This window comes from Miscanthus floridulus, chromosome 7 (assembly GCF_019320115.1).
Source record: "Miscanthus floridulus cultivar M001 chromosome 7, ASM1932011v1, whole genome shotgun sequence".
In the NCBI taxonomy this organism is placed as follows: domain Eukaryota; kingdom Viridiplantae; phylum Streptophyta; class Magnoliopsida; order Poales; family Poaceae; genus Miscanthus; species Miscanthus floridulus.
The window spans coordinates 114,352,281-114,420,369 of NC_089586.1; the positions used below are offsets into that span (position 1 = coordinate 114,352,281).

The 68,089-nt window shown below is 44.3% G+C and overlaps 2 protein-coding genes across 3 annotated transcripts; both read left to right on the plus strand.

Moving 5' to 3' along the window:
• Positions 1-13,849: 13,849 nt before the first annotated feature.
• LOC136467629 (PHD finger protein At3g20280-like) lies at positions 13,850-18,409 on the plus strand. Of its 2 annotated transcripts, none has more exons than XM_066466391.1 (5): positions 13,850-14,475; positions 15,103-15,421; positions 15,987-17,649; positions 17,952-18,066; positions 18,190-18,409. In XM_066466391.1, exons 1-3 carry the CDS (start codon positions 14,104-14,106, stop codon positions 17,636-17,638), a joined length of 2,343 nt encoding a protein of 780 aa, XP_066322488.1. In that variant the 5' UTR covers positions 13,850-14,103; the 3' UTR covers positions 17,639-17,649; positions 17,952-18,066; positions 18,190-18,409. The 2 variants fall into 2 exon arrangements, with proteins under 2 accessions (XP_066322488.1, XP_066322487.1); XM_066466390.1 differs by having other exon boundaries at positions 13,851-14,475; positions 15,987-17,674.
• A 22,409-nt stretch (positions 18,410-40,818) lies between these two features.
• On the plus strand, positions 40,819-57,997 carry LOC136466098 (protein-tyrosine-phosphatase IBR5-like). Its single transcript, XM_066464574.1, has 7 exons — positions 40,819-40,858; positions 41,326-41,720; positions 42,813-42,899; positions 42,968-43,019; positions 56,742-56,799; positions 56,889-56,995; positions 57,531-57,997. The coding sequence occupies exons 1-7, from the start codon at positions 40,819-40,821 to the stop codon at positions 57,830-57,832; spliced, it is 1,041 nt and encodes a 346-aa protein (XP_066320671.1). The 3' UTR covers positions 57,833-57,997.
• The last annotated feature ends 10,092 nt before the right edge of the window (positions 57,998-68,089 follow it).

Here is a 68,089-nt window from a genome sequence, read left to right on the forward strand (position 1 = left end):
ACGCGTTCGGTCGCCACACCAGACGCGTCCAGTGTGAATTAGCTAACACAGTGCTCGGCAGATCAGTCGATCAGACGCTGGTAGCATCCGGTCTGGTGTGACCAGACACGTCCGGTCATCGGTGGATGCTTACTGTACTCCACCAGATGTTGCGGCTCAGCATCCGGTCATTTGTGTCTGAGCGTCTAGTGTGAGCGTCCGGTTGTCGGCAGATTAAGTAGCAACAGCTATGATGGTTTGAACTAGACACATGGCTATCTAGGGGCTACCAGACACGTCCGGTATGCTGACCGAATGCGTCCGGTATTCACGACCGGAGCATCCGGTGCTGCGTCCGGTCAGTTGGACTGTAGCGTCCGGTCAGCTCACGTTATGCCCAATGAAGAGGTATAACGGATCTATTTCTTGGGAGCTTCTATTTAAGCCCATGGCCATCTCAAGCTCACTCTCTTGCACATTTTCATTGACATAGCAACCTTGTGAGCTTAGCCAAAGCCCTCCCACTCATCTCCATCATTGATTCATCATCTTTGTGAGATTGGAAGAGAATCCAAGTGCATTGCTTGTGTGATTGCATCTAGAGGCACTTGGTATTCGTGTTGCACTATGGATTTTGCTTGTTACTCTTGGTGGTTGCCACCACCTAGACGGCTCGGTGCAGCAGTGGAGGATCGGCATGAGTTGGTGATTGTTCGTGGCCATCTCCAGTGATTGTGAGGGGAGTTGTACCTTCCCCGGCGGAGTGCCAAAAGATAACTCTAGTAAATTGCTTGTATCATTGAGTTACCTCACTTGTGGGTAGGTTCTTGCAGTGTCCAATCATGTGGATGAGGTTTGTGAAACACCTCTTAGCCACCGAACCACCAAGTGTTGGTCGACACAACGGGGACTAACGTGTTGGTAAGCACGTGAACCTCGGGAGAATAATCGGTTGTCTCTTGCCATTTGATATTCTCCTAGTGATTGGTTTCATATTCATCTTGTGATTGGTTCATTTCTCTACACGGTGGTATAACCATCCTACTCACTCGTTTACATTCTTGCAAATTAGTTGTAGCAAGCTCTTTAGTGTAATTAGATTTGAGAGCTTGCTTTGCTATTTAAGTTTGCTTAGTGGAGCTCTTTAGAGTAGAAAGTTTGAGAGCTCTTAGTGAGTAGTATCATAGCAAATTGTGTGTCTAGCTATCATTGCAACTAGAATTGTTGGATAGGTGGCTTACAACCCTTGTAGAGCTAGAGCAAGTTTGCATTTCGCTATTTGTCATTCTAATTAAATTGCTCTAGTGGATTTGTAGATTTTTAAATAGGCTATTCACCCCCCCTCTAGCCATATTAGGACCTTTCATCAAGGCCATCACCCATTGGGAAACTAGTCTCCATGGTGTAGAGCTCGTACCCAATTTGGACTTGCGCCGCGATCAGCGCCACCGCCACACCATGACGAACACCGTGGAGGGTGATCTCCTAAACATGGGTTGGGATGTCTTAGAGATGAGCATCAATATGGGAACCCTACGCATTGACAACGTCCATGGCTGCATTTGCTGCTAGTTGGAGGGACTCTAACTACACCATCAGGGCTGACAGTCATAGGAACAAAGGACTATTAAGACAGAGATAATGGAAATCGGAATGAGGTGTTCCTAGAATTTATCTTACCTACAATCATGGCGTCAGACTCAGCTAGCCGTGCTCGGATGACGCTGGCCTCCTCCTCAGCCATGTGAAAGGCGGCCTGAGAAACCCCAAGGTGAATTTCTAGTTGGCCATTCTTCCAAGTCACCTTGGAATAGCGATTCTGAGCCATCCTCCACTCATGAAGGTAGCGCCGGGCATCGTCTCCATTGTAAGAGTCAGAAGAATCTGACGACGAGGCTGAAAAAGAAGATGCGCCATCAGAAGGCCCGCTGGCCCAAGGAAGAGGACGGAGACTGTCGTTCACAACAAACCTGTAGGAGAGTTAGAACTATTCATCATAACAAACAAGAAATGTCAATCTCACCTCATGCGTCGGAGACACTGGTTCATCGGCATATTCCCCTCCATGATTTCCTCCGCCACGCGCTTGCCTTGGTTGTCTTCGCCGGCCATGAGGGATGATTGGACCTACGAAAGAGAAAAGGAAAAACCGCTATAGGACTTCGACAGGTGGAGAAGAACGAGGGAATAGTTGTGAGTGGGGATGTATACGAGGCCGAAACTACTAGCCAGTATTTGAAGACCTGAAGCGAAGAGGCGGGCACCTCGGGACATGTAAAAGGCAACGACAATTAATGAAAGGCAAAGCGCCACTTCACTAATGACGATGGGAACATGGTGCCGAGCAACCGAAAGGCAGAAATCTGAAGGGTTCTCTTAGTGAAAGCTGTGTTTTCAGACTTAATTAAACTAGAGGCTTGGATCGGCTGTATTAAATCGGCTCTTCAGCCGAAGGAGGAGGCGTGAGTAAACAACAGAGAATATGATCAGTTCTACATGAGATACGCGATGACATATGGATTTCAAGTTTAGAACATCATGGGTCGCTCTCGGTATTTATAGTCAAATGGCATCAGCTCCCATGGGCTATTGACTTCTCTGGCTGATCTAGAGATGCTCTCGAAGACATACTTATGATGACCAAAAGGTGAAATAGCCGGTATGGTCACCTAATCAAGAGAAACCTTATCGGCTTAGGCATTGCATGCTTGGTACGTTTTGGAGACACTGGAAGGAGAAGAAGGATTCAGCAAAGCAATCGAATGGGGAATATTTGAAGGAATATTACCCTAACGTTTGGATTTATACTTGGCAACCAATTTTCTCAGCTAGCTGATACCAGAAGGGTATCACTTCTAGTGCAAAATTAAACCTAGGAGGGTAAAAGACTAGCATAATGTATATCACCCAAAGTGAACACGAACGATGTATGAAGCATGAAGCAAAGGAGAATCACTCAAGGCGAAGAAATTGTTTACCAAATGTCGCCTATTACAAACTATAGGTCGGGAAAACTTTGCTTACTATATCATCGGCCAGGGTATTGAAAGCTATGGAATTGGCGACACTCATAAAATCCTCAACTAAGTGCTCATGCTCCCCAGGGTATGCTGTGTCTGGAAAACCATGGGGAAGAAGCTGAAGATTATGACCCGAATGGGCTTGGGCAGCAGCCAATGCCATGATGGCTCCATGACGAACTCCATGAAGGGTGACCTCCCTGACATGATTCGGGATGTCATGCAAGCAAACCATCGGAATGGTGCCCTTGGCATCGACAAATCCCGCCGCATGATCTGCAGCTGATCGAAGACTCTCCAGTTGGGCGGATAGATCTCAAAGATTCAAAGGAAAGATAAATCCAAAGGCCCGTGAGGCTCCGTAAAAGTTTTTGGAGCATGGGCTCATGAGCTGACATAGGCAGCGACAGACAGTAGACCCCTACTCAAGATTCTTTACCCGTGACGGCGGACCTATCGGGAGCACAGACATGGTAATTTTGGAATAAAATTTCTTTTATCCCAAAATTGGGGGACATGTGTTTACATCGAAATTTGGAAAGAAAGTCACGATGACTCAAAAGCTCCCAAGATCATGTCATCAAGGAATCAATTATGTGCAGATTGGAACTAGTCAATTCGGATGCAAGAATTATAATCGGCTTTCTTTAGGTAGCGCCAGTAGATAAGGACAAAGTCTATGATCGGCGCCAGGATGGAATGTGATGGGCTCTCAAAAAGGGAAAGATTAGAGTCCAAGTTATCTTAAATTAGGAATGTTTCCTTTATACCTAGGATTGTAGCGAATCGTGATCGAGTAGGTTTTGTGTTTAGACTCCGGGTATAAATACCAAACCCCGGTTATTGTAAAAGGACATCAATCAATCAAATACAAAGTCAATTACTTTTTTTGGCTCTAGCCACCCCTTAGGAGTAGGAGTAGAGTAGATCTCGGTGAGTTCTTCAGCGAGTATGACTGCATCGATTCGGTCGACCTCCACTGCTTGTCTATAAGTACCGTCATGGTTTATACCTCTATTCGTATGGCTGCATCGATCCGGTCGACCCCCACTGCGACTCTGGTATAGGCTAGTTATCGATTCTTGTCTAATTCAAGTATGGCCTATGTGATTCTGCCTCACACCCCACTGCTTGAATTAGATTAAGGTCAAGTTATCAGGTCTACCTTAGTATGACAGTCTTTGGTAGATTCATTAAGTTACCAATATTGCTTATTACTTTCATTGTTTATCTAATTACAGCAATATCACTCTGCCCAATTGAGATTGATCTAAATCAGCCTTATATCTTGTTTAACTCATCGTTTGCTAATCTAAAACTAATCTAATCTACATCTTAAGCGATGAGTTATGTTTTTTATCGACTGTTTTGCATCAATCTTAATCGTGCATAGCGTGCGGTTAAGGCATGTCCGATCTTGAGTAGATCTATTAGTTAATGAAAACCGTTCCCTAGCCCATCATCACGGCCTATGGGATTCTGCCTCTCACCCCACTATTGACACCATGGAGTGGGGATCGTTAGTTAGTAGACCCACTCCCAAGAAGGCATGACCTTAACTGTGCGCTATACCTGAATCGACTGTTTAGTCGATATCAAATGCTTTCACGAATAGTTCACATTACGAGATCATTGAAGTAGAGATAAATTGAAAGATGTGTTAGCCCCATGATCTTGTTATGGTATTATGGCTTGCATGATTCTGCCTCATGCCCCACTTATATTAGTAACGAGTTAGGGTTGTTGTGATTCTGCCTCATGCCCCACTGGTCATGGCGATAGATGAGATCTAACATGTTCATTAGATTTACCTTTATTAAATGATTAAGATGTGTTGAGTTGTTTCTTTAAATAAAAGGAGTTCGGTTACTTATAATCATTGGCTCAGTATAAACCAATCATCATTGATATCTTATTGCCATTGATTAATATTTGCTTAAATAACATTTATCCTGAATGATAACCGATCCTTCTTATACAACCCCATGAGCTTTAATCAATTCATTTTTGTGAATATGCTGGGATCGGCTATTTAGTCGATTTCCTCTCATATCGGCTCTCAGAGCTGCACATTCGGGACTGTCTGGCAACATCGACATGTTCCACCCTTAATTACTGATAAGCTTTCTCTCCTTGTCAATTGTAGGGTCAAATTGACTGGCATGTCTCGGGAGGATTGCGTAGGATCGACCACCCTTACGCTGAAGCTAGTCGGATCTGCTCCATCGAGCGGACTCTTTTGACTTGCTGCGTGTGTCCTCGATACGGAGGCAAAAATTCTGTGTCGATAGTCATCCAAGTAAAATGTTAACATGCTAGCCTAGTTGAAGAAAATTCGTACAAATCGTTTCCTCTGATACAAACGATGTCTTCTCTTCACCCAACGCATGAAGAAACCATGGAATAGGGAGAAACCACCCGTTTCTAGGGGCCGCTCACCCCTGCCCCGCTCAGCTATGCCAGCCGCGTCCACTTTGCTCCGCTCCGCCGCTCGGCCACGTCCGCTGCGCCGACAGTGCCCGCTCGGCCGTGTCCACTCTGCTAGGCCACGTCCGCTCCACTCCGCCGCATCGACAGCAACGTGCGCTCACCCACGCTTCCAAGCTGTAGGTATACTTGTGTGTACTCGTGTGGCTAGGAGAGATTCAAAGAACAGAGAGGGTGTTCTATGTCGTGTACTCCAGCCACGCGCTCGCCGGCCTGCGCTCGCCCACGTCGCCATCGCACAGGTTGCACCTCTCGTCGTCGCGTGTAGGCCGCGCTGGCCACGCACCGCTATGCCTGGTCGCGCTGGCTGTGCTCACTCACGCTGGCCACGCTCGCTCGCACTGGCCCTACCCGCTTCGTTGCGGCTACCACAAGTGCCATGCCAGCACTAGAGCTGCTGCATCAACAGCAGCGTGCAGCAGGAGCTACGTCGATAAGGCGGGGAAGCAAAAACAACAGCCACAGGTGGAGGGCAATGGCATATTCATGTTTGGGAGCTCGCTGGTGGACAATGGCTGCAACAACTTTCTCAATGGCTTCGGCATGCGTGCCAACTACCTCACCTACGCTCGTCTACCGCTTGTGCTCGCCAGTGCTGCCGCGCGCTCATCTGCCGCATGCATTCTCTCTCTTTTTTGCAACTCATTCTCCTGTTGTCCTGCATCATGTGAGGTTGGGAGAGAACCAAAGCAGAGAAAGTATCGGAGGGAGGAAGAGATAAGGAGGGAAATAAAAGAAATGTTAATCTACTCTTATCAAAGCAGTTTAGTTTGACTATCAACCAGGCTATCCACGTCACCCTAAAATCCTTTAGTCGTTCGATTCTGCGATCGATGTTCCATATTCACTCCACCGATAGCTACAGCACAGAGCCCCCTCCACAAAAACATCGCAGTCTCTCCCCTCCTCATCCTAGATCACAAAAAAACCCTCCCTTCGTCTCCCTCTCTCGCTCTCTCCCGAGGTTGCGGCCCTTCCTCACACGAACCACGCCTCTGCCCTGTCGTCCCTTCCTCTCTCCCTCCCTCTCCCTGTCGATCTCAGCGGCGGATGACCCTCGGCATGGCGGTAGCCACCCTCCTCCCCCTCCTCCATACCCCTTCCTCCTCGCACCGTAGGGGCCAGGCGATGGCGCCACCCGCTGGGGGTGCTGCGCCTATGCAGCGGGTCGCAGCGGCGCCGCGCATCGGCCCCTGCGGTGGTCGTCCTAGGCAACACATCGGCCTGGGTGGCTGGTACCCGGCGTAGACATGATGCCTACCTAGGGTTCGGCGTGGGCGGCGGCAGCGGCGGAGGCAACCTGGCCATGCCCCAGCGTGGTGCGCGGGCCACACCGGCGTCGCGCCGCACTATCGCCCCTGCGTCGGCAAGCTCCAACACGATGGGACAGGCACGGGCAGCCCCACCTTAAGGGTTCTAGGAACCTAGGTGCCCACATTCTGCCCATTGGTGTGACCCTGGATACCACTGCTTGCTTTTTTTTGCAGCAACTTCGATTTGGGGTGTGCTTGTGAGCCATCCATGGTGGTGCTGCTCTAATTTTTGCTGGATTTACTCTTTATAGAGTCAGGTTTGAAGGATGATGCTCCCATGTTATTAATTCTGGATTCAATTTATTATGACCCTAATTATTTTTCCTTGGATTCATATTGTTCTTCTTTAATGGAAGGTGTTGCTCGACGGAATGGTGTGACATTAGAAATCTCTTGGGAGATAGCATAGAGGTTGCTATCAGGATGCGTTCTGAATCATCACCACATGGGCTTGATCAATTTTTAGCTAAGGTATCAAATTTTAGTGGCCTAGAAAAAACCATATTATCAATTTAACCAAAAAATATGTTCCGTACCTTGTTACATAGGTCCAGAGCTTGACAAAGGTGCATCACAGGAATCTGGTGTCTTCGATTGGTTACTGCTGGGAGAAAGATCATTTGGCACTAGTTTATGAGTACATGTCTCAGGCCAGTCTTTTTGATCATCTGTGAGCTATCTCTATGGAAAGCCTATTGAGTATTGATTTAGACATAACAAGCTATCTGACCTTTGCAATTTACTTTTCAAATATCTATGCATGGTTTAGACCTAAGAAACTATCTTGACTGACTTATAAATAATTCTGGTATCCGAAAAATCAGAAGCCTTTTTTAGGCTATGTACACGTCTTCCTGCTGAAGTGCCTAATCCTTACTGATAGCATGGTTGCAAAATATTTGCCACCATCCTGTTTATATCGTCAGTCCATCTTAACATTGGGATGAGGTCTGACTTGATGCTGTGACTGTGAGCTACATCCAGTTACCTTAAACCCCACCACCTACCTACTTTTTTTTAGTGTATTATTTCAGCTAATGCATATTTTAGAGGATCTGATCCAAAAAATAAAGCTTGCAAAGGGTCATGTAGTCCTGTACACAAACATCAAAGCAACAATAGTCCTAAAAACATTCAAAAATCACAGATAAACAACACTCCAGCTAAAGTTGAAAAACAAGATAGACCGGAGCTCCAAACTTCTAAGGATTCTATAGTTGGATAGCAGGTCGTGGAATCCTGCTTAACACAACCTAATACATAGTTTTGTCATGCTCATAGTTGCTTGGATCTGATTACCTGAGACATGACTCTTCTATTCATATTGTGGATATTAACTTGATCCTGCTATTATGCTCGCATCCTCTGGAGAATCAACTCATTGTCACTTATTTTTAGTTTCTGATTTTGCATTTCGCATGTTAATATGTTATTTATGCTTCATTTTCTTCAGCCGAACCAAGTGCTATGGGCAAAAGAATTTATCAACGACCCTATCAGCAACACAACTCTGAATTATAGTGACAAGTGGTTGGTGTTGCAGCATGAGTCTTGAATTCTTTTGGCTTTGTATTTTGATTATTATATATTAAGTGGCCAACAATTCCACAGGTCAACAAATCCTAGAGCAGTACTAATCATGGATATGTCTGCTGAAGATAGAGGTGGTGTTGCTGATCTTATTGCTAACATCAACATATGCAGGATTCCTATTATCTGCATTTGTAATGACCGTTATAGCAAAAAAAAATTAACAGCCTTGTTATTTGTTAATTACTGTCTGATGCTCAACTTCAGCAAACCAAAGAAACAACATGTATCCTCTTCGTCTGTACCCAGAATCTCTTGGTTACAGATTTGTAGTGAAGATTTATTTTTTTGTGTATTGTTTCGTCGGTGCTGAATCTTTGTTCAATCTATTTTTCAAAGGCTCAGGACTCTGCAGGACACGACGGTTCGTTGGATTCAGGAAGTGAGGAACTTTTCTTGGATTTCCGTTCTTGATTGAGGAGAGGTATAATCGCATCGTCTCCACCCATTTATGTTTCTTTTCACAGGGACTGGATTATTTCAGGGGAGTTTTTTTCTACATAAATACATATAGCCTATTATGCATATTCGCTTCTGCTAGAAGTTGCAGTGGAAAAGTATCATTAGCAAAATGTAAGGTCCCTGATATGTCTTTACATATTTTTGGTGTATATTTTATAGCCTAAAATAATTTCTGAGGTTATGTCATGCCGATTTCATAGTCCCTAGACTTTTATCTGCTTAAAATTACTGAATGTTGATACAGTTATTACGTCGATGTGAACATAGGCATAGTTCCGATTTTGTGCAGCAAGTCAAAAAGAGGTTATGTGAAAACTGGAAGGATCCAACTACTGAGAAAATTTCAACATCCTGTTCGCTTCTGCTACAGGTTGCATGGTCACAGTATCGGTTCACAAAATATAAGGTCCCTCGTATATCTTTACATGTTCTTGGTGTCTATTTTATAGCCTAATATAATTCCTAGGATTATGTAATGCCAGTGTCTCCATTGCTAGCACCGACATTTTTATTAACTTAAAATTTTGGAAGATTCATATGATCATTTCCCCATTGCTAACATAAGAATAGTTCTAATTTTGTGCAGAAACTCAAAAGAAGCTATGTGAAAGTTGGAAGGATCCAACTGTTGTCACAAACTTTTCATCTCATAGGTAATACCTTTCATGGTCATAACTTAAAAATGTAGATGAGATGCATTTTTTGTTCTATTGTTGAATGTAATCTTTTCTAAGCTTTGTTGTTGTCAATGTAAATGTGCATGCTTTGCTAACTTATTGTAGGCATTTGTGCTATCAACAAAAAGTCAACCTCTGTATCTACGGACCCAACGGACATGGTTGTTTCCTTAAAACTTTTTCTGGTGTTATAAATGATGAAGATAGTAGGACACACAGAGTTGATGCTATATTTACACAATCTGGTCTACAAAATTGGTGCTGAATTTATTTATTCGCTCTTCAAAAATTACCAAAGGAAACAGATTGATGTGTGACATTGTCTACTGTTGCCATTTTAGCAGTTTCTACTGTAATTTCTATAGCTCATGTACAGTTTGCCCCTCAATTTAACTATTTAGTTCTTAGGTCTTAAAATAGAGAAAGAAGCTTTGCTGAGCTATACGGATTTAAGTAGTGTAGTTCAGAAATGGTTAAATGTTGTGGTCATTTTCTGTTACTTTAAAGGGGTTGGTTACCCTGTGAAGTGTAGCCTTGTGAGCGCTAGGGTTCTGTTGCTCTATTAACTGTAGCTAGAGCTATCAGTTATCTCTTCCTTTGACATAATTGTTTATCTTTTCTGTGAAAGTTCACAAAAAACTCTATCTATTCAAATGCTAAAGAAGTGAAACATCGTATCACTTGGATCACTTGGCCTCAAGGTTTCAAGAACTGTGAAGGTAAAAAAAGATATGCTTTTCCTTTTTCTTTATTATTTAGTTTGCTCTGTTTTGGTGCGTCGATCAAATTTGAATCTGATTATTTATATACTTCCATGAGACCTATCATACTAAAAAAACCAATATGCCGACTTTCAAAAATGTTGCCAAAGTACTATTGATGTGTTTTCTCCTTTGAATTCTTTTTGTCAACCACCAGATAGGGCCTAAATTGAAGGCATAAAAGATGTTTCCTGCCAATTTTTTTTATTGCAGTATGAGAAGATCATATAAGATGTTGATGGACAACCAGTTTGAAAGTGATATCTGAATATCTGATGCTCTTTTTGCAAGCTACATTCCAGGTGATGAAAGCTGACTGGCTGTTGGTTTCTCTTTTTGGCTCTCATTGCTCATGCCGTGATCATGACTGCCTGCTGATTTCTCTTTTTTGGCTCTCATTGCTGATGCCGTCATATTAGTAGAATTAAAGTATAAGATTAAAAAGTATCAGTACATTTGTTTGAGCTAACAGATTTCATCCTATTCTGCTTATCAGTTAGAATCTACATCTATTTTTGGAGTAGCCCCAAGCTGTCTATTGCTTCCTTTACCACGCACAGAAAATGCCATGATCTGAAAAGTATACAGATTAGAGGTGTCCTACACCATATAAAATAAACTTAAATCTTTCAGTTTCTGTGCATGACATATCTACATTAAACTCCTTCCCCTAATATTATTTACATGCAAAAATTAAACATATATTTTTTTACCAGTGCCTTATGCAAAGATTGAGCATATATTTTTTACTAGCGCCTTAGCCAAGTGATACGCCGACACGCGTGAGGGCATTCGTGATGGACTAGTATTTATTATGCCAAAACACTTTCCATTGTGCAGGGTAGTTTCTATAGATGATTTTTGCTGACGTGGTTCTTTTAGACACTATGCGTAGTTTCAACCATAGGGATTGCCCTTAGAAGATGACATCGGAGGCCGACTATGGGTGAAACGGTGTGGCGACAATGGCATCATTAAGTTTGAGGCAGTGGAGGATGAATGTCAGGCCACCTAAGAGCGGAGGAGCTTGGTTTGCTATAGTAGTTAGCGCTACAGGATCAAGGGCGTAGATCTAGTGCCACTCGAGACGATATTAGATGGTAGAATAAGGAAGCAAGTCCTGAAAGGTATGAAGGAGAGCATGCACATTTATTTATATTTCGTGAGAGAAATACCTGAGGTTGAAGATAACTTCTGAACAATTAAAGGAAACTCTAATTGAATGAAAAAAAAACTTTGATGGGAGATGTAGGCCTAAGGAATATAACTCACCTTTATTTTACTTGATTACTAGCAAGGAGCACTAGACGTCTTAGTACATCACTTTCTCGTTCAATTTGTTCCCTTAGGGTTAGGGTTTGTGTTATTGGAGAGAACTCTATCCATACGAGGACACTTATCTATTCACCTACATGCTCGCTTGTTTATTCACCGTACGTATACTAATAAAAGCTTTGATGAGTAAAGTGACATGGTAAGTGTACGTGCTCTTATGGTGCGAGTTTCAGATACCATCAATTTGTTCGCTTTTCTATTGGTACGTGGTTGCAATTGCACGGACTCTTAGGTACAATAGAAGATAGTTTTGGAGTTGACGCCACATCTGCAGCATTAGTCAAAAGAATATGAACAAGCGCACCCTACATGTCTTGTGCTTCACGACGTCAGAGTTGTGTATAATAGAGAGATAAAACAACCATATGGAACGAGGATAGAGATGCATAAGTTTCTTACGCTATTGGAACTCTAACTTTGAGTTCTATTGATATCTCTTCGATGTCATCGATTCGGATTTCAATCACCTTTAATGTTGATGAGAATGGCACGAAAGATATTGATTTTAGCGGTGGAAAATATGAATTACTAGGCTTCATCACAATAAGAATGCCTATGTCAATGATTGGATGGAAATAAATGGTCCAAAGTTCCTGAGAAAGTTGAGTATAAGAGTATTTCCAAGAGGCTTACGACTCTTTAACGAAAGATTGAAAAAGGGCAGACCCAGTGCCAGAGGTTCCCACATGAGTGGGGTCTGAGGAAGAGAAAAATCGAGGTAAGCCTTCCACCTGCAAAATCTGCGGAGAGGCTGCTTTGAACCCGTGACCTGGTGACTCAGTGAGACAACTTTCACCACTGCGTTAGGCCTGCCCTTCAAAGGGAAAATGAAAGATTGGAAAACAATAAAAAAATCAGGTTTCAATATAATACACTCTAAACCACTATTGATCTTCTTCACCCTCCAAAGTTTCTTGCTTTCTACTAATAGAGAGGCTACATTGTTCTCTAAATTTCAATGTCTTAGTTCTCCCATGAACTTTTTTGCAAGGAAAATAAAAATAAGTCATTAGAATATAGAGAATGAAACTTAAAAGCAATGTTTTCAAGGCGGTAAGGCGAGGCGTGGCGACCAACTACCGCCTTACGATTAAGCGACTAAGGCGTGAGGCGAGGCGACGCCTTAACATCTTAAGGGAATCTTAAAAAAAGCAGCTTAGAGTGGTAGATAACAAAGAAAAACGAAAAGGAAAAAGGAAAAGAAAGGAGAAGGAGCAAGAAGTAGTCGGGCCCAGCTCACCAGGCAGCCCATATACCCCTCACCTTTGACCTTCTTGTTTCATCTCTCGAACTCCCAATCCTCTCTCCAGCGCCGCCGCATCTCTCTCTCTCTCTCTCTCTCCACTACCGCCCTGCCTCCGCCCTCTCTGTCTCTTGCTTCCCTCTCTCCTCCAAATGTTTCAGGTCAGCGCCGATTGGGGGAACATGGCCGCAGCTCGCACAGGCGGCCGCACGGCTCGGCGACGGACGGGCAACAACTTCTCCCGTCGGCGCGGGAGAACGTGTCCGCACGGGCGAGCTGCGGCTTCTGGTTCCCCTCCCGCTCTCCTGCTGGTGAATCTCCCACGCGCCCGCTCTCTCTCTCCCTCCCTTCGGTGCGCTCTGTTTCTCCTGTGCACCCCTTCTCTCCCAGTTTTTCCCGCCGTTTCCAATCCTTCTCACGCGTTTCCCCGCCGCTCAGAACAGAGGTCTCCCCGTAAGGCGAGTCGTCTGCTGTGGCGTCCCGCGTGGAGCGCCTTGGCAATTAAGCGACGACAAAGCGACGCCCTGAAAACATTGCTTAAAAAGGTATAGAGAATCAAGAGATATATTTCCAAATAAAGACACAGAGATTGAAGTTAAGACAGGCTTCTAGAGCCGCTGGGCGAATTTCAGGCATGGGAGGTACAGAATATGTGACGCAAGTTTTTCCTTTTTGATTGATTGCCAAGCCCAGGCGGCCGAGCTCATCTTTATCAGCAAAGCCTTCTTCCGTCATCCAGCCTGCTAGGCCCAATGTCAACTGCATCACGCAGGCCGCAGAAAAGAACCCAGTACCCAACTAACCAACGCCATCGATGACACCTCCCTCGTCGTATCCCCGCCGTCCATCTAGCCCACTGCCGGCCTCCTACGGTCCTACCCACCAACCCGATCCCGGACCCGGACTGCCCCACCGCTCATAAATCCGGAAGCGAAAAATAAAAAATTCACCGTGCTGTGCTGTGTTCTACTCTTACACCCCTGCGACTAATCCCCCTCATCGCCCGCCCCCCTCGTCTCGTCTCCCCCCTCCGCTTCGCGCATCTCACCGCCATCTCACTCCCGAACCCCCCTTCCTTTCCTTCCCGCGTCTAATTGAGCGCCAAAGCGGGGGAACATTTGAATTCCCCGCAGCTTCCGCTTCCAGCGGCTTCTCGAACCTTCCGGAGGCGCCGCCGGCCGGCGCCGGCGCCGGCTCCATCCCCTTGCCCCCTAGGGTTTCGCGTTCCCCTCGGGGATGGGGGACGCCCGCGCCGCGGCGGCGGCGGCAGCGTCGCCCGCTTGTGCCTCGCGGAAGCGGCGACGCGGCGATGACGGCGCGGGGCTGAGGCGGGTGGCGGAGATCGTGATGGTGCTGGCCGCGGCCGGGGAGGTGCGCTGCGGGAGGGTGCCCACGGCGGCGGAGCGGGCGCTCGCGGCCGAGGCGCGGGAGAAGCTGGCCGCCGCCGTCGCCGAGGGGGCCGTGCGGCCCAAGGATCTGGTCCCGGGGGAGGCGGTGCGCGCGGTCGTCGAGGATCTCGGGCTCAACCGCGCCAAGGACCCAGCTGCCATGGGCTTTCGCCCGCCCAAGGCCTCCATCGCCGATAGGCTCATGCTTACTAAGCGCAAGGTTTTGCTAACTCTCTCTCGTTTGCACCTATTCCCGCGCAGTTAATAGCCATCGTGGTGAACCGGTTGGAGCTTTGAAAATCTGAACCGGGGTGATAAATGCGATGTGAGAATGCTTGTATGACTATTGGACTGTATTAGTTTGTATGGCATGGCACTGCTGTTTGCATGGCGCAAGCTATTGCTTCTGAATGATGCGTTAGCGAATAGGAATAATGATTCCAGGGATTCTTGGATAACTGCTTGTATATGGATATGCTATGTTCCTTTTGTCATATTCTAATTCGGCACATTTTATTTGCTCTTGGAGAGTTTCTGGCAGTGTCTCATATTTACTTATCACGTACATGCTTCGAGCAAATGTTTATGTTTCGTTTACTTGTTATTGTAGAATTAGTATGTCTGCAACTTGAGTGTCGCCTTTGTCTTGTGTATGCTAAACTTGCTATTTGTGTGCGTGGATCCCTTCGAATAATTGATTATTGTCTTGTCATGACTTTTCCAGCTCAAGTACTGTAGTTTCTAAGTGCGTTTTCGGTTACAAATTACCATTACTTTCAACTTAAAAATTAGTGTCTGTGCAAAACACGATGTATGTATACCATCTGACTGTTTCATTTATTTACAGATGGAAGAAGTCAAGGAAGCTCCAGTGCAATCAACAGTTTGCGCACCGCAAACAGTCGTCTCAAGTGGAATGTCTGAATTCCATGGTTTGAATGGGGCTACCAAGTTTGGTGTTGGGGTTCCTAGGAACCCACCAGTTCCATCTTCAGCTGCTACTGCCCCATTAACCTCTACATCCCCAGCTACCTTGAAACCACCAGGATCATCTCCTGTAAAACCAGTTGCCAACTCATCAATTATTCCCCAACTCCATACTGCTACATCAAACCTTAAATTGGACAAAAATGTTAGTGGTCCTCTGAATTTAGCACACAATGGAGGTATTTCCCTGTCTTCCTGTTCACAGCATCTCTTATTTATTTATTTACCTTTTGGGTAAAAGTAGGCACTTCTTACTTTAGCTTATTGTATGTAAATAAGATGCCTTCTTGGGCATGTTGATAGCTTTTGGATATGATCTCACTGCACATCCAAATCCTGAGTCTGTACACTGCTCAAAGCTGCAAATAAGATGGACCAAAAATTTTAGCTATTAGATATTAGAAATACACCCTCCCCGTGTTTCATTTTGTTGTTCAAGAGTGAGCAAAGCACATAAAGCACAACAGTTGTATGACAACTGCTGTGGCTAATGAACAGTCAAGCTGTCTGACTTTTAATTAGTCTTTTACTGTAGCATCTATGTCTTTTTCTCTGAACACTCTTTCCTTCGGAAAATTGTGCTTAATTTATCAAACTGCCACTTGTTAGTTCCAATCTTTGCATATCCCTGTGCACAAAAGGTGGAGGGGCGTTATATATCCCTGATTTTAGAATTAGCTGATGTTTTCCTTTTTCATTAACATTGCTCACAAACTAATTTATCCGTATTGCTTACTGCTGCAGCAACTGTTGTCCACTCAAACAAGTCAACTCTAGAAACATCTGCTAGGTCCAATGTAAATGCTGTACAGAGTTCCAATCAGATGGTGAAAAACCAGGACACAAAACTTGTGGCAGTTCAAGCCATGGCAGGTAACCCTGTTATGGGGCATCGTGCCACACCAGGTGTGGCATTTGTTCCACCAAAACCTACTTTTGTCAATCACAATGAGATAGCAAAGAATGTTCAACAGTTTCTGCACCAACCTGCAAACCATCCTAGCTGGACTCCACCATCAACTGAGTACATGCATTCTCGCTTGAGTTGTCAAATATGCAAAGTTGTTATCATTGGTACAGACAGTGTACTTGTTTGTGATGCTTGTGAGAGGGGAGTACACTTGAAATGCCTTCAGCAGTATGGCAATAAGGGTGTCCCTAAAGCTGAGTGGCATTGTTCTGCATGCCTGACTCAGAGTAACGGCAAACCCTTGCCACCAAAATATGGCAAGGTTACAAGAACTGTAGTTGCATCAAAGGCTGCTCCATCTGGTGGTGGAGCACAGCTTTCTTTGCAAGGATCAGCAGAAAACATGGCTGCAAAGGGAAATCACCAAAAGTTGGCTGCAAATGGAAACCTTATGAAGCCAATCTCCACTCAAGGTGGCAGCACAGCACCCAACAGTAATGTATTGGCACTGGGTGCTGTCATGGCTGGTTCACAGTCACAATTAGTTTCTACCTTAAGATCATCAATAGTTGTTAAAGCTGAAACGTCCTCTAATGGAAAGGAAGGAACTGGGCAACCGTGCAATACTACAATACAACCTGATGTGAGATCATCCCCTCTTAACAAAAGATTGAGAAGTGATTCCTCTTTGAACCCTGCAGATTCAGCAAATGATATCATGCATGGTAAGCATACTGCAGAAATTTCTGGTGCTGAAGCAAAGGTCAAGTCTGAAGCAAACTCTGAGACCCCTGTGAGTAGAGATGAGGAATTGGTTGATAGTAGTGGAACATCAATTGAAACTGAACAAACCAAGGTTGTTGCTAGTGAAGAAAAGCCCAGGGCACAATCAACCATTGAGACAGATAAAATGAAAGATGGAGAGACGACTACCAACACAGGAACAACAACAGATCAATGCAGCAACTTCGGTACTGAAGAAAAGCTCTCCAGTGAAGCAACTTCTGAGGCACATAGAATCACTGACGTGAAGATGACTAACAGTACTGGAATACCAGTACAGCAAAGCAACATTGGTACTATTGAAGAGAAGACCCAGATTGATGCAGTGTCTGATCCATATCCACATACAATCCAAGATATGGAAATGGGCACCAACAATGGACCACCCATAGATCAAAGCAGCAGTCTTGTTGCTGAAGAAAAGCCCCCTGAACAATCCTCTTCAATTGGTGATGTGTGTGTCACCGCTAATGCTGGAATACCAACAGATCAAACACAGAATCCAAATGGGTCAACTGAAAATGTAGTAAAGAAATCTCCCAACAGAGAACTATATAAAGAGAAATCAGGCTTTAATGTAGTCTCAGATATTACCCAAAAAGTAACTTCAAATGGCATCTTGCACCCTGAGGACAAAACTTTATTTGTTCATGAAGATGAAGCAGTGGGTTGTGACACAGAAGCAAAAGAAGAAGCAAACTAATTTAGTAGCAGGTTGCATCCAATTTTCGTTTTTCAGGTCTGAAAATCTTGCCTGTTTTGATTTATGCTGATAGTGATTCTTTTAAATTACATTATTTGAAATTGATGCTTGTAGCTCTGAGTTCTTTACTTATTATGGCTATGTCAATCACATTAGCTTATTTGAACTCATGGTTTACAAGTATTCTTAGGCCACCTTTAGTAGCCTGTATTTATTTCAGCCCATGTTTTTCCCCCAACTCTGAAAACTGTAACCTTGTATGGCCTTTTGGATTGAACATTTGTATCTTACCTTATCTTAAATCTTTTCACAGATGGAACTATTCTGAATCTACCATTTGTTTTACCAACATCAGTGATCAACTGTGTTCTCTACATTCTCTTGGACAGCATTATAAATTTAGCCATCACCAACCATTTTTCCAGGAGGTTAGTTCTGTGCCCCTTGGAAACATGCTCTGGCCTACTCCATTCGTAGTTTACTGGTATCACCACATTTTTTGCAAAAAATATTTACGTTCCTGCTGACATGAGGTTTACTAAACTCTGCAGGTACTGCCTTCTGGTGTAGTTAGAGAATCCTAGAACACAGGAAATATAATCGTGATGTTGTACTTTATGTAGATTGATAATCTTGAGTTCCTAACTATTTAATTCCATTTCCCCCTTTATTTGTTCTGTGCTCATCTGTAATGTTGTAATTAGATAGGTTTTAGCTGAGTTAGGACTGGATTACCGAGTCACAATAATTATATTTGCCTAATTATCACCCCGGGCCATGTTCCAATGTGATACAGTCTACCGTGCAATCTATCACCACCACCGGCCTGCTAACTCATGCCACTCGCTATAAGTCTCCAATCCTTCTGTCAGTTTGTAATGTTTGCAGCTACTTCATCCGTTTCAATTTGTACTTCCTAAGTCAAATCTAAGAGCATCTTTAATTATCTTTCTTAAACTCATTCTCTAAACCCTCATTTGAAGAGTCGTTTACTTTCCATCATTCAACACATTCTCTGTCTTATAGCCAATCTAAAAAGCTTGCCTCATTCTCCTATCTTTGATGAGTGAGAAATTAGGAACAGAGAGAGAGGATGACAAGTTGGACCGAGCCGAGCTAGCTCGATATTCACTCCTACCATCACATACCTCCAAGTACTCACATATCTGAAAAGAACATGTCAAGCCGTAAAGAGTACAAGGCCATCACATTCACGTTCCGGGCTTCCGGATTCACTTCCAGTTCGTGATTTAGCATGACTAAAGATGTCAACGGGGAATTCCCCGTCGGGGGACAGCTTCCCATCCCCGTCCCCGCGGGGTAAAAAAATTTCCATCCCCATCCCCGTGAATGCCAACGGGGAAGTTCCTCTCCCGTCCCCGTGCGGGGATTTTATCCCCACAGGGTCCCCGTCCCCGTCACAAAATCTAGCTAGTTACTATGGACAAAAGCGAATCGAAAATCCAAAGAAGCAATCCTAGTAAGTTCACAGTTGATAAGAATCTCGTACATCTGGTTTGCCATGAAATAGATCTAGTTCCCATCTCAGAAAATCTAAATTTAAATAAAATACAAAGCAAAATTAAACAAGACTCCTACAGGGCCACGGAGCTCCACTGCTATTCTTCTTCTATCCTCTAGCCAATCACGGTCAAGAATTGAAAGATAGATGCACATGGTGGCCGTTGGAGTGCGGCTGCTGGCTGGTTGAGGGAGCACGAGCGAGCAGTAGAGCGGAGATACAGGAGGGAGTGTCACGTTACTCGCGTCATGCACAGGGCTAGCAGAGCAGAAGGAGATGCGGGAGTGCAGCGCCCAGATGCGAGACTACAAGAGGGAGTGCGGCGGCGGGGAGGCAGAGTAGGAGACTGAAGGAGCTAGGTTTTTCTATATATATGTGGCATTCTTACACGGGCTTTGTTGGACTGATGGGCCGAGGAAATGAGTTAGAGGCTGTGAGCAGGTGAGGAAGCGTGGATGCGGGTTAACGGGGACGGGGGACAGGCTCCCAGACCCGCCCCCGCCAGACCCGACGGGGAATGATTTCCCCCATTTAGTACCCCGTGGGGACAAATTTAGTCCCATCCCCGTCCCCTAATAGGGGAATTCCCCATGGGGAATCAGGGATTGGGTCCCCGTTGACATCTCTGAGCATGACAATGCATTGCTACCGAGTTTGAGGAAAACTATCTAAATCTACGAGTTTGTGGAAAACTATCTAAATCTGAAGGCATAGATATCACCCTTGTGGTGGTTGACAAACTTACAAATTATGCACATTCTGTTACTGTCTCCCGTCCTTATTCAGTACACAATGTCTCTCTACTCTTTATGGATAATCTAGAGAGAATATAGCCATCCTCAGGATGACTTTGTCCTAAGTGTCCCTAAACTGAACCATAGAGAAAATATACCCATCTGAGAATGTTCCCCGAAGCCAAAGAGAAAATAATTAATGAGACAGAGTGGAAGTTAGGTGAGAATGCTAACTCAATGTAGAATGAGATGGCTCATTGTATCACGTTAGTGTCAAAATAAGTTTTAGGTGAATCGAGAGGAAACAGACTGACCGAACAAAAGAAACCTCCCACCCCAAAACCAAATGCTACCTTATTGAAAGAATATGGTGCCACAGTTGCATTTATTAGCGGAGGGACAGAGGGAGACACTGGCGGTTCGGTTGGTTATTTCACTCCCTAATCGTGGATGCACATGAGGTATCTAGGCGGTGTCACGCCATAGCCGTGGTGCAACACCGATGCCATATTTTTTGAAACACCTAGTTTTCTGTATATATTATAGGAATACTATTGTTTTTATATATTTGTTCAATGTGTTTATTTTATTTTCTTTCAGGTTTCTTATTGTTGTCTTGTCCATCTAGCTTCCTTTCTGCGTAACAAGCTTGTTGCATGATGTTGCAATTGTCGTCTTCCACGTGCCACTGCTCGGAAACTATGCTTCCACAATAATAGTCATTTCTGAGTAGATACATAATATGTTCCTAGACATGTAGGGGCTAGCATAAATCCGAGCATCCTACTAAAGCTGTAAATTTGCAGATTCTTTTACTCGGCTTTATCCACTACCTCTTCCACACTGTCTGTTGAGGTGTACATCGACAAAGACACATGTGCATGCATGCTTATGGGATAGGGGCGAATGCGGGAATGGATCTTAGGGTGTGCTCATCTCCCTTCTTCATTCAACCCCCTCTTCTTCTTTTTCCTCTCCCTTTTCTTCTCTTCCCCTCTCTCATCCCTTTCAGCGGGTAGAGGGGGCTTGAGCCCCCACGCTGGATCTGCCCCTGCTCATGGAACCATAAGGAGACAACCATGCAGGCCTACTGACGTTTGTCTTCAGCTACGTCATTGCATTGCTTCTCTTCTCTCTCTAGTCTTTTTGGCATGCTCAAGCTCATGGCCACGACCAAGGGCTAGATAGGTAAGTTAGAGGAAAATTTTTTACTGTCATTCCAAATTTTATGTCGTTATGTTTTTTTTCTCTATATACATGATTTTTACTATATATTAGACATAACGTATATCTAGGTGTATAGACTACCAAGGAATGAAATTAGTTGTTCGCTTCTGATTAACAGCGGCTGCAGCTGAAGCTGTCACTTTTGTCCTCCTCTTTAGCTACTGTAGCAACAACAACTTTTGGCTGCAGCAGCCAGCTGCCAAACAGCCTGGAAACAATTTATGTTAGCTTTATGTATTCTTGATGGTTATATGTATCATGCATCCTTCTAGTAGTATGCTATTAAAAATTCGACCACATGGGGAAGATCCCTCCCTAGGCATTGGAATAAGAAGTTGTACTGTCAAGGGAGATCCCTAAGCACACTGCTCTAACCAGTATAACTCGTGAGAAGCTGGTTCTAGTATATTCAAACTTCATGGATTACCTACCTCTATTGTCATTTATAGAGAGTATCTTTACTAGTAAGCTCTGGCAAGACTCATTCCCTTCTCATAGAGGTGAAATTGCATAGCAGTGCCTCTTATCATTCACAGAGCGATGAATTGTATAAGGCTACCTCTTATCATCCATAGAGTGATGGCCAAATAGAAAGAGTGAACGTAGGAAGTGCATGTCATGGCTGTTATTTAGCTGAGTTTTGGTATAATACCACGCTTCACTCATCTATGAAAATGTCACCATTTCGAGACTTATATGGGTATCCACCTCTCCTTGATGTAGCACATGTCCCTTTATATTTCTGATGATACTCTTGTGACATTGGCAGGCAATGAGATCATGTTGAACAAGTTTAAGAAGAATATACATGATGCTCAAAATGGAATCAAGGTTGTAAGTACTTAATGGTCCAAGAGGGGAGGTTCAATTGGTTTCTAAAAACTTAAAGACAAACCATATACTATACAATTTGTAAATCCGAAGCATCTTGGCTCCTAAGTTAGCCTAAAAATCAATCTAATTAGTCCTTAGGGACGCCACACTAAGAAAGAGCATCTTCAACGAATGACTTATTCTACATCCCTTAAAAGTCTATGATCTCTTGCTATTAGTAATGTAGATTTTCTTTCTCCTCTCCCAACAGATTACCAATACCTTTAAAGTGGATAGGGGGAGAGAGAGTGGATCACCTCCATTTGAGGGAAAGGGTGTAGATTTTAAATAGTTACTTAAAACTTAGGTATTGTGGATAGGATGAGTAAGTTATTGGAGCAACCACAATCTCTTATGTTGCATATTTTTCATATTGGGGATGAGTGAGATAAGTATCTGTTCGAGATGCTCTTAGAGAGCAAGAGTGAAATCTAGGCTAAACACACTACTATAAATCCTAGTTATCATCTAATAAAACCTTATAAAAATAAAGCTAGTATGAAAGAGCAAGACAAAGTGACAACTGATTTCTTTTTTCATGTAATATCAGATTGTTACCACAATCTCTTCTTCACATTAAAACACAAGGACTCATTTGATCTCTTCGTTAGTGAATACCTGTGTGCCATTTCGGTTGCACACATTGTACAACTGCAACATCTCCAAGAGCCTTTCTAAAATATATTCTCTAAATCATCATTTGGAGTCATTTAAGTAAAAACCGTTGTCTATGGGTGTGTTTGGTTGGGTGGCCAACCCCTAACCTAGCTCCCTGGAGCCAATTTTTGCATGTTTGGTTGCCTGAAAATGGGCTGGGGCCTGGCTAGGGCTGGCCATCCATACCCCTTTAGCCTAGCCAGGATTGAACGCTCGAATCAGTTGTTCTCCTGGAGCCAGCCCCCGTGCTCGTTCCCCTCACCTCCGGACGCCTCTCACCTCTTGGGCCTCCCGCGCGCCAGATCTCGTCGTCGGAGAAGAATGCAAGAAGCCTCGTGGAGTCGAGGTGCTCCACCATGGTGAGGCTACTCCACCCTCCCGCGCCATGGACCTCCACCCTCATCGAGAGTCATCACGGCGTGGACGTCCTCCTCTATCCTCCCCCGCGCACCAAATCTCATCGCCGGATGCTAGCACCCTTGCCGGAGTCGAGGTGCTCCACCCTCTCACATGGAGGCCGTACCACGTGCACCACATGTGCTAGATTCGATGAGCTCCTAGCGGAGAAGGAGGAGGCCTTCGGTGGGAGGAGGACCAAGGGAGGAGGACGAGCTCCCAGCGCGCCGCTCTCGGTGACCCTACCGTCGCTTCTTTTGCTCCTAGCCGCGAGCGAGACAACCACCGCGTGAGTTACGGTCGGACGAGCGTGGAGGAGCCATGAGCGACAAGGGTGGCGACGTGTGAGCGAGGATGAAAGGTCCTAATGGCTAGAGGGGGGGTGAATAGCCTATTAAAAATTTCTACAAAAACACTTAACAAAACGGTTAGACAATTATGAGGCGAAGCAAGTGTTGCGCTAGCCTACTCAAAAGGCAAGCCACCTATCACAATTATAGTTTAGATAGTGTCTATTCACACAATAGCTATGACACTACTCTATGTTAGTGTGCTCTCAAAGGCTAACTAAAGAGCTACACCAACCAAGCATGCAAGCTCTTACAACTAGCTACACTAAAGAGCTTGACAACTAGTTTGCAATAATGTAAAGAGAGTGATCAAGAAGATTATACCACCGCGTAGATGAAGGAACCAATCAATCACAAGGATGAATAACAATGAAGACCAATCAGCTCGGAATCAATGATGAACACAATAATTTTTTATCGAGGTTCACTTGCTTGCCGGCAAGCTAGTCCTCGTTGTGGCGATTCACTCACTTGGAGGTTCACGCGCTAATTGGCTTCACATGCCAAACCCTCAATAGGGTGCCGCACAACCAACACAAGATGAGGATCACACAAGCCACGAGCAATCCACTAGAGTACCTTTTGGCTCTCCGTCGGGGAAAGGTCAAGAACCCCTCACAATCACCATGATCGGAGCCAGAGACAATCACCACCCTCCGCTCAACGATCCTTGCTGCTCCAAGCCATCTAGGTGGCAGCAACCACCAAGAGTAACAAGCGAAACCCGTAGCGAAACACGAACAACAAGTGCCTCTAGATGCAAACACTCAAGCAATGCACTTGGATTCTCTCCCAATCTCACAAAGATGATGAATCACTGATGGAGATGAGTGGGAGGGCTTTGGCTAAGCTCACAAGGTTGCTATATCAATGAAAATGGCCAAAGTTGTGAGCTTCAACCGGCCATGGGGCTTAAATAGAAGCCCCTAGGAAATAGAGCCGTTGTACCCTTTCACTGGACACAATGCGGGGTGACCGGACACTCTGGTTTAATCGACCGGACGCTGGCCCTCAGCGTCCGGTCACGTGATTCACGCCACGTGTCCCCTGCTTCAAATACTATTCGTCAGATTTCAACGGTCATCAGTTGACCGGACGCGTTAGTTAGAAAGTGATCGGACGCTGGACCCCAGCGTCCGGTCATTTCCAGTAAGGTTCCAAACATGAATTTTCACGACTGGACGTGTCCGGTCATGCCCAATCGGACTCACCTAGCGTCCGGTCATTCAATGTCTCCTCTGTGTGCCTCACGTCAGCACTGATCGGACACATCCTGCCAGCGTCTGGTCATTTGACCGACGCCAGCGTCTTCGCTGATACATCTGACCGGACGTGCCGGTCCAACCGTGGCCAACGTCCGGTCACTCCTAGTGACCTCTGTCTTTTCTATCTAGGGCACCAGTGGCACCATCGGACTGTCCACACTCTACGGGCGAACACTCCTTCGGTGGAGTTTCTTACCTTTGCTCCCAAACTTCACCACCCTTGATCAAATGTGCCAACCACCAAGTGTATCACCTTATGCACATGTGTTAGCATATTTTCACAAACATTTTCAAGGGTGTTAGCACTCCACTAGATCCTAAATGCATATGCAATGAGTTAGAGCATCTAGTGGCACTTTGATAACCGCATTCCGATACGAGTTTCACCCCTCTTAATAGCACGGCTATCAATCCTAAATGTGATCACACTCTCTAAGTATCTTGATCACCAAAACAAAATAGCTCTTATGGTTTATACCTTTGCCTTGAGCTTTTTGTTTTTCTCTTTCTTCTTTCCAAGTCCAAGCACTTGATCATCATCATGGTATCATCATCATCATGCTATGATCTTCATTTGCTTCATCACTCGGAGTGTGCTACCTATCTCATGATCACTTGATAAACTAGGTTAGCACTTAGGGTTTCATCAATTCACCAAAACCAAACTAGAGCTTTCAATCTCCCCGTTTTTGGTAATTGATGACAACCCTTTCACAAAGATATGAATTGAAATTCAATTGAATCCATGTTGCTTGCCCAAGCATATTTACCATGTGTAAAAGGATATGGACAAGTTTCATGAACCCCAAATGGTAGCAATTGCTCCCCCTACATATGTGCTAAGAGTTTGGATTGTAGCTTGCACATATGCTTGGATAGGAAATATAGGAGTCGATGTCTACCAAATGATGCTAAGGTATAAAAGATGGACCTTTGAAGTGTGATACCAATCAGAGTGCACCATTATACCATCCTTAGCATCATGGTTAGCTTGATACCACTTGGAAACAACACTTTGAAAATGAAATCACTATATAACCAATGCATACTAGTTTTTCATTTCATCATTTAAACCTACAACTAGCATACACCACACAAGCATGGATATCGAAATTTAAAACTTGTGCCATGCAAGCAAACATATGAAATGCACATTCAAATGCACCATACAAGTTCATGAGCTTGCTCCCCCTACTTGTGTGCTCAAAATTTTAATTGATTCATTTTCTTTGTCATATCTCTCCCCCTATGTCAAATTCTCTCCTTTGGTGTCTATTTACTATCTTTGTGCACTATTTCTCTCCCTTTGTCATCAATGACCACAAAGGTTTAAAAAGTAGATAGGTTAGAATTATCAATGTATGTTTACTTTATCAGGATGACAAAACTCTTCTAGCGGACAACAATGATCACGGTTCTACGGAGATCTTGGACATCACGACGACTGCAGAATCTAGAACTCACTCGGCCACGAGGCACTCCATAGAAGCCTTTATGGCTAGGCAACCACCTCAGATCCCTATGCCTAACCCACTAGATATCCAAGATGGAGAGTAAGCCTTATCCAACTTCTCTCTAGACACCACGCCACCCAATGGAGAGATGGATGAGCAGAAGACGGCTAGGGAAAGGAAGAACAGAGCTCGACAGGCTCGATGCAACCGCACCCAACACCATAATGAAGAGTGGTAATGGTATCAGTCTACTTGTCGAGACGTTGAACAATGACGCTTGGTTGCAAAGGCAGCATATGAACAACGCCTATGGGATGAAGAAGCAGAACGATAGTGCCAAGACCGTGATGCCATCAGAGCCTCTGCATCACATAATCTTGAGCCTGAGTTCATAGAAGTAGCTGGCCATAGGGTCTTCACTATGCCCTACGCCAACATCTACACCCTCTGGTAGAAGAGATGGTGGCCATAGAAAACTCTACTCCAGATCAACAATGACTCAAAGTCATTCTAGAATCCACAACCCTTCAGATGCAGGCTGCAAAAGTGACATCCCAAGCTAACCCTTCCCGAGGACCAGAGGCGTGGGCACCAGTCCACTCTCATCTGGGACCACATGGTAACCAAGGAGGAGGACAGCGAGTACCAACCCACTCCCATCTAGGGCCATAGGGTAACCAGAGCAGGAATTAGGGTGCCGCACAGTCAGCCTATCATGGGCACTAGTACAGCAATAGGGAAGGCAGACATGAGTTTGAGTATAGAGAGGCCGACATCTCACTAGATAGGTTTCCATGTTTCTCTAACAGACTACTCTCTGTTCGGCTTCCCTACAAGTTCAAGCCATCCAACCATACCAAGTACGACAGGAAGATAGAGCCCAACCAATGGTTGCGCATCTACTCTCAGTCCATCAGGTTGGCAGGTGGCGATGATGACATCAAAGTGTTATATTTTCCCATGGCACTCGATACTGTGCCCCTTGCTTGGTTTGATAAGCTATGATCCCACTCCATTGATACTTAGGGACAACTTCAGGGCAAATTCTATGAAAATTTTTGTAGCGTCCTCACCCACCCAAGTACTGAGAATGAGCTTAGAACTTGCAAGCAAAAACCAGATGAAACCTTCCAGCAATATTATCGCTGCTTTGCTGAGTTACGAGCCCAAGTCTATGATATCACAGATAGGGAGGTGATAGATCACTTCGCCAATGGGATCAAATACAAGTGGTCGTTTGAAAAATTCTATGATGATAATCTAGAGACCGCAGAGGAATTTAAGCGTGCAGTACAGAAGATGATTGCATCTAAAGAGCGTACTCATGAACAACTCCCATGCGGCCAACAAGACAAAGGTTATGACCCAGAAGCAATTAGGGTGGACGGTCCAGCAGAAAGAGAGGACCTGACAACACCCTTGCTTCCATGGACAGGTCCAAGAAGTTTAACAAACATAACAAGAAGTTTGAAGGCCTCAAGAATTTACCCTGTCCTTTCCATAAGAACGCCAAGCACGCGGCGACCGAGTGCGGACAACTCCAAGGACTGGGTTTCTATGGCAAAAGTAATAAGGGCAAGGGTAAAGCTATTAACAACAAAGATGGAGATGACAACACTTTCCCTTGCTTTCAACAGTTTAAGAGCCAAATTGCAATAATCTTTGTGGGTCTGCCGACTTCATCAAACAAGCGCTCAGGGAAGTTGGCTCTTCGAGACATCTTGGCAGGCGAGCCCTCAACACCAAAATACCTTAATTGGTCCAAGTACCCGATCTAGTTTTGTAGAAAAGATCAATGGACTAGCGTGACTAATGCCAGCCACTATCCACTCGTCTTGGGTCCAACAATAGCCGGCATGACAGTCCGCAAGGTCCTGTTCGATGCCGACGTAGGTTTGAATATAATATTTGCAGATACGCTGAAGAAGATAGGATTGAACTTTACTAGCCTACTCACCCCCACTGACATCCCTTTCTATGGGATAGTACCCGGCAAGGCTGCCATACCACTTGGATAGATCACGCTCCCGATAACATTTGGCAACCCAAATAATTTCTAAACGGAGTTCATCAAGTTCGAGGTGGCTGACTTTGAATCATCATACCATGCTATCTTCGGTTGACCTGCTTTGGCCAAGTTCATGGCCATACCACATTACACATACCTCTTGCTCAAGATGTTAGGTCCCAATGGCGTACTCTCCTTCCAAAGCGACCTCAAGCGCTCATATGACTGCAACACAGAAGTCATCTAGATTGCAGCAAGCCTATGAAGCACAGGAGATTGCCAACATTGCACAACACACTAAGCTGGAAGACATGGAGATTCCGACTTAGAAGGCGAGAATCATTGCACCACCCTCTAAGATGGATACCATCGAGATTGATTTGGGTACTAGTGATCCCTCTAAGACGGCTATCATCAGCGCCCACCTTTCCAATGAATAGGATCTCATGCTCACCAACTTTCTTAGGGAAAATAAGAATATCTCGCATGGAAGTCGGCTGATTTGCTGGGTGTTCCAAGAGAGTTGGCTGAGCACAAATTGGATTTAAACCCCATCTCAAAGACGGTCAAGCAACGACTATGATAATTCTCACTAGATAAGAAAGCAGCAATCAAGAAGGAAATCACCAAGCTATTGGTAGCTAGGTTCATTAGGGAGATCCTTCACCCTGACTGGCTAGCCAATCCTATACTCGTCTAGAAGAAGAACTCAAAAGAGTGGCACATGTGCATCTACTACACAAATCTCAACAAACACTGCCCGAAAGATCCCTTTGTCTTACCTCACATTGATCAGATTATAGACTCTATGGCTGGGTCAGCTCTTTTATCCTCCTTGATTGCTACTCAGGTTAGCATCAGATTGCCCTCTGTAATGAAGATAAGAGCAAGACATCCCTCATCACTCCGTTTGGAGCCTACTATTACACGACCATGTCCTTTGGGTTAAAAAACACCGGTGCAACCTATCAATGGGCTATCTAGGTGTGCCTAAGCGAACAGATTGGTCATAATGTAGAAGCCTACGTGGATGATGTTGTCATTAAGATTAAGGATCCTTCTACTCTAATCGCGTACTTGAAGCAAAAATATTTGACAATCTTCATGAGTATAGGTGGAAGCTTAACCCAACAAAGTGTGTGTTTGGAGTTCCTTCTAGATAGCTATTGAGTTTCCTCGTGAGCCATCAGGGTATCAAAGCTAGTACAAAATAGATTCAAGCAATCACTTAGATGACTCGACCTTACTGTGTCAAAGATGTTTAGAAACTGACAGGGTGCATGGCTACCCTCAATTGTTTCATCTCGTGACTCGAGGAGAAAGGTTTGCCCTTCTTGAAGTTGTTGAAAAAGTCAGGCAAGTTCGAGTGGATAGCTAAAGCTGATGAAGCCTTCCAGAAGCTCAAAGAGTACCTGTCCACCTCTCCAATACTTACTCCACCTGAGAAGCATGAACCACTCCTACTCTACATTGTAGCTACTACTATGGTAGTCAGCATAGCAATAGTCATGGAGTGGGCTGAAGAAGGGCACATATATAAGGTACAATGACATGTCTATTATATTAGTGAGGTGCTATCAGAATCCAAGGCCAGGTACCCACATGTGCAAAAGCTCCTCTATGCCCTCTTGATCACTTCACGCAAGCTACGCCACTACTTTGACGAACACAAGATAATAGTGGTATCTGACATCCCACTTAGCGATGTCCTACGCAATTGGGATGCAACAGGACACATATCCAAGTGGTCAGTCGAACTCAGAGCTCAGAACATCAAGTTTATCTCTTGCAAGGCTATCAAATTTCAAGTCTTGGCTGATTTCATTGCCGAGTGGACCGAAGCCTAGTAGCCTACTCCGACAGTTATCCTCAACCATTGGAAGATGAGTTTCGATGGTTCCCTCAACCTAGGAGGCGTAGGCGCTGGCGTTCTCTTCATATCTCTAGATTGAAAACAACTTAAATATGTCCTACAAATACTTTGGCTTGCTACCAACAATCAAGCTGAGTACGAGGCCCTCCTTCATGGCCTCCGAGTAACAGTCTCATATGGCATCAAGCGTTTGCTCGTCTATGGCGAGTCCTCGGTGGTCATCAACTAGGTTAACAAGGATTGGGACTACACCAAGGAGACTATGGACGCTTACTACGCAGAAGTCTGCAAACTTGAGAAACACTTCCAAGGTCTAGAAATCCTCCATGTTATGCGAGATCTCAACATTGCGGCTGATGTTTTGGCTAAATTGGGATCAGATAGAGCCCAGGTACCCCTTATGTGTTTGTTTAGGAACTCCTAGTCCCTTCAATCAAACAAGAAGCCTCCACATCCACTGGTACTCTAAGTCCTGATGTCCAGGTACTAGTGGTCAGCCCAGCATGGACACAAGTATTTATTGATTACATCCGAGACCATAAGTTGCTCGATGATAGGTATAAGCAAAGCATATCACACACAAAAGCAAGAATTACGTCTTAGTCTGGGACAGGCTCTATCGACGGGGCGCATCATCTGGTGTTCTCACCTAAAGAAGGGTAGAAAATCTTGGAGGAAATTCACTTCGGGTGTTGTGGCAACCGTGTAGCCTCCAGGACCTTAGTTGATAAGGCTTTTAGATCTAGGTACTATTGGCCTACAACACTGAAAGACGCAAAAGAGTTAGTGCGACACTACAAGGGCTATCAGTTCTTCACCAAGCAAGCCCACATCCTAGCTCACAACCTTATCTACATCCCTCCATCATGGCCTTTTTTGTGCTGGGGGCTCAACATGGTTGGACCTCTCAAATGAGCACCGGGTGGTTTTGAGTACATCTACATGGCTATTGACAAGTTCACTAAGTGGATAGAGTACAAGCCACTCATCAAGTTCAATGCTACAAAGGCAGTCAAGTTCATGCAAGACATTATGTACTAGTTCAGTATGCCCAATCGGATCATTATAGATCTTGGCTCACCTTTTACAGCTATTGAGTTCAAAAGTTGGGCTCAAGATTGCGACATCAGCATCAACTATGCTTCCATAGCTCATCCTCAAGTGAACAGCCAAGTAGAGCGGGCTAACAGGCTACTTCTAGCCGGACTAAAGCCCATGCTATTCGATGAACTTAAAGACTACGGTGGCAAGTGGATCTATGAGTTACCCAAGGTAGTTTGGGGACTGCGCACTCAGCAGAGCAGAGTGACAGGGTACTCTCCCTCTTTTCTGGTTTATAGCTCAGAAGCCATTTTGCTAATAGATTTGATATGGAACTTTCCTAGGGTTGAACAGTACAATGAAGGCGAAGTAGACGAAACCCAATGGCTAGAAATTGACAGTGCCCAAGAAATCAAGCTTAACACACTCTTCTAGTTTGCTAGGTACCTGCAAGGCCTACGACGTCACTACGATAAGAACATGCGCCCCTGTACCTTTCAAGTCAGTGATCTAGTCCTCTAGTGTATCTAGAATACCTCGGGACGACACAAGCTACTCAGCCCTTGGGAAGGCCCCTTCATCATCTCCAAAGTTACTTGGCCAGACTCCTTCGAGTTAATCATAGTGGACGGCGATCATGTGCCTAACTCCTCGAACATCGATCAACTATGGAGATTTTATGCTTAATATTATTAAGTAATTTTCCTATTTAAGTAAATTCAGTGCTCTAGCTTCTGTACTTAAGATTCTTTGTTAATAATATAGAGTCAATGTTCTTCGCTAGATGAATCTATCTTTTTACTTTTGTTCAAGATACACAACTTTCCAGTTGTCTCTCTTTGTTGCAACCTTTGTTACATCATATGCAAGATGTATGACTGACTAATTGCACGGCTACACATCTCTCAATATGATAAATTTACTCAACACATAGTTCTTATTCTATATACCAAGTACTAGGCTATATTATACGAGATACGCCTCCTACTCGGATGGCTTATATCTCCTTGGCCGGGAGCCAATTACTGACATTTAGTTTAACTATTGCATGTCGTCCTGGGTAGGGTGATTCCTAGAAGCAAGTAACCTAATTCATTGGCTACATGATGGGATCCTAACAACAAAAAATCATTATAAGAGTTCCTTGAACAAGTGACTTCGAGCACTTAATGTCGATAGAAGGGTCTAACATGATTCTAATCATAGCGACTATGTTGATCACTTTTTACTCGGCTACTCAGTCTTATGCACCTTTCTAAAGGACTCCACAAGACAAACTTATAGCCTAAGTAGACTATAATCTTACTCAAAAGATTACCAAGTCTAAAAGATGCTAACTTTGCACAGACAAGTTAGCTGGAATAAACCGTCTTCGATGTTTAAGTACCCCAACAAGACGCATTACTTTTTCAAACTTACAGACTAAGTTTTTCATTTCAACTAACAGCCTATGCAAGCAAAAGAACATTGTTTCTTACAACGTGCCTACCCAGCACACATGCTTAACAAGTTTTTCAAACTTACACAACCTATTCGTCAGGCTTCTCCATCCTAAGGTCTAATTCATTTGTTATGGTGGTTGTGAGTCCATTGAGTTCCACCTCAACTCTTTCCACAGCAGCAAGATGGCCTTCATCATCATAGTTTGTGGCTACCTGATGGAGATCCATAGCCAGGTATAGCACTCGGAGCGTACCGAGTACATTCTGGATGCGGACCTTGGTGGCTCCACGTATGTAGTGCTCGAAGCGGTTGGGGATTTCTTTCACTATATCCACCCACCTTTTTTACTATATTTTGGCCTACGGAAGAGGAGAGCGAGTGGCTTCATAGCTTCCTAGAGCATGTTCTACTCTGACTGTGCCCTCTCTAGCTAGGCCTTCATGTCGGTCACTAATTTTAGAGCCTGCATCAGATCATGATCAACTCCTCGCTTTATCAGCTTAGCTCAAGTGAGTTCTTCACTCGCTCGCTCGCTCAGTCACCTCTTTGATTTGATTGTGCTTGGTTCTTAGGGCTTCATTTAGCTCCTTTACCTCACCTTCCAACCACCAGGTCCTGATCTGCTCTTCTATAAAGAGGACCATACACGATCAACATTATGATCACCGACTACTACATGCCAGGAACTACAGGGAAGTCATACAGTTCTCTTACCATTTAGCTTGGTATCAAAGAGCTCAGCCTTCTCTATCATCTTCAACAAAGAACCAAAGGCGTCATTCTTTCTAGTTTCAGCGGCTGCCTTTTGGCACTCAACCTCACCAATTTGAGCCCGAAGGATACAGAGAGTCTCTTCATGCTATTTTTGAGTGGACATCCTCTTAGCCTCCTTCTTGCCCTGCTCCTTCTTCAACCTGGTGAGCTCTACCTGGGCTTCCTGAACCTTGATAGAGGCCTTCAGCTCTACATCCTGGGTATATGACTGTTCTAGAGATGAGAACCTAGAAAATATCAACACATAAGAAGCAACAAAGAACAAGACTTACCCTCAGTTGGCCATCGAAGACAGAGGCCTAGTTCAACAACCCAGAACAAGAGTTCATTAACTTGGAAAACTTCAGACTGTACGTTCGGAGCTAGGTACTTGATCCGATCACTGGGATGGCTTCCTCCTCTCCAACCATCTAGGTACTTGTCATCGCCACATCTAGTGCAGGCGCACTTAGAGTTGGAGTACTCACGCTAGTGCTCTGCCCATCATTGATGGCAGCAAACTCCATCAGCTTCGATCCCAGCGGCTGGTGAGCTTTGCCCTCATCAGGCGCCACCACTTATGGCTATGATACTTCTACATGCTCCATAGTACTTGCCTACTCTACCTATTTTACCCCACCATCAATGGATGTTGGACCCTACGGCTGTGGTGCTTCAATGGCCTTGGGTGGGGACATAGGCCTGCCTGCTTGGTTTCCTTCCACTTGGTCACTCTCAGCATGTGGGTTCTCTTTAACCCGGGGTTCTTCGCTTTGTGATCGGGTACTCACTATATTTTGTACCCTGATACATGCAAAAGGAAATTGCTATTCTTGGGATAATGTAAGACTGCGGCAAACAGTTTTGACACTTATTTGGTGGAGGATTTTTTTTCTTTAGGTAGGGCCTTCCTAGTGTCATACCGCTAGATGTCTTGCCCAACTTCAAGGTAGACACTAGCGCTGACAATATAAAGTCAGCCTATTGACTCATGCCATCTGCATCTTGTCCGGGTGCGCCCCCATCACCTTGAGTTGGCGTCCGGGTGCTTATGAGGTCCGGCGGTGGCATCTTGTCAAGAATAATGCAACATCTTCAAGTATATCCATGACAAAGTCTAGTATAGAATTTTACTCGGAAGCATACTTACTGCCTAATGGAGAACGATGTGTCTACTTCCTTCATCTCCTGCTCCTCATCAGTAGTATCCCGAGCTATGACTATTCAAGATTGGGTTCAGAATACGATAATTGTTAGACTATATAGAGTTATTTCAAGATTGTATTTTACTTGGTCTCATTGTGGAGGCTCGACAGGACCTCTTGGGCATTGTCCCACTCCTGACGGCAACATCAGCCTCTAATGATCGTTTCCCGCCAGTAGCTCCCTGCCTAGCACTTGGGTTTGCCTAGACTATGAAGTCACCCAATCTCCCTTTAGATTCGCTCCTAGCTTCCTGGTCCATAGGGACAGCAAAGGCGGCGCTCCCTCCGTCTGCTTCGGCAGATGCTGCCCTGCTCCCACCAACTCCTCCAAAGCTAACACGCGTAGGCAGGGCAGGCAAGTCATTGAAGTTGCGCCCCAAATGTTGTATCAATACTTATCAATTTACAAGAGTTAGTCCCCACAGTATCAAGATACTGCAAAGTCACAAAGGTCAGAGTGCTCGAAGCCATAGTGTACACTCTCCTGAAGCACCTTCACTCGGCGCCTGATAAAGCTGGCGACTACTCCAACTCCATTCAGGCCTTGATCCTTCATGGCTGAGAGCTGCTTGAGGAACGGATGAATTCCTTCAAGCTCCGTCACATTCATTGGTTCCTTCTCCTAGTGGGCATTGGGCACCGGTGTAGCATTACTATGAACCTCTAGCGGCGACCACATATTCCCCGTGTAAAACCACTCGGCTCTCCAATTCTTCATAGAATCAACTAGGGTATAGTGGAGATATTCTTTCTTCTTCCCCACCCAGAACTGAATATAGGCACCTCCCAAAACGCTTGGGTTTGCTACGTCCGGGTGTGGTTTTAGTTTGAAAAAGTAGCATAAAAGAGTGATAGATGGGGGATGCAAAGGAAAGTTTCATAGTGATGAACAAAAATTGAAAGATGCAAGATGGAGTTAGGGTTCAGATGATTCAGGTTTATGCCATAGTAATGCAAAAACCCATGCAAAAAGGTACAAGCAGGCAATCCTAACCCATACTGGATGAACGGCACAAAGAGAACAATCTCACCTGACTCAAGATTAGGAATAAGGTGCTCTCTAGGCACTTTTCATTCACCAAGCTTCTGGTCCGACAAATAGCCCTGATCGTGGAGTTTCTGGAGGTGCTTTGGCTTCGTGCTCGGCGCCGGCCAGATCTGGGCGGCTCTAGCCATCTCCGGTACCTCTAGCGCCCTCTTCTTAGTAGACTTCTTGGCAGTGGCACTTGGGTTCTTGCCCTTACCCATCAAGCAGAGCTTTTTTATAGATCTAGGGTTTGAGGTGGATGGCGCTCACAGCAGGCATGGGGGCTTAAGTTGAAAGTGAAATGAGACAGAGGAAGATGACGCTCAGGGTTGGTTACCTTTTATACAGGAATCCAACTACTATGTGGCCTGATAATCATGCTAATGGGTGCGGTGCTTCAGTTTCCCTGCCATTTCAATGACGTCGCGCGCGGATTGATATGATGGTTGCATGCCTTTTTAGGATTTCTAAAATGTCATAATGTGTTCAGACTTATCCTTTGGATTTCTTCTTTTTGGGTACCAGCCACGCTACGACCATTATCTACATGGCCACATTGTGAAGTACCTGGATGATTGATGTAGTACTTGGACAATCGCTTGACAGTATGCACTAAACACCGTAGTACTCGGATGAAAATTTTTTATTCAACAATAGTTCAATGGATACAGAGTTGCACACTTTACAAGATTCAAGACCACTGAGAATAATGAATGACTATTTATTTAGAGTTACAAGTATTGGATACAAGATTTTTTTAGTCAATAATAAAGACAACACCTACTCAGATATAACAGAGTACTCATACTCTAAGTGCTTCTCAGTAGGTACTTTTGTACCTGACACACCTGGATCCATGAGGAGAAGAGTAATGCATATGGGTAGATAACAGAAGTGCGGTATGTCCTAGCCTAGAACCTTGAGTAGACTATCCGAATAGGAACATTTGTTGGCCGACTACCCTTGGGAGCATAGCTACTGCAAGAGGAAGCCTACTAGCTGGTATGAAGGATGAGCTACTTGCACATCTTGCCACCTAGCCGATGCCATTTGTACACATTCAGGTCTAGGTATGACCCTTCATGGACAGACATCGATAGGCACCCTAGAAGAACTGACATGGGACTGCTAGATGTGCCACTCTACCAGCCATCACAAGACTTCTTCTAGTTGTAATTCTAGGCTACTCTATTATGCACAACTACGGGTTTAGCATACCTCTAAACCCTCTCACAAGAGTTCTTCTAGTCACTATAGTTCTTGGTTATACCAACCGTGTACTCCTGGGGGCTGGTCCACTTCACTCACCACCATATTTGTAGGCTTCAAACTTTGAGCCACTTTGCTTCTTCTACAACTAAGGTTCAAGTGCTCTCCAGGAGGGTTTTTATAGGTGTCTCTATGTTGCCTATGGACCAGGTTCACGCAGAATACACAGACAAGCTACTGACTCCTACATAGGTTCATGTGCTACACTACAAGGGTACAGTGTGTCCCACTATACCTTTTTAGTGTACAGACAGCCTTTTCCCAGCACATGTGAAATCATAGTACACCCGGTAGCACCTTTGATGGCATATTCCCATGAATATCATGAGCATCTTTGGACCAACTATACTAAAGCTTTGCATGAAACTTTAACACATCTTACCTGCTTCTGTACAAGCAGACATGACAATAATTTTTGCCGACACTCTCATCCTTGAGTACATTCTTTTTAGATCCTTATCTTGAGTACAAGTACTTGGACACAGGCTCAAGGGCTGCAGGGTACATATCCTCTATGAATGTTTTTTCTTTTAGACCCTCTAACTTATTATTTTGTAAACAGTAAGAGGATCAGGGGCTACACTCAGTGAGTGCACTTTTTTGAAAAGTGCACGTCACCCGAAGGCTTTATAGAGCATCTTATGGCTTCACTCATGAAAGCACTCGGATTATGCTTGTTTCTACTCGGCAAGATCAGGAGGAACAAGAAGGCTTCTGAGTTCAACCATGACACACTCAGTGGCTTGATGGACTAGGGTCCTAGGGGTTCCCCATGGGGTACTACTTGGATAGGCCCTAGGATGGCCCATGATCTATTGAAGGACACGAGACAAGGTGGCATAGACTTCAAGCTATTCCAGATTGACTTAGTCGGCTTACTATGAAAGCTAGATTCTATAATAAGACTAGGACTCTTCTCTTATAACCGACTAGAACTAGATATGTGTCCTTACCCTCTCCCCTATATAAAGAGAGGTACAATGCACCCCTTGTAACCCTAACAATTATACAATCAATCTAACACAAAAGGCTATACGCTGACTGGACGTAAAGGCTATTACTCGACAAGAGGGCCCAAACTAGTATAAATCGTTCATCTCTTTGTGTTTACTGTCGAGTTCTGTGTACGCCGAAGCCCTTTGAACACCGTCCCGGATACCCCCGTGATGGGTTCCCAATCATCAAACACCAACACTAGAGCTCACCTAATTAATTCTAGAGTAAGGTCACACAAACCTCTGCACTAGTACTTCACACAACCAAGGAAGCTCCTACACAATTAGTGAAGCAAAAGCACAAAGCCCCTAAGCTCACTAGCAATGCTCAATAACAAAGCTACACAAGCCACATTAGAGAGTGCAAATTACTTAGCTACACAAACTAAGCAATAAGACTAACAAGGTTATTAAAATCAAATTAGCCACGCAAGGGAGCTACTTCTACGCTACACAAGCCAGAAGACAACTTGCAAGCTACTAAAACTAAGCTAGTCATAAGAGCAACTACACAAGCACAATGTATGAAATGTAAATACAAGCTTGTGTTGCACGGAATGCAAACCACCGAAAAGATAATGAAGACAATGTTGACACGGTGATTTTCTCCCGAGGTTCACTTGGTTGCCACCAAGCTACGTCCCCGTTGTGTCAACCGCTCACTTGGTGGTTCAGCGGCTAATTGGCATCACCCGCCAAGCCCGCACGTCGGGCACCGCAAGAACCTACCCAAAAGTGAGGGTAGCTCAATAACACACTCAACTAGAGTTGCTCTTCGCGATCCCCATGGGGTGAGCACAACCCCCTCACAAATCCTTCTCTAGAGCAACACACAATCTTCTCGCGTGCTTCAACAGAGTCATAAGCTACCAAGCCATCTAGGAGGTGGCAACCTCCAAGAGTAACAAGCACCATCGGCTTACAACTCGATCACCTAGTGCCACTCGATGCAATCACGCTAGAATCGCTCACTCACTCGATCGGATGATCACTATCAAGCACAAGTAAGTTAGAGGGCTCCCAAGCACACCTACATAAGCCACCAAGGCTTAAGGGTGCTTAGCTCTAGGCCAAAGACCGGTCAACACTTCTATTTATAGCCTCAAGGGCTAAAATAGCCGTTACCCCTTCACTAGGCATTTTTTGGCACGGCCGGACATGCCGGTTATAATGACCTGATGCACCCGACCAGCGTCCAGTCATTGTCCACCGCCCATGTGTCGCTCTACATTCATCTAGAGCTACCCGATCTCAATGGTAACTTCATGTGCCAATGGTCAAGATGACCAGACGCGCTAAGTCCACGACCTAACGCACCCAAGCAGTGTCAGATCGTCCCCGCATGAGCCACCAACACGCGATCGGGCGCGCCGATCAGTTTCAGCCACCGCATGTCAGGTTGTTTATAGAGAGGTTCTATAGGCGCTATACGACGATCGGATGCACCACCATGTCAGGTCCTCTTCTCTCTTGCACAGTCGCCTATGTCACCCTATGTCATCGATGACCGGACGCACCCTCGGTGAGCCAGATCACCACTTCATGCCAACGTTAGGTCACATTGCCAAGACCATGCCTTCACTGCTGAGCATGACTAGACGTGCATGTCCAGCGTCAGGTACTGCGTCTGGTCACTCACAGTGACATCCTTTCGCCTCCTTTTCTTCATCGAGTTGATCCGTTTCAACTCCAACTTCTCCTCCTTTGTAAATGTGCCAACATCACCAAGTGTACATCACCATTTGTATGTGTGTTAGTATTTTCACTATCATTTTTAAGGAGTTAGCCACTCAACTTGCCACGCCACTCGATCCTAGCAACGATGCAAAGTTAGATCACTCAAGTGGCACTAGATGATCGATATGCAAATAAGTTTGCCCCTATTGATAGTACAACCATATATCATAAACTCAGTCATCAACTTCTCTACACACCTATGACTTGTGAAATGAAATGCCCTAGGTTATACCTTTTTTCTTGCGTATTCCATTCCAACTCCTCCGGTGTTGATGCAACACATGCACCAACATAATCGACAATGACATGATCCACTCCATATCATTACGTGACCATATTGGTTCATTGATCTTAACTTCACTTGCTCTTCATCGTTGCTTTGGTCCATCAGTGCCAAGTCATCACTCAACTTACCCTTCACACTTGCAACCGGTCCATTGAGCCAAGTCATGTCTTGATCTTCTCCACCTTGATCACATGACTCAATGTCATGTCTCATGTGCAATGAGCTCCTTCATCGTCACATGTGTGAGTTTTGCAACATCTCCGAGCCATTTTTACCTCCATGGCATATGTTGCTCACACACATGTATATGTGGACTATTTTTCTGTGTATCTCACGTTAAACATAATTAGTTCACCTGGGTTGTCACTTAATTACCAAAACCAAACAAGGGCCTTTCATCGTGCTCTGCCGTGCTCAAACAGCATCTATCGCGCTCGTTGTGGTGGATGTGCTCTGCCATGCTCGGACAATGATTGTTGTGGTGGCCATGCTTTGTTGTGGAGACTCGAACAACAACTCGGTGGCTCTGCCGCGATCGTCGTGCTTGCCCTGCTGCTCGCCTTGCTTGCCCCGCTCGACCTTCTTAGGTGCAGATCCATGTCATGGAAGAGCATGCCGACATTAGATGTTTTTGTGTTTGCTTCGATTTTTGTACTGATTTTATCCAAAATCATTTGGATCCTATGCGGTGACATTGGATGTTTTTGTGTATGCTTCAATTTTTGTACAGATTTTATTGAAAATCATTTGGATCCTGTACCGAGGATGCCCACCATATGATCGACATCCCTCATAGGGGATAGACTTACCAATTCAGAGAAGATGTGACTATATCAAAATAAACCTGGCAACCAAATACGCTGTGGGGCTAGCCAGACTTAGACACTTATGTTGGCTTGCTAGAACCAGGCTTATCCTAGCCAAGCTACAATCCTAGTCAGGCTATAATTAAGCCAGTAAACCAAACACACCATATATCTTTGTACCCTTCAATAACATTTTCATATCTCATGCGCAGTCTAGAAAGCCCTCGCTCTCCATCTTTAAAGAAATCCGACATAGAGGATGTTTATATTTGATATACAATTGAAGAGGCTGTTGGAGGGTATTTTTTCACCAAAATTTCTATTCCTATAAATTAGAAAAAATATTTTAAAAACTTAAATTAGAAAAAAATATAAAGAGCATCTTGGAGATGCACTAACTGACAAATCTGTGTGAAGCGTGGAGCCATCCGTCCGATCGGATGACGAGGCGGTCCCACCGTGACATCCCCGTCCCCACCGATTTCTTTGTCATCAGCTATTCTTCTTCTCAGGCTATCTTCAACAACACCACCTAAAATATAAGACTCATTCATACTTTGGGTAGCGCTACAGGCAAAAAGATTCAATACCTATTCGGTATCTTCTCCAACAACAAGACCTAAAAGAGAATTCTTTCTGTAAACGGGTTTCTAGGAGAGAGGATACCCATATTTGGGTTGTGTCTCTCAGGCAACCCAAAATAAATCTCCCGAGGCTGATTTTGGGTCTCTCGCTAACCATTTTGAGTTTGGGTCTGCTGAGACAGTCCCAAAGACTCAAACCCAAAACCCCAAATCAACCTTGTCGACTCGACCTGGATCCGAGGCAGGCACCCGCACGAGTCCACCGCCTCCTGCCGATCACCGGGACCTAGCATCGCCGCGGCGGCGGCGGGAGAGGGGAAGGAAGGCGAAGAGGAAACGGGAACGGGAGAACCCGTGCGGGATCTGCGGGCACTACCACAAGTACAAGGAGGGGGAGGTCTGCGGGGTGTGCGTCCACCGCTGGAAACCGTCGGACGGGGAGGGTGCCCCGGCGAGGCACGAGTCCGCCTTCCCCACAGAGGTGCTGAAGGACTTCCTCTTCCTCGGGAGCTACGACAACGCCTCACGCTCCGAGGTCCTCAGGACGCTCAGTATCACGCACATCCTTAACGTACGTATTTAAGCCCTCTTTTCTAGATGATCCACATCCGATTCTTTGTTTTGTGATTATTATATTCCGCGTCTCCAAAGATGGAGATCGATTCCCCGTCCAAATAGAACTAAAGAAGTTGGAGAGCGATAGTACTGCTGGGCAGCTGGCGCTATCTAGGGTTTGGCATATTATGACCATTCATGGTCTATTGATGACAGTTTGGTCAATCTGTTGTTTGTTATCTTCCACAGGATAGACCACGGGCTATTAATTTGTACTGTTGTTGCTTGAAAGGTTATATTTGTAGGTTTAGCTTATGGCAAACAGAACGGGAATGTGTTTGTTCTGTACAGTCTTGTTATTTATTTGCTCGAATGGAAAGTGGGTTTAAGTGAAGAAAGAGCATGCAGAACATGGGAAGGCGATTAATATGAGGGGTTTACTTGAACTGGATGTGAAACTCAAACAGGGGTATTTGACAATTCAATGATGTGGAGCTTGATTGAATAGGATAGCAGAAAATCATTTCACTTGTGATAATTGGTAGTTAACAGATACTATTTAAGGAATGAGGTGTAGCCTGTGGTGATGATTACCCAAATTTGGCTTCTTAATCGGCAAGTGTTCCTATGGTATCTGAAATTAAAAGAACCTGATATGGAAGTGGCTTGATAGTTTAACTGAGATAATTATGCTCATTGAGATAATATGGAGTGGCATGATGGTTATGGGATGTTGCTAATTAATTTTCGTTGGACAGTGATAAGTATGATTCTTTATTTTCCATAAATGTTAACTATGTTACAACTGCTAGTTGAATTTGACGTATAATCTTCATAGTAGATAGGTGGATGTTGTTTGGTTCAGTGATATACTCTCTTTGTTTTAAATTATAGGTTGTTTTGGCTTTTTCTAGATATGTACGTATCTGGGCATAGCATATATCTAGGTGTAGGTCAAAAGCTATGTAACTAGAAAAGCAAAATGACCTAATTTGGGATAGAGGGAAATAGGGAATAGTTATGTTGCTGTCATGTTGATGCTGTACAGCGTGTTCACATCAATTATTATTTCCGGCTAGTTTCTCAATATGGTTACTTTCTTGTGAATCTGTAGGCTCACGTACCTGACTGCCAACTTTTTGTATATTCCTGCCTCACTGTTAAAATAGATGTTGTCCTTAACTGTTTAGAGCTTGCTTCGGTATGATAATTGAAGATTAATTACTATGCTTATTATTTGCTTAACAGACTGCCTGATTGCTCTTTCAGTATCTAGGTATTACCAGGCCTTTGGATTTTGATGAGGCAAACCAGTATCTAGGTATTATCTGTTTGATCTTTCAGCATTTCGGTGTGGAATTAAGTGTACAGTTAGTCGTGAACTACTTTTTTTTCCTTCAGCCTGTTCGTTTCGGCTGAAACGATCGTGGATTATAAGCTAGAAGTACTGCTGGCTGGTTTGGTATGAGAGAAAATACTGTTCCAGCTTATAATCCACGATCATATAAGCCAAAACGAACAGGCGGTAAAAAACATGTTGCTACCTGATTGAACTCGAGTAGATATCCTCTGCAAGTCATCCTAACAAACTCCATTTTTTTTCTACCTGCCTATTGAAGTAATGGGTTCATTATATGATTATTTGTACCTGGTTTTTGATTGCTTCTTCCATTCAACCTGGTTCATGTCTTTTTTAAGCTGGGATGGACATTTTTATATGTACTTCTGTGTTCCAGGTTATTTTCTGTTTGTATATTGCACATAAGCCTTCTCCCCAAGCGCTTCTGTTGACACAAAAATATGGCGATGTGATCAACACACGGCAAGCCGGATGATCTTGGCGGAGTGAACCCGAAGATCTGCTTAGCTTCAACATAAGAACGGCCAGTTTCAGGATCAAAGGCGTGCTAGTCAATTTGACCCTGCAATTGACAAAGAAAGAATAATCAGTAAATTAAGGTGTAACATGTCGGTGTTGCACCAGACAGTTCTAATATGTGGTCAAAAATCCGATTTAATGAGGCTATCGACTAAATAGTCGATATCCAGCGTATCCGTGAAATGAAGATCTTTAAATCAAGGACTATCAGTTAATATTAAACGATAATGACGTGAATCAAAATAACCGATCCTCATGGAACATTAGAAACATCATTGGCTAAATAGAACATGATCAGTATAAAACGTTGAGCCGATAAGTTTGATGAAAAGAGTATAACACGCGAACAATCGACTGTTTACCATAAATGAATCCATAAACAATTTGAATCTAATCTATTATCATCAACAGTGAGGTTCGACCGGATCGATGCAGCTATGATAATGATAACAAACTAAAGCCAAAGAATCTATAAAGCTATCTATATGTCAACAGATTTATGAAAACATGCTATATGTGTGAGAGCATAGGCAATCGGCTAAAATAGCCAATGCAGGCATAGCAAACAAACAGAGTATATATCTCGATCATGAACAAAACCACTAATCAATAATTTATAATCTAAAGTCTTACTAGTGAGGTTCGACCAGATCGATGCAGCTATGGTAGTGTCATTAGATTAGATCTCATTAACTAGTGAGTTTATTCAAGATTGAAACATGTCTTTGGATACATACTATGTTTGATTGGAATAGAGATAAAACAACCGATTTAGTGAAATTAAGTCATCAATTATGAGATTTAAAGTGTAACCATATCAAAGGACGACTAATTAAGATGATATATGATGCCGATCTATCTCTATCACAATCAGGTGATTTATTATAATTAATAAAACATTAATTATAACAAGATCGTTAACTTGGTGAATCAACCAAAAACAACCAGAAAAATCTTACTAATCTTAGCAGATTCGATAACTGGTGATATTGTATTAAACGAGTTATTTAACACAAGATCGATAACTTTGATCTATATTATAATTCATAAAAATCAATCGGCTGATGTAGTCTTACAATAGCCGGGGGTTTATATTTATACCCTAGGCTAATAACTCCTCACAAGCCATGTACGTAACTTGCCTGACAATCGAAAAGAAATACTAAAGTACATGGACTCTAATTTCCTCTTTTTAGAATCCTTGCTAATAAATCTTCTTGACTGACGTATTCTTCCTTGATATATATCCTATAGTCCGCCATCTTCCAATAATATTTATCAGCTTCCTTTCATAGATAGCCGAATAAAATCCAATCTAACTTGGCTTAACACGTCCTGAACACATTTGCTCCAAAAGCCAACCATGTACGACGTATACCAGGTGGTCAGCTGGCTGTGTCCATGTATATAAGCCGACAGGTCCATGCACTAGGCCTAAACTTGCATTGATTATTTGATTCCGTACCATATTAAATTGATGACTCTAGAATATGGCACCTACATGAGGCATGCTGAACTTGAACTTTGATTTCCATACCAGGCGCCAACATCCAACCGTCGAGGGAGAATTTGCCTTGCTTCAGCTCTAGATTATCAGATCTTTTCTTACTCGGCAATGGAGATGATTCAGCTTAAACAATCTTTTGCCTTTCTTGTCTTTCCTTTGCCTTCACGTGATGAGCTTCTGGACATCTGCTTCTCTCGGATATATTAAACAATGTTTTTTGGCTGGTGAAGAGCTCCTGCACTCAAGCTTTCCTAAATACATCTCCAAATGTATTATAGAATATTTTCTGGCCCCGATTCTTAAATATCTTTTAATTAAGAGATTTTCCTGTCTTTGACATCATCAGCTGACTCCTTCATGTCAAGGTAAACTTGTCAAATTTTGGTGTCAACACAGGCCTCCCGGAGTATGAATTTGCATGCTTCGAACTATTTTGATCCAATGGTCTTATTTTCCGAGTCAGCGACATCTGATTGCAATACTTGGCTTTGATGACTTACTTGGGTTCAACCTCTTGGCTGTTCATCAGCTTTAGTCGATTTAGGGTTGGCCCCCCAAGTCTATAATTATAATCGGCTATCAAATCATTGGTAAGGAGCTGAAGAATTCACCGGTAGCAATATTACCTTATTCCAAGCCTCACCTATACATGTGAACTTTGAAGTGTCTATCACACCGTCTTGGGTGGTTGAAAAATGTAGCGGATTAGAATCCAGTCATCCTCACTTCTCCTGCTCAGAAAACTTGAATTTTTGAAAGATTTTTAAATTAAAACATAGCTTTGCTCCTCAAATGATTCTCTCAGTTCGCTCAATGTGTATAGTTCCTCACCAAGACATTGTTTCGCCTCTATTCACCCTACTTCTAAAAAGCTTATATGGAGTTCGGGTAGGGATAAAATATATAGCATACTTACCTTGCGTATATCGTAAAGTCAAACCCTGGATCCAAGGAGAGAAGTGTCATACTCGTAGATCAAGATGTGCATGTGTGTGGAATATTTAGTGGCTAACCTAATTCTACTATGCTCCCTGAAATATATTTCTCTCTTGTGGAATATTTTTGCGAGAACATGGGTTATCTTTATTCTCATCTCTTTTTCTTTTTTCTCCTTTTTTTTTTTACTTTGGATCTCTTTTGTGCCCATCTTTTATATTCTTGCATAACCCATGTCTCTTTTTACAACAAACTTTTGAGAGAAATATTATCAAGAATTTGGAGCATTTATTCTGATAAATCCTAGCAAACATATTTTTGTCTTTTCTCAGTGGAGGAGCAGAACATTATGAGGTGGATGAAAAGCATGTTTTTGTGTACTTTCAGTGTAGAAGCAGCATATATATGAGGCGTGTACGTGATCTTGATCTTGGGAGCATGATAAATCTCTTAACAAGGGTCAACAAGACTTGACAAAACTCAACACAAAGTAAGCAGCCTATGTGGAAGGTTTTTAATGATAACATATGGCCTTGGTAGAAAATTCAATATCATCGAGGAGACAAGCTATTGATTTTGAAGTTTTGTAAGAAAATTTCCCAAGTACTTTGCAAAAAGAAGCAAGGTTCCTTTCATCATACCATATCTCATTCATCAACTACTTAGATGACATGGTTTTCTTATGATAAATTGTTCACAGGTGATAGGAAAAGCAAGGAATAAAGAATATATACCTCATATCTGCATGCATGTACCTCCATCCTGAGCCTGGTCACCTCAGTGTGCTTTGTGGCCTGCTCGGCGACTTTTGTCAGCTCGTGGAATCCCTGGTTGTCGCCGAAGAAGTTGGAAGTGGCGCCGGCCTAAGCAAACGGACAAATCCTGATGTATGGTGGCTTGGAGCAGTATCTAACCACTGTTGGCTGAACGAATAGATTAGAATCAGCCTTGAAGTCTTTCATTAAAATATTCAGCCGATGTGACTCTGAGTTCCAATTTTCAATGATGTCTGATCTTCATTGGCTTTTTAGGAATAAATTATTCTTCGGTTTGAAAGGCGGGGTCTCGAACTTGCAGCCGGTTTTCATCGGGGAAGGTCATTAGTTCATATACTTCGCTAGAGGAATATGCTTAATATTTATCCCTTTCCCTACTACTGTTTGTATTTTCTCTATAGATGCAAGAACACGTAATAGAACCTTCAGTTTGCCTTCACGAGATGACCAGCATAGCTTTCGAGTCAAATGTTGTGACAGTTTTATGTGTGCCAAGCTCAGTAAACGTAATCAGTTTTGGGCCTGATTCATTGCTAGAAATAGAAGCAATTAGCCTCGAGGCCAGATGCTCTATCAATCATGTGCAGCTGAGCTGACCCCTACTGATTTCTGTATATCTGTTGCTACATCTTCTAGTCTAGGTAGGAGGAGTACTCGTGCCTCGGCACATCCACGTTGGCGTTGTAGATAATAAAGTCGAACTGGTTGAGCTCCAGCTAATATAGCCATGCACATGTATAGTGCCTCGGTTCTCGGCCACCATATTTAAAATATACTCCGAGCACTCATAGCCGATACCTTGGCGCCCAACTTGGACAAGTATCTGCAGGATCTTGATAGACCATTTGAGGAGTACCAAGCCCCCCGATTGTAGCCACGTCGACGCTGGCAATAAAGCAGCTAAGCATCAATGTGACATAGTCACCAGCGAGACCCAAGGTGCCAGAGAATAAGAATGCAGCTGCAACGATGATGGCAAACCAACAGCCGATTCAATGAGATGTTCACCCCATAGAGGAGTCGGTGAGCGAGTAGTTGAGAATGTCCATGAGGATTTCTATCCGTACGTTGCCCTTCGGCCATGAGGTTTAGCTATTATAGTATCTGAATTAATATGCTTGAACATACCAGCTGGAGAATCTTGGTCATCTTTTCCTTTTCTATCAGGAAACTATCAGCTTTATGCTCTTGATCTTCTCACTATGGAGCCGATGAATATTATAGTCACATGTCGACTCACTCTTGATTTAAATATATAAACAAATCATCAGTGGCCTCATGTTGTAAATTGCTTAGGAGTTGCGACATAATTAACTCTAGTGTTGCAACGACCTGCATGGTTTGGATGAACCTGACATGCGATGCCACACCATTACCAACCGAATGAACCTATCAGAATCGTCCAAGATAAAGCTTTGACCTTCCCAGCAAACAACATCTAGAGAACGATTGAAGAAATCAGCCTTAATGAATAGCACCTTGATAGATTGCCGAACAAATGCTAATATCAGCTTGTTGCCAATGAATATCATGGGCTCTATATCAGAGTCGATGGTTCCTCTGATCTAAGCTAGCTCAAATAATTCTTTATTATATTTTCATCAGCTGCATGGATCATTTAAGAGGAGTCGATGGATGGAGATTCCTCCAAACGTTAATTAGCCGATTGCCTCACCCATTGCATCATCGGCTATTGAAACTCACCAAGAAAGAGAAATCCGATGAAAACTAGTGAGTTTATTTTTCGTGTCTTTCGACTACCCAACATTTGTATTCTTAGTTTATTTGTCTTTTCAACAGGCATAGGATACTTCTCAGAGCAGTGGTCTGTACTCCTTTGATCATGAGGCCCTCATTTGCTAAGGATGAAGTTACCTTCAGTGAGCCATCAAGCAATTCTCTAGATGCTCGGCCGATCAGAAGTAATCTTTTCCATCTTTATCTCATGATAGTATGTTTGGAACTTCTGGCCATCGGCTTTTATTGGTTTTCTTGTTGTGCTTCCATTGATCTGTCCCTTCTGTACGGATGGAGCAATTTTATGGCCCAACTGTGGTGTTTGATATGAGGTACTGAATCTTTCCTGAGCCGACCGTTGCATGACCTGCTGAGTAATTGGCGGGGTTGGCTGCTAGACTGAGTACACCTGGGTTCGTCCAGTAGGAGGCTAAGCTGTCTGTGTGATAGGGGCACTTGGTGACTGCTGTGATGGTGGTTGGCCCCTTGTCATTTGACCTTGACCTTGCCCCTTGGTGTTTGCAGGGCTTGATCTTGCCCCCCTGCTGTTGACTGAACTTGAGGATCTTGGGCTTGTCTTGCACATGATATATAAATATTTTCCTTTGTTTCTCCTCACGTAAATAACCAAGCTAGCAAGGCATGCAAAAGTGTCAAAATATAATTGTAGTCCATAAATGATTGATTGTGCTTCATTCGGCTTTATCCAGCCGATCAGTTGTAGTCATATGTATGCCCATATCTTTCTTGGAATTCCCTTGTATGACATGCACATATACGTTTAACAGACTTGGCTTTCTTGTTGTTATCATACAGCTCTAACTGGACTCCAAGACGCTTGCAAGCCATCTTCTGCATGCACAAGATAGCATCGCATATACACTAATTTTCCATGATGCTTATCTGGGTTCCATCGGCCTTTGAGCTGTCCTTGCCGATCGCCTTCCGTCTGCATCGTCAGCCTGAACACTTGATTTCTAGCAAGGTAATTATTTCCTAGGCTGAGGAGGATAGTATCAGATCGACGACATATTGGTGCGCTGTCCACCATGATGCTGCCATGCACCGACACCTACTAGCCACTACAGCAGTGCCTGAATGTGAGTTGTTATTTTGCCGATGCTGAATAGCCAAGGTGTTACGTCTTTGAATAAGCAAGTCTACTTCTGCTCTGTTCTTCACTCGGATATTGTCATCCAACACCGAGCTTCATACTCCAAGCATTAACGTGGCCATGTGCACATATGTGGTATTCAGACTCTATCTCTTGTGCTTTTAAATTAATCTCATATGCAAATGCGTAACTGGTAGGCAAAGTCAAGTCCTCTTCAACTTCCTTCGTACGTGAATTCCTACACATGCCTCAGAATAGTGCCGAATACTTTTGTAATAGAAGCTGATATCTTTTATAATTGGCTATATCTGGAGTCGGAGGTAACAAGCATGAACATTGGCTTCTTCCCGACTATCGACTATTTGCTTGTGACTAGTCGATAGCACATGAACATCGGCTACCTCCTTGTTCGCGCATGTGATGGCTTCTTATGGCTTCTTTACGCCACGTATCCATGTATACAGCCATCCATCTTGCTCTTCCTTGCATAGACATCGACAACTTAAAGAAGCAGTAATTCCTTTGTTCTCCTGGCTTGTTTTCCAATCTCGCTGCTGACGATAAAAAGTCATCCTTTGTTCTCGGCTTCCATAATATAAATTCTGAGCACCTTTTAATACTTGGAACCAATTTTTCTTATGATTTTCAAATCTTAAAACTAACGGTCTCCTATCGACAGTCAGGTTACTAAATTTTTTTCGTTTATCTGATGTAACCTCCCATGATGACTTTTCTTTTTATCAAAAAATATGTTTGGTCGAACAGCCGATGATAATAATCCATAGAGGAAAACTTAATCTGACCTCAGCAATCCCATTGGCTCCAGCCAAACCAGCTATGGTCATCGGCTATATCGATCTTCATTGGTTTCACCTGATTATTCTTGAATTTCCAATGTTGCACCAGAAACCGATATCTCACTAGCTTTACGCCCTTGCCGATTGGCTGCAGACTCCATCAGCTTGAAGGGTAAGGTCTTGAACTAACAGCCGATTCAGTTTTTTCTTTTCATCCTACATGAAGAGACTTGCTAATTTCACAGCCGATTCCATTTCTAAAAGTGATCGCCTAGCATCTTTATCGGCTCAACCCCTTGGCCATGAGGTTGGACACTGGGAATGTGATATTTTTTTTTCAAAATTATCCGGCTGATGGTGAGTTAATTAGAAAAAATATCTCCTCTGCCTATCGTCTATTCTTAGTTTGCTCAACTTTATCAGCCCACTTGATCTGAACTTTTCTTTTGACAACACACGTAGGTCAACTATTGTTGATTCCTAGTTAGCCCTCCTCAACCTAGGTACTATAGTGGTGTCATGAACTGATATGTTGGCTACGGAGAAGATGGAACTGTAAATTGATTCACCATCTGCACAAGTTAGAGTCTGCCCCCATCCCAACTAAATTATCCGCACATAGCCGAATATAGTAATCGGCCATGCATGAGCATATCTCGAGAAGCCAGACATGTATCCCAATTCTCTGGTCATGATGTGTCCACTTTTCCTTAATCTGCTAGCTTCTGTTGCTTTTTATCTTCATGTGACGACCGTGGGGTACCTGGACTTCGTGTCCTGATCTCTTTCCAAATATAATAATTCCCAATCGGCAATAGAGTTCCATTTGGCTCATATAGTAATTGGACTCAACTTCTTGATGCTTTTCCTCTTTTGTCTCGGCAGCAAAATTTGGTTAGTAGTGGCGGCATCGGCTCTACATAGTCGATTGTGCGTTCAGAGCACCACTGGTGTATCCAAGACCCCCACGTCGCGCGCGGTCATCCACTGCTGAAGTACCATTGCTAGCGGTAGCTCTACCTGAGCCGGCCACGTCGTGTCTGCTAGGCCAAATGGCTCCATCACTTGATGCATCAGCTGAAGTGGAAATTGAGCCAGTACTGGCCACCCAAGCCAGTCTTTGTATATCTATTCTTGGAGTCTATGGAGGTGAAAGATTAGCTGATGCAGATGAGGGGAGTAGCCGATTCTTATTTATATATGGATGCACTATGGTCTTTGGCAATCTGGAGCAGGAATCCTTTGTATGACTTTCTTCTGAGCAACTAATCAACTTCATGTATTTTGAGAAGCACATAGCATGCATGGACGTATACACACTTGCTAGCTTCTTCATATATGTCAACATGTATATATGCATGCGTGGCACTGTAACGTGTTAGCTCTTTCCTTTTAAATGACGTGAAGTGCTATGCTCACAGCCGATTCTATTTTAGAAAGTGATCGGCCCTCGTCGGTTTGGGAGGCAAATATGTAGTTAGCAGGACCCGTGTTCTATATTCAACGACACCACGTTGTTGTCGTGAGCATGGTGGCTTGGACATATCAATAGGAGCTCAGCTATCTTTTCTATCCAGCAAGCCATCGACTTTATGCTCTGGCTGATCTGCTTCTATTGATGTCATCGGCCCAAATACTTCGTTCTGGTAAGGTAGTTGTTTCCTAGACCGATGAGAATAGTAGTAGATCGATGACAATAGCAGCCTTGCTAACATATATAATAAAATATTCTGGCCAGTCTGCTAATGACATATGTTCCATTCAAATATTTTAACTCTAGAATAGCCATCACCAATCAAAGATTTAGGCATCGGCGGAGCTGACCACTATCCTATTTCCCAGATCAGTTAGCCTCTTGAATTTGCATAGCTTCTCTCTATATTGACGGCTTTGTCGACAGTAGCCGATGAAATTACAGCCGATCGTCGATCCGTTCAGTTAATAAATCCAAGCAGAAAACCTGTTTGCTTGTGATAATAGCGTGTATGTTGTACGTATTTAGCAGATGCATTACCTCCTTGGAATCGGTAGATGTACGCTTGGTGTCCGCACGGCTTCATGAACGTCCTGGACTGTTTGTTGGATCTATACATGGTTACAAGATTGAACGCTCTTTCTTGAAACTTGACGATCTGCACAGCAGAGCGATGAGATCTTGTTCTATGTGGATAGATCTTTTTTTGTCTTGGTCCACTCAGTGACATTGATCCCTAATGCATCATCGGCTTTAGAATGTCAGAGCTGACTGAGTGTCTTGAGCCGATGGAAGTGATGGAGCAGCCGATGATAATAGCCAATGGATGAAAGCTCAATTCAATCTCAATACAACCGTCAGCTTGATGCCTTGAGTAGTTTGACGCTTGCACGCTATGTAGCACGGATACGGATACGCGGATACGGCAATTTCCTAAAAAACCCGATACGCGGATACATTTTACTATTTTTAAATAAAAATAGATAATAGCACATATTAAAATAAATCTTTCCTAAGCGACATATATAGATTTCAAAAGCTTTATTTCGGATAGGAGTACATACCCAATCCAGCATGACGACGCCCTTGTGGTTGTGCAAGGCGCCGGAGGCCTTGCCGAGCTCGAGCGCGCGCTGCCCCGTGACGAGCTCCAGCAGCAGGATCCCGAAGCTGAACACGTCCGTCTTCTCCGACGACTGCCCCATGGAGAGGTACTCGGGCGCGATGTGGCCCATGGTGCCACGCACCGCCTTGGTGACGTGCGAGTCGCCATGGTCCAGCAGCTTGGCCAGGCCGAAGTCCCCCACCACGGCCTCGTGGTGCTCGTCCAACAGCACGTTGGCGGCCTTGATGTCGCGGTGGATGATCTTGGGGTCGCACTGCTCGTGCAGGTACAACAGCCCGCGCGCGGCATCCATTGCGATCCTCTTGTGCGTCGCCCAGTGGGGATGCGGCGTGGGGAGCAAAGAAATCAAGCAGCAAGTAGATGGAGAAGAAGAGGGAAGGGGATTACCTCACGGGATCCACGTCGCAGGGCAGAGGCGAGTTGGGACGGAGGCGAGCGGAGGCAGATCCACATCGCTGGCGGCCAGCGGGCGGAGGCGGAGGCTCATCGCTAGCGGCCGGCGAGTAGGGATGGAGGCTCGTCGCCGACGAGCGGAGGCGAAGGCGGAGGCTTGTCGTCGGTGGCCAGCGGCCGGCGAGCGGGGTTGCGGCGCTGCGCGGGGATGCGGCGTGACGCGGACAGCGAACAGCGGACGCTAGGGCATCAGGGCAGAGGATAAGGTCAGTCTTCCTAGGCTTGCACTGGGCTGGGCCGTATCGGCACGCAAGATATGTGTCCGACGGCGTATCCGATTTTCATGAAAATAATAAAAAAAGGATACTCGCAAGATACGTATCCTGGGCATATCGGACATGTATCCATATCCGATACGTATCGGATACGCGATACGCGGCTTCAGGGACGTATCCGTGTAACATAGCTTGCATGTATGGCTTCTAACCTTGTTTGCTTGCGTCTGCTCCACGTTTGCTTTGATTTAAAAGAATCCATATATGTTCTACTTGTAATCTCTGTGTCGTATCTGACTCCGCATTATATGCAACTAACATGTCGCCCTAGGATTCCGATTTGTCCGCATTAATTTTCCATTTTTCTTGGACCGATATATCTGATTATTGGACGTGTATCAAAACGCCTTGCTCGTGTGATAACCTCTAGAAACTTTCCTATGTGCACCACTTTTGAACTTGTCCTTGATGATATCGGCCATTAAACTAATTAGGAGGTCATTGGCCAAGTGTAGAATAACGTTATATTTGCTCTTCTTCACTTCTGTTGGCCGAACCTTGTCGATCAAACATAACCTGATGAGTATCTGACTTCTAACCAAAGGACTGTGGTCCCACCAAGTGTGCCAAAAAGTGTGTTGACATAAAAGTGTGGCGATGTAATCAACACACGGCAAGCCGGATGATCTTGATGGAGTGAACCCAAAGATCTGCTTAGCTTCAACACAATAACGGTCGGTTTCGGGATCAAAGGCGTGCTAGTTAATTTGACCATGCAATTGACAAGGAGAGAATAATAAGTAGTTTAAGGTGGAACATATCGATGTTGCACCAGACAGTTCCAATATGTGGCCAAATAGCCGATTCAATAAGGCTATCGACTAAATAGTCAATATCCAGCGTATCCATGAAATGAAGATCTTTAAATCAAGGATTATTGGCTAACATTAAACGATAATGATGTGAATCAAAATAACCGATGCTCATGGAACATCAGAAACATCATCGGCTAAATAGAACATGATCAGTATAAAACATTGAGCCGATAAGTTTGATGAAAAGAGTATAACTCGCGAACAATTGACTGTTTACCATAAATGAATCCATAAACAATCTGAATCTAATCTATTATCATCAACAGTAAGGTTCGACCAGATCAATACAGCCATGATAATGATAACAAACTAAAGCCAAAGAATCTATAAAACCATCTATATGTCAACAGATTCATAAAAACATGCTATATGTGTGAGAGCATAGGCAATCGGCTAAAATAGCCGATGCAGACATAGCAAACAAACAGAGTACATATCTCGATCATGAACAAAATCACTAATCAATAATTTCTAATCTGAAGTCTTACCCGTGAGGTTCGACCAGATCGATGCAGCTATGGTAGTGTCATTAGATTAGATCTCATTAACTAGTGAGTTTATTCAAGATTGAAACATGTCTTTAAATGCATAATATGTTTGATTGGAATAGAGATAAAACAGCCGATCTAGCGAAATTAAGTCATCAATTATGAGATTTAAAGCGTGACCAGATCAAAGGATGACCAATTAAGATGATATATGATGCCGATCTATCTCTATCTCAATCAGTTGATTTGCTATAATTAATGAAATATTAATTATGACAAGATCGATAACTTGGCGAATCAACCAAAAATAGCAAGAAAAATCTTACTAATCTTAGCAGATTCGATAACTAGTGATATTGTATTAAACATTAAGTTATTTAACACAAGATCGATAACTTTATCTATATTATGATTCGTAAGAGATCAATCAGCTGATGCAGCCTTATAAACTATGATACAGATCGATAACTAACTTATATTATGGCTCATAAAAGATCAATTAGCTGATGTAGCTTTACAAGCACAATACAAGTCGTGACGGTACTCACAAGCAAGCTGGAGGTCCATCAGTCGATGCAGCCCTGTTTGCTAAAGAACTCGCTGAAAAGATACATTACTCTTACTCCTAAGGGTTGATGTGAAGCCAAAAAAAAAGTAAAGACTGATTTTGATTGATGTTTGGATGTCTTTAATACAATAGCCGAGGGTTTATATTTATACCCTGGGCTAATAACTCCTAACAAGCCATGTTCGTAACTTGCCTGACAATCAAAAAGAAATACTAAAGTATATGGACTCTAATTTACCCTTTTTAGAATCCTTGCTAATAAATCTTCTTGGCTGACGTATTCTTCCTTGATATATACTAGAGTCCGCGATCTTGTAATAATATTTATCAGCTTCCTTCCGTAGATAGTCGAATCAAATCCAATCTAACTCAGCTTAACACGTCCTGCACACATTTGCTCCAAAAGCCAATCATGTACGACGTACACCAGGTGGTCAGCTGGCTGTGTCCATGTATATAAGCCGACAAGTCTATGTACTAGGCCTAAACTTGCATTGATTATTTGATTCCGTACCATATTAAATTGATGACTCCAGAATATGGCACCTACGTGAGGCATGCTGAACTTGAACTTTGATTTCCATACCAGGCGCCAACATCCAACCGCCGAGGGAGAATTAGCCTTGCTTCAGCTCTAGATTATCGTATCTTTTCTTACTCGGCAACGGAGATGATTCAGCTTAAACAATCTTTTGGCTTTCCTGTCTTTCCTTTGCCTTCATGTGATGAGCTTCTGGACATCTGCTTCTCCCAGATATATTAAACAATGTTTCTTGGCCGGTGAAGAGCTCCTGCACGTCAAGTTTTCCCAAATGCTTCTCCAAATATATTAAAGAATATTTTCCTGCCCTGATTATAAATATCTTTTAATTAGGAGATTTTCCTGCCTTTGACATCATCAGCTGACTCCTTCGTGTCAGGGTAAACTTGCCAAATTTTGGTGTCAACAGCTTCTTTCTGAAGTTTCCACAGATAAAAATTACTTCCATGGAAAAGGGGACTAGGGAAGGGACTGTAATATACTTCTCAAGTACTGAGCTATTATACCTCTTTATTGTCACTAATATGGTATTGTGATTTCCTTCTCTGCAATTTCAGAGAAATGTGAAAGAGATAAATCACGTGTTCTTGTTCATTGCATGACTGGAAAAAACAGGTACTTGATTGTGATGAACTATTAGCATTTATGCTGTCTACTTTGTTGCGATTGGTTGATGAATACTTCTTTGGAACGCATTTTGTTAGGTCTGCTGCTATTGTTGCAGCCTTCTTGATGAAGTCTAGAGGATGGAGACTTGTACAGTCTTTTCAATGGGTGAAAGACCGAAGACCGCAGGTTCAACTGACAAACGGTTAGCTTCATACCCTTTGAAGCTTGTTGAGTAATTAAGATATCATCTCTATTGCATTATGAATCCTTAGTTCCTTGCCTATCAAATGATAACATTTTTTCTCTTATCTGAATTGACAGTAGTCTAATGTATATACATAGTGAATAAGCACTGCTAAACTCCATTGTTTAGTTTCTTGTGTGTAGTTCGTATCTCTGTTATCAAATTTTCAGATACTAGATTAATACATCATGAATGAATATAACATCTTTCACACCCTTATTGCTTTTGTTGCTTGAAACTTTACACACACAACAACTTATGCAGTAATCTTTTTCCTTCCCTTGTTAATGTAGTGTTGTGACGAGGTTCCCAGAATTTTGAGATTTGTTCAAATTATAATTACCCCTTTGAAAAAGACCCCCCCCCCCCCCCCCCCCCAACCACTACCACCACCACCACCACCCAAAAAAAGGAAAAAGAAAAGAAGTACATAAACTTTGACTCTCACATTTATGGTGTCATTAGGTAATTATAACATGTTTCTTCTGTGTAGCTTCTCAGAATGAGCTTTTGGAGTATGAGATGAGGCTTTTTGGACCTAGTGCTCAACCCTTGGTTCCCACTGAATCATTTGCTTCTCTTGGATTTGGTTATCAAAAACCAGCAGGTGACATCCAAGCGCCTATGTTCAACCAAATGACTATGCCATCCATATTTGAGCGAGTCAACCCAAATGATCGCCCCACCAATTTCACTTTTGGAGCTGAGAGGAAAGCGGAAGTTAACCATCAAGATAGCAATAGTGATGGCGGGGTACACCCAACTTCAACAGAGAACCTGATGGACAGCTCTTAAGATGATTTCACGATGTCGCTGTTCAATCTCCATGCTGCAGAAGTAAACCTACTGTATGAGGTTTTGCCTTTTGTCACTTGAGAAATGGTTCTCTGGCAACCGACCTTTGCTTTAGAATGACTATGACATTAGTCTCAACTCATAGTAATAGATATTTCTAGCTCATATCTCTGTCCCTTTCTCGTATAGTTTCAGCAAAGCTGCTGAAAGTTCCTACCCAAGTACCCATATTCTTCATCCTATATTTCCGGTTATGTCGTACGGATGCAGTGATGCGCTACGCTTAGAAGCGTTGGTTAGTGGCTGATATCTCTGTTCTTTTCACGTATAATTTCTGCAGCTGATGAAATTTCTTACCCGTATTCTTCATCCTAAATTTTCTAGTTATGTCATATGTATGCAATGATGTGCTACGCGTAGCCCGTAGTCATACTGGATTATATAATTGTGCCTCTGACTGATGACGAGAGGATCAAGCGGCGGCACAAATTGTACTTTCGAGTAAAACGTGCCATGGTTCCTCAAATTTTTCATGGATTTTCACTTTGATACTCGAACTAAAAAAATATGACCATATATATGAGTCCTCAATCTATGACTAAAAAAATGACATTTGAGTTCAACTAATGCTATGTCTGAGTAGAGATTAAAATCTCACCACGTCACTTCTATTATGTCTATGTGGTTGCACTTCTATTATGTCTATGTGGTGTCACGGTCCAGAACATCAAGCTACCTATCTCAAAGAGTCCAAGGCTGAAGAGGAAGAGGAGACCCAATACAAGATACGTCGGCCCAGAATGGGAGACCATCAGGCCCGTTGCATCGAGTGAGCCTGCTGTGCGACAACAGTTGTAATCGAGAGTAGTTAAAAGACGGGGGTGGAACACGGATTCGTTTTGTCTTGGTTGGCGTCGGCAAACTGGTGGCGAGCTATGGCTTGAGAGATCGTCGGCAACCTCCATTTCCACCATATCTGTAACCGAATACACATACTCATTGTTCTAATCCATACTTGTGCTATCCGCATTCCTAGTATCGTTACATGTGGTATCAGATTCAGTTCGATCCATCCACGTTCCCTATCCACTTCCGCCTCTGTTCGTCGCTTTGATCCGCCCCTCTTTGTTGCCTTGATCGCGACTATAATCCCCGTCGGCAGATCTCCGCGATCCACTTCGGTGTTGATTGCACGAGTTCATAGGTCCGAGCCAAGGTCTGTCGGGTCAGCAATCGAATCTCGGATCGACGCTCTGGCTCACGAACACCGCACTCACCTGCAAGTGATGATGAAGGTTGAAGATCAGTTGGCGTTGATCCTCACCAAGTTGGATGACCAATCGAAGGGGATCTCTTAATCCAATCGCCGCCTCCACGACTCGGTGGCAGAGCTCACCGCTGCCAAGGCTGATTCCGATCGCTGGTTGTGGCAGAACCGTCCGAAATAACACGCTTTCGGAGGCGCTCGTCTTCCACTAGACACTAAGCACCCCGAAAGTTAGCTATATCAGACAATTCCATTGAGCACACCCCAAGAGAGAACTCGAAACAATCCACGTTTCACATTCAAAATCCAATAATGAGTACGAGCTTACAATACTTAGTCCATTTCATACAATCAGAGTTCTTGGAAATCATTTATTACAATATCAGAGTTTAGAGTGCGATAATTAAACAACGGAATAAAAATAAACATCTAGCAAAAACGATACGAGGATTCGTCTGTGCCCACCAGAAGAATCCTCCACACAAGAGCTACTTCTCATATTGCACCTGCAACAGGGGTAAAATAAACCCGGAGTACACAATGTACTCGCAAGACTTACCCGACTAGTGGAAATAGCTTCCTGACTCAAAGGAATATGATAGGCAATATGGGTTTGATGTTTTCTTTTTGTTTACGAAAAGCATTACTAATAGTTCATCCTTACAGTCAAGTTTTATTAGTAGTCATGATTACTTCATTAGCTAACCATTCTAGGTAAGCACATGTTCTACTTTCAAGAAGGCATTGAAGAAAAACCACCTGTAGAGCTGATAGACGCAATAGTCCCTGGGCCGAGCAATGATTGGAGGGAACCCTTCATTAAATACCTCACCACCGTAGACATCTCGGCTGACAACACAGAGAGAGAATGCCTTACTCGCCATAGTAAGCATTACGTCCTAGTTGAAGGGAAGTTGTACCGCGAAAACACAAAAGGTGAGCTACTCTAAATGTGGGTCTCCATGGAAGAAGGCAAGAAGATACTCAAGGAGATCCACACAAGCACCTACGGCAACCACGCGACCTCTAGAACACTGGTTGGAAAGGCTTTCTGAGCTGGTTTCTATTGGCCCTCAGCCATAGCTGATGCTGAAGCACTCGTTCGCTGATGTGAGAACTACTAGTTTTTTGCTAAGCAAATCCACATCCTAGCTCAGGCTTGCAAACGATCCCTGTATTGTGGCCCTTTGCATGCTGGGGACAGGATATGATCGGGCCATTTAAGCCCGCGCCAGGAGGTTTCCGCTGGGTCTACGTCTGCATTGACAAATTCTCTAAGTGGGTCGAATATAAACCCCTGGACCAAGCTACAGTGAAAAAATAGTTGAGCTGCTCGACGACATAATCCACCGGTTCGGCCTGCCAAACAACATAATCACCGACTGGGGTCCACGTTCACTGGTAGCGACTTTTGGGATTTCTGCGATGAAAGATGCACCTCAGTAAAGTACGTCTCCATGGCACACCGAAGGGCTAACGGCCAAGTCGAGCGTGCCAACGGTATGATCCTGGACGCATTGAAGAAACAAAAACAAACGGGCAAGTGGCTCAAGGAACTAGCAGTTGTGGTCTCAGGATTAAGGACCTAGCCCAGTCGTAACACCGGCGTCTCCCCGTACTTCATGGTTTTTGACTCTAAGGCCGTATTGCCTGCCGACGTCGCCTTCCGAGCGCTAAGGGTGGAGAATTACAACGAGAAGAACTCTGACCAAGCTTGGCTCATTGACTTGGACAACTTAGAAGAGGAATGTCTGGTCACCAATGTTCGTATGGCAAAATACCTCGATGGCCTACGAAGATACTACAACCGCAATGTCAATGACCGATTCTTTATGGTCAGAGACTTGGTACTCCGTGGAAAATAGAAGACATACGGGATGCACAAGCTCTCCTCACCTTGGGAGGGCCCCTTCATCATCAAGGCAGTCACCCGACCAGGGTCCTATAGACTGTGCGATATGGACGAAAGAGACATCCCAAACTCTTGCCACATCGACCTGCTTAGACGTTTCTACCCCTGAAGCATCCATTTTAAAGATATGTACCTTTCATATTTAAGTATTCAATAAAAAATTTTACACTGATGTTTCTCCATATTATTTTCTCCACACTTTTCTGATAAGAGTTTTTGATTCTATGTACAACATCTCAAAGACGACACGCCAACTACGCCTAATACCCGATCAACACGTTAACGCTCAAGCGCCTCTAGAAACGACCCTATCTCCGACCTCTCCCTACACATGCATGAGCGCCTGCCCTCTGTGTCATGGGTGGTTGGCAATGGTTCCTTAGTGATTTTATGTTCTTCCCACATGCACACGGCCCCGACGCCTCGCGTTACGGTTAATAGGCTAGCTAGGGCTAGGGACTCAGATACACACCACTGATCGAATCGTTTATATAAAATATCAACATAAAATAACTATAGGTGTTCAGCAAAAATTGCCAAGTACCCAACATGAGTTTTTCCTAATCTATAGAGCATTGCTCTCCACCTCAGCAAATAGCGTGACATCTTCGGCCAACCTCTTCGCTGGCTCCTCCGCATCGTCTTCCAACCTGGCAATCTTCTCTGCGTTCATGCCCTGCGCGTATCCGATCGCCACCCGTTGGAGATCCACCGAAGGGTAGTGTGACCTCAGCTGTGCGAGCACATGGACAATGGCTCCTTGGGCTACGCTATGCGTGAACTCCTTGAAGTCCATCCACACTGTCCGGCAACGATCCACAACCAATCGACATGGCCCGTCAATGGGCAGACATCCCCCCTCGGGGTGCTCTAGACCGACGCAGTCCAGCACAAGCTAGATCCCTATGACCATTGCCTCTAGCTTATCATCTTGAGTCTTTACCTGCTCCACGAACACTTGGAATTGCGTTTGAGATTAATGCCGATATTCTGCAAATGACATAGCTATATGTTAAACGCATGTCTAAGGCCGATCAAGTTAAAACTACATGAAAAAACACTCACGGTAAAGGTCTTCAATGGCTTTCTTAGCCCTCTCCTTTGCTTTCTCCTTTGCCTCCAGAAGCTGGCTGGCGGCTTCCTAGGATAGGCCAAGCTCCATCCCCAATGCTGTGCACAACAGACAGACATGTCACACCACTGAGTAATAGCAAAGCAAAATTTCGAGCCAAACCCTTTTCCCGATCGGTGCTATGACCAAGCCGCTCGGCCATGGACTAGCTCTCAGTCTCCATCTGTTGGCGCTCCTTCTCTAATGCCTCAACCTTCACCTCTAGGTCCTCCCTATTGTGGCGCTCTCAGAGCAGGCGCGCCTGGAGGTCGTCCACCGATGCCTGCAACTTCTTGTTCTCTTCTAGCTCCAGGGCCATCTCCTCAAGCTACCACCGGCGCTGCTCGGACACCTTCATCACATTCTGCAGCGGGCAAACAGATTAGCTGACCCCTTCTTTCTAAAAAATTCCATCAAGCTTACTTCAATGCGGGCTAGCATCGAAGTCAAATCGGGCCTCAGCCTTTTTGCCTCCGAGCTCGCCTCCCTCTCCTTCAGCATCTCAAACTCTTCGCCGCACTGAATGACAGTGCAGAGGAGTTGGGGAGATGAGGTAGGCTCCCGCACTATCTCTTCCACCACAGTGGCGGTCGACGACAAAGACACCCTCCTTGACTGCTGCCATGCTTGGACAGGGCGTCTGAGCATCACCTCTGCTGTTGACGCACCTATAGACGACGCTTGTTCGACGACCGCGGGTGGACCTTTCGCCGCACTGCTCAGCACGTCCCCCATGGGCCCCATGGTTGCCCCTGCAAGGCCACTTGACATCGCTGCTGCATCCCGCATCTCCTCCACACCAGGATCACCCTCATCATGTAGCCCACCGTCAGGCGATGCCGGTCCAGCTGTCGAGGGCTCTCCCATAGTACGGTCGGTCGGTCCTGTAGCTATTGATTGTTCTAAGGAAGGGCAACTAGATATGCTCTTGTCTACACTAGGTCAGCAGGGGGAGCCACTGGTTCCCCCATGCGCCTTTTGTTGCTAGCAGCCGATGGCTGTAGTTTCTCCGTCAACTCTGCGCTTCAACAAGAAACAATATGTTAAAGAAGCAAACTACCACACCAAAGCAACATAGCAAGTAAACAAGGTACTTACAACTATGACTGCCATTGTGCAGATCAGAATCGGTGCCCCCCGTCAGCCAACCACTCGAACCGCTCGGCGTCTCCACCGCCACCGCCGGAGTCGTCCGCGCGGTCTCGAGGACTGCGGTGGCCGCCTACGCTATTACCACAGGGGGTGTAACTGTGATCTCGGGGCTTCAGCTATTGCCTGGGCTATCGATGCTGGCACCACATGGGTCATCGCCGCTGACGATGCCCAAACACCGCTGGGCGATGTGGCTATGGCTTCCCACGTCTGTCGCATCTCATAGGTCTCTGCTCCAGCTGGCACGACCGGTGGTAGCATCATGACCCTCGGAGATGGTGGTGCTACCAACCCATCGTCATTCGATGAGCTTGAAACTATGGCAGAACCGCCTGAAATAACATGCTTCTAGAAGCGCTCGTCTTCTACTAGACACTAAGCACCTCAAAAGGGAGCTACATCGGGCAGTTCTGTCGAGCACACCCCAAGGAAGAACTCGAACAATCCACGTTTTTATCTAGAATCCAATAATGAAAAAGAGTTTACAATACTTAGTCCATTTTATACAACAAGAGTTCTCAAAAATACATTATTACAATACCAAGTTCAGAGTGTAGAATTTAAACAGCGAAATTGAAATAAACATCTAACGATAAGATATAAGGATCTGTCTGTGCCCACTGGAAGAATCCTCCACGCAATAGCCACTCCTCAAGCTGCACCTGCAATAGGCATAAATAAACCCTGAGTACATAATGTACTCATAAGACTTACCCGACTAGTGGGAATAATTTCTTGACTTCAAAGGATATGATAAGCTTTATGGTTTGTTGGGTTTCCTTCTACGAAAAGCATTACTAGTAGTGAATCCTTATGTATGTGTTTTATTAGCAGTCATAATTAGTTCATTAGCTAATCATTCAATGTAAGCATTTGTTCTACTTTCAAGCAAGAGTTAAGCAATCAGATCCATTCTTCCCCTTTCATCTTCATGTTCTTACTATGGTGCTAGACCATAGCCAAGTCGTACCATATCACATGGCAATTCGTGAACCAATGTATCCTAGTTGGGTACCCTGAACACACGCCCCGCTTGTACCCCAGGCACAAGCAAGACCAACCCACCACTCTCCTATCAAGGGGTCCAGGTCCCCATCTAAACTTGGACTTTAAGCCCCCACTCCTGAGTCTCAGACTTAGTGTGGTGCTTAGACCTCCACCATCACCGCCTCCAATCAGTCAGTCCAGAAAGAGTTGGAACCCACGACAAGAGAGCAATGAGCCTTCCTGCTCCCATAAGCAAGTATGTGCTCAGGATAATAAGCCTATGACCTGACTACCATCCACAGCAACGAACGGTCCTTAACCGACACGGATAGCAAAAATAGTGTAACCAAGCTATGCCCCATTGGCCGCGGGACACAACCTATTACACCCACCAATACCTGTACCATATCCCTGCCCGGTCTCCATTTCCTTTCACCATTTTATCATGAGAGTAATAATAATCATCATCTATTGTGAGTAACAACAGGTTACTCACGCTATCGATAGCTTAAGCATAGCAGCTACTCGACCTATGCTAGTATGACTCATAGGTAGGTTTATCTATGCATGTAGTGTCAATATAAATCCTATAACATAAATGCACATCACACACACACACACACACACACACACACACATATATATATATATATATATATATATATATATATATATATATATATCCAGTGATTATTCAAAATAAGGGTTATGCACCAAGGCTTGCCTTGGGCAGGCGGATTGTCAGCTATGTCAGTCGTCGGTGGCTCTGAGGATTTGTCCTATACGAGGACCTCCTCCTTGTACTCCACGATCACCTCCTCGTACTCCTGCTCTCCAGTGGTCACGAACTCCACCAACTTGTTCTCTACATGCATGCAACGATGATGCAACACTTAGTATTTTGGCAACAGCAACTCTTAAAATAAGAATACACATGCTAAGCTACTAAGCTAGCTATAATGACTAAGATACTAAGCTAATCATTATCTCTACCAAATAGATTTCAAGCTCACCCTACAAGTGCTTAACTTTTATAAACCAATATCATGCCATTATTCCTTTAGCCTTAATGGGTATTTAGCTACCATATTAAGTAGTCTATTCTAGGGCTACAAAAATTACAATGAGCGCATAATAAAACAATGAAGCTACTATAAAAATTTTAGGGTTTTTGCTATCACCAAACTACCACAAAAATTCCAACCATTATTAATCAAAATAATACTAACCATCTTAACTATTTTAATGCTCCTTAGCAACCACATAGATATGTATGAACTAACTGTACTAACAAGTAGACAATGTTTTTGGGAACCTACCAAAATTAGTTTCACAATTTTTGGATATCTACATTATTTTATATTAATTACCAAAGTTCAGCTTAGAATTAAAATGAAAAGTTATTTCTCTTTTCCATGAAAAAGATAAACCGATTTTGGCCCAATGCCCACGCACGGAGGCGTATCACGGCGGGGAGCCCACGCGTGCTGGCACTCTTACAAAAACACCCTCGCATTATCGAACAATAGCGCGACCACTATACGTACTATTTCTATAGACAACGACTTTGCAACGAAGCCCTCATATCTTTTCACCTTTGCACCGGAGAGGTCCCCGAGACGCCCCGCGCTCGCCGACGCGGCGGACAGTGGCACTAGGAGGTACGGTGGCCACTCAAGGCTCGTATCAACTAAACTAACAAGACAAACCCCATCTACGACCCTAACGCCTACCCTAAGCGGTGATACGGAGCAACAGGGCGCACTAGAGCGAGCTGCCACCGCACGCTGTCACACACGACGACGTTGTGGTCATCACGACGAGCTATAGCGCTAACAGGAAGTAGAGATAGTGGATAAGAACCAGGGGCACACCATGAACCTAATCGAAGTGGTGGTTCAGTCGAAGACTACCTGAGCAGGGCTGGCCGCGTGCGCGCGACGAGCACGACGATGAGCCACGACGGACATGGCCACGTCAGTGGTGGTGGGGAGGTGGTAGCGCTCCCACTAGCGTGCGCACGGTGGAGAGGGAGCCAAGGTGAGCTAGTGGGGTAGAGGAATTTGCGTGGGGTGAAGTGGTGTACGCTGGCCACGGCGCGGGCGGTGACAGGTCTTAACGACGCGGTGCCGGGGCAAAGCTCCAAAATCGAGGCTTGGCTGAGCCATAATCAAAGCAGGGTGGGGGCGGCTAGAGAGGAGATGTGAGGGTAGAGGCACGGATAAGAGGGATTGATGAGAAGTGACCGCTCGCAGCTGCGGCGCCAGTGCGATTCGATAGCGGCAGGGAGACGAGAACAGAGAGAGAGAGAGAGCGAGGGAGCGGTGGGGGAGGGGCAGCCAGTGACTCGGTAAGGGCATGCCTTGGCGGGACGCGGTTGGTGTGACTGGCGCAGCCCGCGGCTAGGCACTAGCCGACAGACATGCATGCTCATGATCGACATGGCCCGCGTGCCGCATTGCCATCGATGGCAAGGCGACGGCGACACGGCCACGTGCGCACAACATCAAGGCAGGCCAGCGGCACAACATAGCTATAGGTGCGCAGCATGGTGATGCGACAGTGGTGGTAGCAGAGTCATCATGGCGCGGGCACAGAGGCAGCAGCGGCACCAGTGGTAGCCCACGGCTGGGGTGGTCGGGCATAGAGCAGACCAACATCCTAGCGGTGCATCCAGAACGGCCAAGCCGCTGCAAGGCCACAGCGGCCACGGCCAACCGGTGCGCGGCCACGCGCGTGCATGGCACAACCGCGCAGTGATGCTGGTCGGCCACGCATGGTGACCACGCGCACAGCGCTAGACGGCACAAAGTTGTGACGTGCATGAATTTTAAAGCGCTGATCACGACCAAACTGTTGCTCCTAAACCTAAACCAACTTCACTACACTCAAGATGGCATATGGAACTACTAAATGGAATCATAACACTACATCACTCATTACCCCAATCTCTCCAAATAAATTGCTAAACATAGCAGCATCTAGTTGTCCACAGATTTAGAAATTTTCTAAGCGTTTGAGCTAATCTTAATTTCATATTGCATTTCTAAGCTCCTGAAAATATTACTTAGCAATATTCTTTTTCAACAGCAAATATTTCATTATCATATACAAAGTTTGCACTTCCAACTTTATTTAAGTATTACACACATGTTCTATAGTATTTTTGCTTAATAAAAATTGGTTTTAAACCCTACTTGATATGCATGAACCATCGAACCAACTTTCATTTAGCATTTTTATTGATCATTTTGAGTTACAAAAATTGATCTACACACTTCACCATATGCATTAATAGACAAGTATGATGCCCATGACATGTTTTAGTAGATGATTAATGGGGTAACACCGAGGGTGTTACAGAAAACACCATTCGCCGTCTTTGGGGGTGAGCGGGAGCGCCGATGTTCACTGGCCGCTCTTCTCAACGGGATGATCCCATCGTCTTCCTTCTCTTTAGGGATGGCTCCTCACTAGCGGGCCGTTTCCCTAGAAGTTTCTCACGGACATCTCATGTCCGCTCACATTCATCTTCATCATCATTATCATCCAACCAGTCCCCACCAGCCTCTGAGCTGGCTCTACGTTGGGGACTACTCGGCCAAGCATCAACACCCCTTGACCAGTCCATCGATGGCACGGCTGAGAAGTATGCTACTCGGTCCTGCCCACGAATCTTCGAGAGCACGAATGTGTACATCGCAACAAAAAAGGAATTAGGCCAAACTAATGCAACGACTCTTACCTCTAGTGGGAGGTTCCCAACACTGAAGGTCCTCTGTTGGTCGTCAACTTTGCGGCGCCCCGTGAGGTTAAACAACACCCCAA

What these genes read in the sequence shown, in the direction of transcription:
- LOC136467629 (XM_066466391.1), top strand. Translation starts at nt 14,104, where the DNA reads ATGGGGGACGCCCGCGCCGCGGCGGCGGCGGCAGCGTCGCCCGCTTGT. An exon ending in TCATGCTTACTAAGCGCAAG is followed by an intron (nt 14,476 to 15,102) that starts GTTTTGCTAACT and finishes ATTTATTTACAG; the next exon opens with ATGGAAGAAGTCAAGGAAGC. An exon ending in GAATTTAGCACACAATGGAG is followed by an intron (nt 15,422 to 15,986) that starts GTATTTCCCTGT and finishes TTACTGCTGCAG; the next exon opens with CAACTGTTGTCCACTCAAAC.
- LOC136466098 (XM_066464574.1), top strand. Translation starts at nt 40,819, where the DNA reads ATGTTTATATTTGATATACAATTGAAGAGGCTGTTGGAGG. An exon ending in ACTGTTTAGAGCTTGCTTCG is followed by an intron (nt 42,900 to 42,967) that starts GTATGATAATTG and finishes TTGCTCTTTCAG; the next exon opens with TATCTAGGTATTACCAGGCC. An exon ending in TGAGGCAAACCAGTATCTAG is followed by an intron (nt 43,020 to 56,741) that starts GTATTATCTGTT and finishes CTGCAATTTCAG; the next exon opens with AGAAATGTGAAAGAGATAAA.